Here is a 72,089-nt window from a genome sequence, read left to right on the forward strand (position 1 = left end):
ATTCATTGCATTCATTTAGCAATTCTTTATGACCCCTCTGCAATATACTGTAAGGTTTCTCACATTATGGCAGACATTTCCTGTAGTAGTTTAACTGTTGATAACAGGACAGTTTATCGCATCTTTGGTTACCATCTTCAATCACACTAAAGGTACCTAGAGTGGCATCAGTAATGTAAGATTTATTCCAGATCATTGTTATCTTTGTTGATCCTGTGCAATTTTAGCTCATGACTTAGATATCTTTTCTCTGCAGTGATGCTCTTTCTAAAAGGCCTTTGGTTATGGTGCTTCGAGTTAAACTGGTTACATTCCATCTTTTCGAAGCAGAAACAGAATAGGTGTAAACACTTATTCCACATAACGTTGTTGCTGCATCAGTAATGTGATGAAAATATGATTTGGGACCAAAAAATGTATCATTATTCTTTATGATTGGCTCTCTACATGACCATATACAATTTTAATACCAATTGTTTCATTAAATACAGGTTAATTTCACTTTCATTTCCTTTGTAGGTATACCTCTGTTTTAACACCAACACAGTTTAGGAAACAAAGCGCAATGAGCAAAAATGCCATAAAAAGGGGTCATAACTCAAAAGTGTCACACTTTTGTGTACTGCAAGATTAAGTTATTTTGTTTTACGAGGTCTGTTCAAAAAAATACGCGGACTGACGTCATAAAACAAAATGTACTTTATTTAGAAGTTACAGGTCTGGGACCCCTTCAAAGTACTCTCCTCCCCAACGCACACACTTATCCCAACGGTGTTTCCACTTGTTGAAACAGTCCTGGTACGCTTCTTTTGTAATGTCCTCCAGCTCCTTCGTCGCATTTGCCTTAATATCGGGAATCGTCTCAAATCTTCTTTCTTTTAAGGGTCTTTTGAGATTGGGGAACAAGAAAAAATCGCAAGGAGCAAGGTCAGGTGAGTAGGGGGGTGGAGAAGAACAGTGATCGAGTGTTTGGACAAAAACTCACGAGTTCTGAGGGCTGAATGGGCTGGAGCGTTGTCGTGATGGAAAAACCAGTCGCCACTCCTCCACATTTCTGGCCTTTTGCGACGGATGGCGTCCCTCAGACGTTTCAGAACTTCAATGTAGTAAGTATGGTTCACTGTGGAGCCTTCGGGGAGGTACTCGTGGTAAATAACACCCTTAGCGTCGAAGAAAACTGTCAGCATCACCTTGACCTTGGATCGAACTTGGCAAGCTTTTTTGGGTCTGGGGGATGTTTCACCCATCCACTGGGACGATTGGACCTTCGTTTCAATGTCATAACCATAAACCCATGATTCATCACCTGTTGTAATCCTTGACAAGAAGTTTTCATCTTCTTCTGAACGATCAAGCAGTTCCTGACAAACCTGGACGCGATGGGCTTTTTGTTCGTCCGTCATCAGGAGTGGCACAAATTTCGCAGCAACGCGGTGCATCTTCAATTTTTCGGTCAAAATCTCGTAACAAGATCCAACTGATATCCCACACTCTTCAGCAAGCTCCCTGACAGTCAGACGTCGATCTGCTCGCACCAGGGTGTTGATTTTGTCGAAGTGTGGGTCGTCAGTTGACGTGGAAGGACGTCCAGGACGCTCATAATCTTTAATGGACTGTCGACCATCCTTAAAACGTTCATGCCACTTGAAACATGCCGTACGCTAAAACAACATCACCGTAAGCCGTGTTAAGCATAGCAAAAGTTTCAGTCGCAGATTTTCCAAGTTTAACACAAAATTTCACGGCAAGTCGTTGCTCCTTCAGGTCATTCATTCTGAAATCCGCCAAACGAAAAAATCGCACTTCACTTAAAACCGCGTAGCTAATACATAAATGAAGATATCTGCAATCGGGAAATGGCGTCGTAATCAGCTGATCTGTGCGAACCTAGCGACACCAAGCGGATTCCCCTGGAACCAACTGAAGCCGCGCAATTCAAACAGTCCGCGCATTTTTTTAACAGACCTCGTATTTTACTTTACTGCTCCTTTGAAAAAGGTTAGTCTTAATTTTAAAGAAAATATAAATTAAATGATCTTACCTCTCATACTATTTCCTCGTGTATGGTATCATTAAAATTCTTTATATTTACTCTCATTACGCACCAGTAATTTGCTAGAGAGTTATTTTCCGCTTTTCGGTTTCTTTGTTTTTTTATATGAATTCTTAAACAAATACCAAACTTGTTTGATCCAGATTGCTACAGTAACTTTGCCTCAGAAAACATTCTCTCACCCATAACAGTCCCTCCCAAAGTACTCGAGTCCTGTCGCCATATTGGCGCGTTCAAGCTTCCTCAACAGAAACATACGGACAGCGCATTATCCACCGTACATTATTCGAGATTTAGTTGTCATTGTAGGCGTAACGAGTAGACAAAAAAACAAGAAATTACATTCCATAGGTGAAACTTATATATATTATAGATACTAAAACTTTTATTTTAGTATAAATAGGTAGGTCTTTTTAAATAATTAACATGTAACAGCCTCGAAGAGAGCCGTACTTACCTGACTAACGTTAGATTTGTCTTTGGTAACGAATGCGAGGAAAGATGATTTGTTTACGACTCATTACGACAAAGCGTTTTAACATCTTAAAACTATTAGTATTACATTATTAAATACTGTAAATTTATATGGAATATACTACAGTGCCGTGGAAAATACATATTTGATATTGCACTTGTACTCGTTACAGTAGCTTCGTTTAGTTCTCAGTATATAATATAAAAATAAAATCAAAATTTATATATTCTTTCAGTCTAACAAATTTACCTTGTTGTATGCAAAATAGGGTGATCTTGCAGGTTGAATACAAAATCTACACCACCTATGAAATAACTGTGAAAACAAATATACATTATTACCTTTCGATTTGTGATTAATATTATTAACAGTAGCAAGAAATTTTTGCTCAAGTTTCAACTTTTAGTTTGACTATTATATCAATCAATGAATTCCACGGCAAGTATTTAAGTTTATTTTTTTTAGAGTCAGAGCTACTTTATTACTGTTTTTTCACCGATTTTTTTCATTTTCTCTAAATAAACAAACCATATGAAGCATTGAGAAGAACCGCGTATAGTCTGTAAACACATATCTGGAAGGCAAAGGTTCGAAGAGGCCTGTCTGTCGGGTTATTCGGAAAGGTTAAGATGGTTATGCTGTTTCATACGGTTGAGGTAGATGTCTGCTCTAATTTAGAGAAAACAAAGCTCAAAGACAGGCCACCTTAATTACATGTATTCGCTACAAGTAGAGCAAATGTGTATATTAATATACAAGAGCAACCCAATTGAGGAAAATTTATTTCCTTTTATAATTAAATATATGCATTTTCAAGACGGTTGGTATGGATACTAAAAACGTTAATTAAAATAATGTACAGAACAATTTCAATTTTAATTAAAGTTTTAATACCCATACCAGCCATCTTGAGAATACATTTTTACTTCAAGTGGGTTTCTCGTCATCACGATTCACAAACTAAATACCTGTCACGAATAACACGAAATAAAAAAAAAACCAACTTGAATGAAGTAATTAAATGAGTTTAACTACAAATTAACACTATTTCAGCACGATCGTGTCACCATCAGGTACCAGTAGTATACATAAAAACAAAAGAATTTGATACATTTACAAAAAAGTTTTTTTAATTACCCGGTCGGGCAGTCTCAAAACGTTTAATTACAAAAGTACATGCATATTATGTAAGAAATAGTTCACATGATAAGCGACTGCTTAACATCTGAGTAAATAAAATTACGTAGAATCGCACAACGCCGCATCATTTTTAAAGTAGTATGCAATAATTGTTTAAAATTGTAAGTCACAAAAACAGGTAGAAAACTGGAAACTAAATTCGCCGAACATAATAAAAACACCACAATGTTTACTACCATTTCAACTAAAAAAACGAAGTATATCTATACAAAACACTATAATTTTAAACAAAGAAGCATTTATCTATCTATGTTTGGGAACAATTAAGGTTTTAAATCTAAAAAAAAACGCAAAAGAAAAAAAGCGTCAATTACGGCAAAACAAAGGAAGCCATTTTGATTTAGCGAAACAGCAGTACACTAAAACTCTGATGAGATATCAAAATTCCGTTACTAAAATGTTAAGCAGTCTTTGGACATGTGGCCTATTTGTTCTGATTGTTTCTATTCTCTACCCTACTCTGATTGGTTCTTGTATCAGTTTTTTTGTTGTAAAGCTCATGTTTCTTTACCATTATACTTTTTACTCTTCTAGAAATTTCGAGTAGAGCTTGTAATTTTAGTTCAACAAGTGGCGTTATTACTTCATATATATCTTTTTTATTGGCATTGTATGTGATTTTGCCTGACTGTTATCTTCATATGCTTTTCCGTGAGGAGTGATTATAAAAAAGAACACTATTGTAATCTGAAGAGATCTTACAGGTTAGATTAATCCTGGTAATTTGTTTAGTTAATGGAAAACTTTATGACATTGTATATTTTATCTGTTTCCGCTTAAAATTTGTGGAGTTTATCTTGTCGTGTGAAAATGTCATACACTCGTAGGTTGGATAAAAAATTTAATACACTTGTAAAATTATTATAAAAACAAGTATACACTATTACCCTTTTGTTCTAAAGTACTGTTGATTCTAAAACTTGAATTTCCAGCGGATTCTCTCTCTCATGCAGGCTGCAGCTGCTAAGTTGCAAACAAATAATAAATGACGATTTGTATGAGCTCATCATTGTTCTTCCAAAAGTCAAAATGCTTCCATACCAATAATCTGGTAGTATTGGGATAAAGATTTCTAGCAGCATCATTGGCTGTCATTGTTATTGTATCGATAACCCTTTACGGTGCATATTGATCGGATCTATAAATAATCAGCCGAAAGTATAAAAATCTATATAAACTGAAATTATCAAAACCGTAATCTATCATGTCAAAATATGACTGATTAGTTGACAGAAGCAGACGCTGACCAATCATCAACTAAATTAATTAAACAGAACATCACCAACATTTAGTACATCAGTAGATGCAAATACACTTTTTCACTTTCAACCAAGCACTCAGTAACAAGGAAGTATAATATATGAACAGTTAACAAGTGGTAAGTAAATGAATGGCAAAGGAGATTAAACTAATTTTTTTAAAATTAAAGGCTAATTTTTTAAGCGCGTTCATTATAATTTAATTTTTTATGAAGCTAATGTCATAGCAATTTCAAATCAGGTTGCATATCATGATAAATTCTATTATCAGTAAACATTAAGTAAAGGTAAAAGTGACACTGTCACTTGCCAGAGTAGTTATGCATGAATGAAAAATGCACGTGCACACATTGTTTATACAAACTAATTAATAACAAATCAATCACCAATCTGTGTGCTACAGTAGGCCTGTTTAGGAGCATTGAACAAAAGTGACTGTCAATTCTAAAGGGCAAAATCTTTTTTCGGGTACCTTTTAAACCATATTAATCATAACCTTCTATTCCGACTTGTCAAAGTTGGTCGGTCAATTACATCCAATACTTTGGTAATATCTAAAATAATCAATAATATATGTTACTGCAAATTAGCATCTTTTGTAAGCCTCATTTCCATAAACCCATACGTAATATTACTAAAAACAATGATTTTCAAAATATTTTATAGCCCAACTTTCACACATTCTTCAAATAACTCAACAATTAAGGTGCAAATTATTTCAAGTTATTTCTGTTTACCATCGACATTCTTCGGGATTTACGTATGGCCCCATTTCTGCCGCGATATTTCTTTTGATATTATTTTGGAAAAATTAGATTCACGTGTGTCATTGCTTCAACAACAACCTACCCTTACCAATATTGTTGCATATTAGTCTCAGTCAGAACACCATACGACACCTATTACCATGTCCTATCCTTTCCCTTCCCAATCATTACCTATATCTTCTTTTCGGGGTGTTTTTTCTTGTTATTATTTACGATGCATCTAATGTCACCAACAGTACCAGTGTGATCTCGTCTTGCCTATTTTTTCATCATTGATATTCCAGCATCGAAATCAATGGGTTAGTCAGATTTTATCAGATTGGTTTGTAATCCCCCTTTTTTCCTCACCTCCTTTCCCTCTTTACTTTGGATCTTATGACCAGACAGCATCTATCAAAAGCAGTTCAACAGACAGACCATTGAATCTGTTCTCCATCCTTTAAATAGCTTTATTCGTGAATTTTTGTTATTCGAAGAAAAACAGGAACTGGAAACCAATCATAGATTTATCTCGCTTCGACCACTCCATGCACCTGCCCCAGCTTACCAAGGAGTCTTTTCTCGCAATGAGGTTGGCATCTCCATACACTTATATCAGTTCTGGCGTCATCTTCTATTTGTCCATCTTGAGGTATTTTATTAATTTTGAGCCCTGCCATTCAGGCTTTCTTTGACTCCATATGTTTTTTTATATTGAGTAGTCCGAGTATTTGCTCGAATTTTCAGGTTCTGGGGTTAAGTTTACATTATTATATGATGACTGGCTTCTCCTGCCTCATTCTGAATTAACTATCTATACTCGGCAACCCCTTTCAGTTACTTTTAGCTAAGATTGGTTCCATGAATTTATTTACCTTCCTATTAAATTACTTTATTTAATTATCTCTCTCATCCATACCACTGCTTCTTAGGTTCTTCTGATTGCTTCTTATTGGCCAGCTGAGCCATAATTTCTGTAGGTACACTACCTGTTACTCTCCTTTACCTTTCCATCGTCTCCATCTCTTCTTCGTCAACATCAGTTGTCGGTCCTATATCCCACACTTTGTGTCCTGCATTGTAATGCCTGACTTTTATGTAGTCCTTGACGAAGAAATCCAGTTTCTCTTGTCAAGTTGCTTTCGTTTAAGCTGATTCCATATGTCCTTCTTCCAAGAAGATGAATCAGCACAAGTGGAAGATGTTCTACAGATAGTCTACAGCTTTGGGAAATTCATGTTGACAAACCTACTGTGACTCAGGTGGCAGAATTTCTCACTTGCCTTTTGACTAGGGGTTCTGGGCTCCTCAATAGCTGGTTATCAGGCAGCTTTATCCCATACCTTGCCTTTTTTGATATTTTAGAGTTTTTACTGCACCTGTCCTTCCAATGTTCACGTGTTCTTTCTTAGTGCATTGTCTTTTCAGGTGTTTTACCCTTTTGGATTAGAATATTAATTCTAATAATTAGAATTATTGAGTCACTTTCCTCGTGTTGCATGTTTCATCTTTTCCTTGAAACATTCTCCCTTTTCCTCTTAGCCTGTGAAAGTCGATGGTCGGATTTGTTTACCATTGGTGTTTCATCTACACTTTATCATCTTACCTATCTTCTCCTTTATCCAGACCATTCTTTCCTCCCAAAGGTCTTGGCAGCTCAAAAGGGTAGTTACAACATTCTGGGGTATTCATCCATTTCTTTTATCCTCTACCAGATCCGAATAGGTTTCTATGTCCATTTAAGGCTCTTCGTTGTTATATTTTCTGTATGGCTTCATTCTGTGGTACTCGTTCCCGATTCTTTATCTCCTGGCAGTCTTCCACTCGTTGTGATCTCTCACCTTCAACAATAACAAATTGGATCCAACGTTTGAACCAACTGGCTTATTTCTTCTTACCTTCTTCCTCCCAGAACTTTTCCCAGTTGCCTTTCCGTTAGTTATGATACTTCCCCGTTTTCCTCGCTTCTCGTCTTCATTGGAGGAAATTCTACAATCAGGCATGTGAACCATGCCCAGTATGTTTGTCTCCTATTATCTACATCATATTGCAGTCTCTTTTTTATGTTGGATTTTTTCTTCCACCTGTGGCTGTTCATCAGACTTTCGTGCAATTCTGACTGGTAAGTTTATATTCATACTTTTTTTTTTTCAGGGGCGACTCTTCATTTATTATTATATAGATTCTGCTCTATCACAAATGGTGCCTGACCAGGTATTCTTTAACTTAAAATCTGCACTGCACAGCCATGTTGACTGACGCTTTATATTCCATGGTTTCACAGTACTCACCATTGAGATGGAGTTTCCACAGAATTGTTTGTAGGTGCATAACCTTGCAATATTTAGTTTCATAAACATTTATATCCTGGACTTGTATAACTCATGGACTGTATGGGTAAAGCAGAAGGGAATAGTTGCCCATGCCTGAAATGAATAACTCGATATGATCTGCTTTTCAAAATAGGGTTTATGGTCACCCAATGCATTGTCTCGGATGATGACTTTTCGTTAGATTCTGGCCTGGTATGGCCTAGTGATTAGGGTGCTTCACTCATAATCTGAGGGTAGCGAGTTCGAATCCCTGTCACACCAAACATGATCGCCACTTCAGCCGTGGAGGTGTCATAATGTGATGGTCAAGCCCACTATTCGTTGGTAAAAGAGTAGCTTAAGAGTTGGTGGTGGGTGGTGATAACTAGCTGCTTTTTCTCTAGTCTTACACTGCTAAATTAGGGACAGCTAGCACGGATAGTCCTCATGCAACTTTGGGTAAATTCAAAAACCAAACCTTTGGATTCTCCCCTGCCTTTTCACCCTCCTATTTTTTATTGTTTTGCCCACTTTTATATTTGTTGGATTGAGTAATATTTAATATGTATGGTTTGGAACACGATCCTGGCCATTGTCCTCTCCCACTTAAATGTGCTTCTCTTCATTACTGCTCTTATCTTCTTCACATTTCACAAAGAAGCAAAGAGTATACCAAGTTCAGAAGTGGTGCAGTTCTCCTGGTTTCACATGCTTTTTTTTTTGGGGGGGGGGCACTGTATCATTCCTTCGCATTGATTTTTTCTCCTATACAATGTGAGATTCTCGTTAATTTTGTGAGAGGTGTAAGTACTGCATCGGAAATTATAATCTTCCTATTCCGAAAATGTATTTCCAAAACGTGCCTATCTCCTATTAACTTCCCACCCTTCCTCTCCACTTTAATCCGGTAATTACGTTTTCGAAGTGATAGATCTTTAGAAGAATATAGAGGGAGTCACATGCATCACATGAGCATGTCATGCTTCTATTGATGGATTGTTGTTGTTGTTGTTTTGAATTAAGCACAAACCTACACATTGGTCTATCTGTGCTCTGCCCATCATGGGTATTGAAGCCTGGTTTTTAGCGTTGTAAGTCCACAGACATACCGCTGAGCCACTGGAGGGGGGTCTCTATTAATGGAGAAGTAATAAATGATGATTTCCATAAGAGGCATTCAATTTTAATATTGGGGAGCAGAAAGTTTGTGGCATGCGTATAAAAAATTGAACATAGAGGGCAGTACTGAACAAGAATAGCTATTTTGTGAGCAGGAAATAAGTTTGTTTTGTTTTTTTGGAATTTCGCACAAAGTTACTCGAGGGCTATCTGTGCTAGCCGTCCCTAATTTAGCAGTGTAAGACTGGAGGGAAGGCAGCTAGTCATCACCACCCACCGCCAATTCTTGGGCTACTCTTTTACCAACGAAAAGTGGGATTGACCGTCACATTATAACGCCCCCACGGCTGGGAGGGCGAGCATGTTTAGCGCAACGCCTTACGCGCTTGGCCATGCCGGGCCCCAGGAAATAAGTATCTACCAAATTCTATAATTCAAGCACCAACTGGTGTGAGTACTTAGGAAGATTTTTTTTTAATTCTGATTGTGCCATTTTTTATATCCTTTATGGCTCTAATTCTATTGTCAAAACAAAAAAATGTTTTATTAGACAAAAATTAAGAGTGAAAGAATTTTGATTCGTTGTATAAACTGAAATACACTGAGATGTTGTTGATATGACAAATTAAGGAGTCTAAATGGTATGATAATATTATTATACAAAGAAAATTTCAAAACCAAAGCATTCATCTTTCTGACACCATGATTGCACCTGTCCAACCATCAATGATATAAAAATGAGACTTGATTTGGCTCAAAAACGTATTGATAAACTGCAGCGTCAGTTAGGTAATGCCAAGTGTCGTGAAAGGTACAGCAAAAGAACAAAAGCTTTACTTTTAGACCTTAAAAAAAAAAAGAGCAACCTGATCACACATGAACTGAAATCCAAGTTTCAGATTCTTACACCAACATAAGCTGTTAAAATCTAATTTTCTACCTTTATACTGCAGAAATAATTAAAACAACTATGAAACAGTAGTACAGATCTTATTTTTAAAAAAGTTTCAGTATTATAAACTTTACTATTTAATGTATTTATATATAATACTAATACATATGGTCATTTAAACAATCTAATATTCATTTTTACACTGCAGACCTTCCAATGCACCTGTTTACAAAGACCAACCAAGGGTATGGTCAGGAACAAATTGACTTAGCCTTAACACTGTTTCTGTTTGATACAAAGACATATGGAATACTTTGAAACTACCACTAGCCCACCCATGAACCTTACAGAGGTATTATTTTGTTATACTAATATAAAAGAGTAATCTTTCATATTACATATTGAAAAACTAATGCAACATGCATTAACTTGAACGATAAAGACACTAAACATGATATAATATAAATGCAAATTAAGTAGAGAACTGATATTTTTCTTATTATACTGAGTATCAAAATCTAATTTTATCATAAAATTAACTTTTCTTTCAAAGTTAAATGTTCACCTTGTCTAGTGACTAGGGTTATATGGTCTTGGCCCTCTGGATAGACTGAGTAGTCACATTGGAGAACTCCAGTGTTTAATTAACGTATAGAAAACTTGCATTTGTGTAGTTTCGTATCTGTTATGTATTTAAAATAGTTTTCTTTTCAATGAAATTTAAATCTTAAAACAGGTTATTTCATGACATCTGAAGTTAATTTTTTTTGTTGTAATATTTCATGATATGGAAAGGAAACAAGCCTTAAGATTTCAAGTTAAACAACGTTATCAACAGTTAATACATTAAAGTTCTTTCATTTCTCAAAATAATTAGATCACTGATAATACTTATATGTTTGTTTTGGTTTGCAGTTTAACATTAGTTATAAAGAAGTTTAATACTGATCTTTTGAAAATCTTAAAATTAGGTTTTTCTTCTTCTAGTTCTTTTTCTTTCCCTTATTTCTGATATTGATGTGTTTTGTTTTAAATTTGAATAATGTCATAGCAGTTAATATCTGGCCAAATATTGCAACTAAATAAGAACCGATTTTCTGATATCTTCTCATTTTTCATACCCTATAAGTAACTGTATTATTACAAGATTCCCAAACGTTTGATGCTATTTCATAATGATATTATTCACTTAAGTATAAAAAGATAATTTTATAATTTCGTGTAATTTTTATTTCGATATCCACTTTAACATAAATTTGTATAATGGTCTATGAAGTAACAATGAGTTTTAATGGTGTAGATTTTGTATTGGTGTAATCTTTTGATTAATTGTATATTAGCTTTCCTTCAAAATTAAACGCCCAGCAGTGAACGTAATTTTGTTCCATTTAAGAAAACTTGCATAAACCATTCTTACTTGTAATGTGCTGTCTTGTCCATTCACTAGATTCAGGTTAAACAAATACAGCCAGCTTGCTTATGTCCAACACAAATGTATAAAGCTAAAAGTCTTCTAGGATATATCTTGGGAGTAGGAACCAAAATTTGTCACAATAATTTTTTGAGTATGGTAGGAAAAGAGTTCATGAAATGGTACTTGTACACCCAAATGGAAAAGCTTATATGAATTCTCTACATGACAAAATAAATTTTCAAACAACAAAAATAATTTTAAAACAAGATGTTTTTTTGGAGTTGCATGGAATGTGTGAAGTTGAATTTGATAGACATTAACATAGTATAGCATTTTTTAATTTTAAATTAATTTTGTTCTTGTATTTACACTTTCTAGTAATATTGGAACTTCCAAGTGTTCTAAAGTGTTTTGTAATAAGCTAAGAACTAATTTAAGGTGGTGATTAACTTTTCTTGAAGATAGATTTAGGAAAATACAGATTTTTCTTTTTCAGTTAGCAGTCACAGTCAGGACTAAATTGTTTATATGTATATTATGAAAATGTTAAGAATTTATTTTTGCCTTTAAAATAACTTACAACATACTCAAAGTTTAAAATTATCATTTGGTACTGAAATGTGTTAGACTTCATATTAAGTCTGAACATACAGTTCTATAGAAGTTTAAAAACTGACGGAAAATAAATTACATACATTATACACACAGTAATAAAATTCACACACAACTGAGTTAAGAACATTGCTACAGATTTACTAAGTTGTTACTGATATATATTCCTAGTGCTTCTTTGAACTCTCCAATAGATATAAACCCTAGTTTGTTAATGTTTTTCCACAATGCATGAATTTAAATTTAAACATTTCTGTTACAATTGACCATGTTTTGTTTGTAAATATACTGCAATTAAAATTTATTGTACACAGGTATGTATGGAATATCTGATATAATCATATAAAATATCAATCATGTGCTTCAAAAGTTTATTCTTGTATTTTGAGTTAATGTCCCATAACAGTTCAACATTTTTGTATATTAAATTGAACTTTAGAAAGAAGCTCAGGTTCTCCAACTAATGAACTTACCAGAGTGGATAAAACGACTGGGTCACTTCAATTACTAGAGGATTTACAAAACCTACAAGGTTTAACATACATTTTTTTTGTAGTTTGTATATCATTAAATATTTTTATCACAATTTTACAAGAAAAATTTGTAATTTTGTATTATTTAACATGAATTTAGAAGTGTATGTAAAACTGACTTTTTCATAATGGTTTTTTTTTTTTACTTCAGAATTCCAGAGTTGCATGTAATGTTCCAGACTAAATGGCAGCATATAATTATAGTTTCTACAACGAAAAATTAGCCATTAGGCTACACAAAATGTTTACAAACATAGATACAACTGGGTGTTCCACTTGTAAAATTCCATCTTTATAATCAGTGCAAAAATAAAATGTGAACAGATTAAGAGATAGAAATAAAATTATTATATAGTTACAATTATCAAAATGATGTAAGCCTTCTCAGTAGAAGGAAGTTGGTTTTAAGTAAATACTTTTTTTCTTCTTCTAAAATTTAATCTGAAAAGCACAAAAAGAAGAATCATTTCTAATAAATTATTTGGTTAAGTTTCTTTGTATTTTCTTTATTACAAAAATGCTTTGTTTTGTAAATACTTAAATTTAACTACAACAGAAATTTCTAAGGACAAATAACACTCCACTCATGATTTAAAGGTGGTCAAAAACAAATATAAAATGAATGGTACAAAAGAAAAGGAAAAGTCTTTGCAATTTGGATAAAAGTTTACACCAAAATTGTACATAAAAAAGAAAACTGGTGAAAGAATAAGTCATTATTCCCTTCCTTCCGTGAAGTGTTGGTCCTTCACAGACAATGACACAGTAGCTATGGTGAAGCAATAAATAATTTTGTCAGAAAGTGTCACAGAACCATGCTACTTCATTTGATCAAGAAAAATAAATTATTTTTAAAAATTACAGTAACATCTAGAGCACAAATGCAAAACAAGGCTGGAACAAGACCACCTTGCTGGTTGGTATCTTGTCATGTAATGGAATTGTGTGAAACATGATGAGATAAAAGAAAGACTTCGTGGTGGTGGTCTTCTCTTCCACTGTTTACTTAAAGCACTCATCTGGAAATTCTAGTGCGTCACAGGTCCAAAACAACACTTGACATAATTTGGATACTACCTTATTAGCTGCAAAGTCCTTTTCAAGTAGTCAATTGCAGCCTGGTAGCTATGTCTTTCTTCATCTAGTCGATACTTTAATTGTAAAAGTTCCTGTGATAAAAAAAATAATAATAATAGACTTGTTTCTTGTATAAAATATGCATATATCTCTAATGTAACTGTTTTATATAATGATTAAAGCTATCAGTTACTTTATAATAACTGTGTTAGTTATTTTGTCAAGCTACTCTCACCAACATTGAACAAATTATGTAAAGAGCATTTATCAATACCTGGAAGATATGCTAAATCTGTTCAGTAGAGTATAGAGTGATAATCACTAGACAGTTTCAATTCTGTATATTCTGTGTAGGAGTTAGTATTATTACCAATTAATTAGAAAAAATAAGAAACTTACAGTCATTTGATAATGGAGCTTCTCTGCACCATTGTTAGCATCATAGTTTTTCCTCTGTAAATAATGGCACCTCTCTACCAAAAACTCTTGTTCTTGTTTTTGTTCTGGGAATTCAACAAAACATTTTAAATAGTTTGCATGTGAGCCAATTTATTATTTTACACTACAAACTCTCTTGTAGAAATCTTGATATAAGTGATATAATTACTAACAACTTTATGGACAACCTGTCTGAAATTTTAATGCAGACAAACTAAAGGGTTGATACAATATTTAAACTATATACAAATTTTTATCAATTTGAACTAATTGGCTACAGAATTTCCTTTTCAAGAAGTAATGATAAGAACAAAGATTCGAATTTTTATTTAAACCCATTTAATCTCATTGATATAAAATTCCAATAGTTATTAGTTCAAACAAAAATGATAAGCTTTAAAAGCAATTATCTATGACTAGTATTTTTTATTTCATTCAGTATTAAAATCAAAGTGTTCAAACCAGCACTACATGTTTTGCAGCTAACAACTGTTCTTTAATTGGACATTTTATCACACATTTCACTTTCTCAGAATTTCAAGTACTGCCAATCCTCCAAGTTACATTAGCATTTTAAAAGGCTTGTTGTAACTGGAATTTCTTCAAAAGAAACATTTTATGTTTTAAAATGAGCTTATTATAGATATATATATATATATATATATATATATACACAGTAAAACCTGTCTGAGCCAGAAACTGCATAGGGTGGAAATCTGTACAAGCCACAAATGTCAAAACTTTGCAACATTATCTTAAGATTTCTCTTATAAAAGGCCCTCTATATGGCAGAACCTGCATAACATAGAAGGAAAACAGATTCTGCCTTAGACAGGATTTACTGCATATATATTTAAAACTACTACAGTTCTGTTAAAATTCAGTATTATTTTACAAAATCTATTAAAAGATAAATATTCTTTATAAAGTTACTATTAAGAAGTTAACATTATTATAAAAGTTCTGTCATATAGACTGTCAAAATTTTTTTCTGATAAAGGTGAGAAAATGTTCAATAAAAATATTGTTTAATAAAATATAGCGTATAACATAAATCTTTAATTTCACCTCTTGAGTAGTTTTCATAGGCTTCCATTACTACTTCAATACCAGGCCAATGATATTTCTCAGTCTTTTCTCGATAATTTATTTCAGGAAAGTCCAGAGTTGGAGGTGAATTGGTCCCTGTTCTTTTCTTTGCTGACCACAGGCAATTTTGCCCAGCTGTATGTACAGAGATTTTAGATTTTTTTTTAAAGAAATGGAATAATTTGCTCATACTTAACAAGGGTTTTTAAAATGCCAATTTACTGTGAAACATTTAATTGCTCTGTATATAACTTGTTATTTGACTTAATTATTTCACATTATATAGTACTTTAATATCTGCAGAAAGTGTTAACATGAAACATTCATATTTACAGAGTATATATACATATATATATAAATTATATATATAAAGATGACTAGTTTTCTAGTTCTAAAAGGATTTTAACACTATTTTTGATCTACTTGAAAACTTAAAAAAGTTTATTGACAAGATACTTTAAATTTTAATAATTTACCTAATTGTTGTTGAGTGGTTTCCAACACTGACTTGTGAAACTCCTGTACAAAATTATTGGCTAGCTTTTGTGGTTTCTTGTCTGGTGTTTTAAGTACAGAGACCACTTTCTGGCTTTTAGAATCACTGTCTTGTGAAAGATTGGAGTAAAGAGAGACTGCACTGACAGTTGAGTCGACATCTTGTGCTGTGTCATAGGTAAAAATTAAATATAAATCTCTAGACACAAGACATTTTATGACCTAGAATAGCTGTCATTTGCTTTAATCATTATCATTCCCAAAATGTTGTAACATTGCAATATCTTTAAAAAAAACCAAAAAACATCAATGCCGTGGGGAGTAAAGATAAACTACTTCATATGTATAGAAAGTTTCATAAATTGGATATATAAGCAGTTTGGTAAGAACACTTTCCAGTAAAAATACTATATTATTTACAAACACACTTTAACCTCTGATTAATAAATGCCCCATCTGTGAAAATTCTTCTACATATATTTCATTATAACATTTTCAAGTTCCATATACTACACCAAATGTCACATACTCCAAAAATGTTATATGTGTCAGCATTTAAACTATTAAACACAAAGTTTTACTGCTGGTTCGATGTCTTTAATATATCTAAAATTATAACTAAATAAAAACTTAAGTTTTTATAGTTGCAGAGTTCATATTTTACAATGAAGAAAAGTAAATATCAGTTTATGGGATAAAAAAGTTAGCCTTTACTGAAACAAAACAAACATACGTCCGTGTAATTTGTAAGTTTGCTTCCATTTTTGCTAATTATTCAGAATTAAATTATTTTAACAGTGACTAAAAAGCAAATATACATACCACTGGTTTGACGATTGGAGAGAGATACCTGCAGTTTAGTAGAAGGTGTTATTTTATTAGGAGGATTGTAATCTTTTTGAGCTGAAGCTTCATTTGAGTGGTTAGGACTAGGCTGTAACCTCCTTTTTTTGCTTTTCATTGGTAACCTCTCCAACGAAGTTATTTCTAATTTAATAGTGAAACTTACATAAGAAGTAATTACACCATTGAAATCTCAAAATAAAATGTGCACATAAATGAATAAAATACATTTTTTTATTAAATATGCAACCACAATGGCTAAGTTATCAGTATAAAACCATAAACATTCTAATTGAGACTAGAATAAAATTTTCCTTTACAGAAAAGTGCATTTTCTCTTCATTGACATTATTTTAAAACTTAAATCTAAATTTCAATTTGAGCATTCTGAAGTACAGATAAAAAAATTATGCCCAGTGTTTAATAGTAGGGCAAAAATGCTTTACTGAAAAGGAAAAAAAAGACAAAGAATCTTGAATAAACTTTAATGATATTTTAAAAGCCACTCTAAAGGTCACATACATATACTCTTCAAAAAAAGAAATGCAAAAGGCAAAATTTGAGATATATTGTTAAAAGGTTTATTCCGGGTAGTTCTGTATGACATGTGTGAAACTTTGCACATTCACTGCTGAACATCCAAAGTCTGCAAAGGCAAGTCCACGGTCACTAGTTGAAGTTTAACGTCACTCAACATCAATAACGAGTATGCCCCCCCCGTGAGCATCAATAACTGATTGGCATCTCCTGCCCATGGAAGCGATGAGATGACGAATCACATCCTGTGGAATGGCTGTCCACTCTGCCTGCAAATCTGCTGCAAGCTGAGGTAAAGTCTGCGGTTGAGGTTGTCACCGTCGCAGACGTCGGTCCAACTCGTCCCAAAGATGTTCGATGGGGTTTAAATCTGGTGATCTGGAGGGCCAGAGAAGAACGTTGATGTTGTGGTGTCTCAAGAAGACAGTGGTGAGTCGGGCTGTGTGAGGACGAGCATTGTCATGTTGAAAAACGTCGTTGACGTTCACCATGATGGGTTGCACATGGGGCCTAAGAATCTCGTCAACGGTTGCGTACGTTCTGATCGGAAATCCTTCACAGCCCTGGTATGGTTGAGGCAGTAGACATCGCAGTGGTGGTCCTATCCCGAAGGTGACGTAACCGGATGTAGTGATCTTGTGCGGGCGTGGTCACACGAGGTCTGCCAAATCGTGGACGGTCACGAGTTGTTCCATGTTGTTGGTGACGATTCCATAGCTTTGTGATGGTGCTTGGGTGGACATTCACAGCTCTGGCAACATCTGATCAAGATTCGCCTGCTTCCAAGCGACCAATGGCGTTGTTGCGTTGTGCTTCAGTCAGTTTTGGCGTAACTGTATTGCGTGTCAGTGCTTAACACTGAGCTATGGAAACCGAGAACCCGTCACTTTTATAGGGATTTTGTACATGTTGCACTTGCAGAACATGCAAATCTCTCAAACAAATTTATTGGACATGAATGCGTTTTGGCAAAAAATCCGATGTTTTCCTCCGTTTTCAATGTGCACAACTTTTATTGTCATTTTGGTCTGACAATCAGTGCCTTAACACGTGTAACATAACATACTCTGAGCTGGTAACGTTATTACATATATTCCTCTTTAAAATAACAAAAATATCCCTTTTGCGTTTCTTTTTTTGAAGAGTATATATTACTAGATTATTAATGTGACACTAGGTTGGACAGCATCTCAATAGTTTTGTATTGGCTTCACATGAAGTTAAGTCTTGTAATACTGCTTTCTAAAACACTATGAAGTTTTATCATTCTAAAATACAACAAATACACATGTTAAGATGCAAAAATAATTTCATACAGAAAAAAAATAATAATGAAAAGCCGATAATTAAAACTAAAATATTCCGTTTGTGACATCAGCTTAAACATTTTTCTTAAAAAGTGGCAATGCCCAATTAGTATAATTTTTTAATTCATTGTTAAATATGTATTATGCACAGTATCTAGTGTACTGTAGGTATACTTTTCAAATGTGTTGAATAAAGTTCTCAGAGTCTGCTAATAATATTAGGCTTGCATCTAGACCAATCTTTAATTTCTGTTATACAAGTTATGTAAAGTTAAGCACATTTTCAAAAGGCTTATTGACATAAGAAACAATAAAGGTCATTTTGTAACATGTCTGAAAAATATTGGTAGAACTTCAGCATTATAAAATTTAACACCACATTACTGATCTGGACAATAGCAATGCAGAGTAGTTTGTATTTCCAAAGACTATCATAAGACTGCATTGGTGAACATTTTCCCTTGCAGGCTTTTCATAATCCACTCAAAGTAATGTGTGACGACAATGATTTTTGCAGCACTTTTCAGTAGTATCATTGCACAGGAATTCACAGATGCTGCTTCTGGCAATTTAAGCAATATGTGTTTATATGTAATTGCATGAATTCTTATTTATTTCTTTGTTTGCTTAAATGAGAAGTTTGATTGAAAGCCCATACCCTGTGGGCTTCTTTTTAAGGTAAATCCAATATTTCTGTGTGGTACAAAGGCTACATAGTATTGGATTATACAGAAAGCACTTTCCTGATCTATTAGTTGACTCTGATACCATATCCACTGGATGATCAGAAATCCTTTTAAAACTTTTTGTGACATACTGTGTATCACTTTTGTAAAATCTTTTTCATCCATTAACTTGTACAAAATGACATGAGACTTGTTAAGGTACACACATACACATGCCAGTTCGTCATATTTCAACCAACACTTAATGTCATTTTCACTCAGCTACCATTCATGCAGTTTTCTACAATTGGTCTTCCTTTCCTTATTTTACTGTGGAAGAAACTCATGTTCAAATGACTTGTGCCCTTTCTCAAATTCCTCCTTGATATGTTGGGTACTGTCACCTTGGAGATATGGATGGCTCTTGTCACTGACCTTTGTCTTTCTGAATTCTCACCTGTAACATGATGTGACATGTTGCTTATGGCAATTAAGATACAACTTGTTGCAGTATTTTTGCTGAACAGTTCTGTGCCTTATATGGATCAATATTCCTTTTCTCACCAATTTTATTAAGAAATGGTACATCTCATTACCTATAAATTCTAAATCCCCAGTCTGAACATACACTACATGGCCCAAAGTATGTAAACACCTGACCATCACACCTATATGAGCTTGTTGAACATCTCATTCCAAAATCATGAGCATTAATATGGAGTTGGTCCTTCTTTCCTGCTATAACAGCCTCCACTCTTCTGGGAAGGCTTTTCACTAGACTTTGGAACACAACTGCAGGGATTTGCTCCTATTCAGCCACAAAAGCATCATTGAGGTTGGGAACTGGTGTCAGGTGAGAAGGCCTGGCTCGCAGTCAGCGTTCCAGTTCATCCCAAAGGTATTCAATTGGGTTGAGCTCAGGGCTCTGTGCAGGCCAGTCAAGTTCTTCTACACCAACCTCGGAAAACCAAGTCTTTATGGATCTCGCTTTGTTCATGGGAGCATTGTGATGTTAAAACAAAAAAGGGCTCTCCCCAAACTGTTGCCACAAAGTTGGAAGCACACAATTCTCTAGAATGTCATTGTATGCTGTAGCATTAATATTTCCCTTCACTGGAACTAAAGAGCCTAGCCCAAACCATGAAAAACAGCCCCAGACCATTATTCTTCCTTCATAAAACTTTACAGTTAGCACTATGCATTCAGGCAGGTAGCATTCTCCTGGCATCTGCCAAACCAAGATTTGTGGACAGATAGTGAAGCATGATTCATCTCTCCAGAAAACACATTTCCACTCCTCCAGAGTACAATAGCTGTGTACTTTACACCACTCCAGCCAACGTTTGGCACTGCACATGGTGATCTTAGGCTTGTGTTCGGCTGCTCTGCCAAGGAAACTCATTTCATGAAGCTCCCAACAAACAGTTTTTGTGCTGACGTTGCTTCCAGAGGCAGTTTAAAACTCAGTAGTGAGTTTTGCAACTGTGGACAGACGATTTTTACAAACTTCAGCACTTGGCAGTCCCGTTCTGTGAGCTTGTGTAGCCTAAGATTCGTGGCTGAGCCATTGTTGCTCCTAGACGTTTCCACTTCACAATAACAGCACTTACAGTTGACTGGAACAGTTGTAGTAGGGCAGAAAGTTGACGAACTGACTTGCTGGAAAGGTGGGATCCAATGACACTGCAATGCTGAAAGTCAACGAGTTCTTCAGTACGACGCATTCTCCTGCCAGTGTTTGTCTATGGAGATTGCATGGCTGTATGCTTGTTTTTATACACCTGTCAGTAATGGGTGTGGCTAAAATAGCCAAACCCACTAATTGAAAGAGGTATCCACATACTTTTGGCCATGCAGTGTATCTTTATGATATTAATGTACAACTTTTTTCTTTTTTTCTGTCAGAAAAGATGGTTACATACTTTCCCCAAATACAATCAATTTCTGGTGTCATCACACTACCTATAAATGCTAAATGATATTAAAATGTAGTTCTTGTACAATATGTTCCACCATGGATTTCTATCATCTATGGGTAACACAACTTATTGATCTGCATATTGAAAATTATATATATATATATATATATACACACACACATATAGCTTTATTTTGTCATCCTAAGTTATTTAACATGTATACTGATCCTCAATTTTATGTTATAATGATAATATTTATTACTATTTATGTTTAGTATGTTACATCTGGATATCAAAGCTTACTGATACAGAAAATATTAATAATATTTTTCTAGTATCAATTATTGAATATTTATAATTTGACACCTAAAGATTCAACCATTACTCTGGTATGTATACATTTTTATAAGGTAGGTGAAACAAGTCTGTTAAAAGGTATGTGCTATACAAAGAATATGTAGGTTAACTGACATGTGTCAAATAATCATTGGAGTGCTCATGAAGTCATAGAATTCTGTAATTTTTCACTACTTTCATGATATATACATTGAGAAATTTTTATACTGACATGATGATTTATTTCATTTCTTTTCAAGTCAATATAAAATTAATACTTCATTATATGGATGTTTATATTTAATTTACTACCTCGGTTGAGGTAATCACAAATATATACCTATATTGTATACATGAGTATAAACTCTATATGAACAATTCATATACATATGTATTCATCTGATAAACATCTTTCTAGAATTTTATTTGGGAATTAAGGAATCCATTACAATAATTTTAAAATTATTTTTGTATTTAAGTACATGTAAGCTGATACTATACATGTATAAAGCAGTATTACAGATATATCAAAATAGAGTTGATGATTAAAATTATTAATATATATACACTGACCTACTGCTAAGTAAATCTACTATACTTGCTGTTACAAGTCATATCAAAATTAGGCCTATATTACCTGGTTTTCTATCATGTACTTTGGCCTTCTTTTTATGTTTAGACCTTAATTTTTGTTTTCGACGAATTCTGCCTTCTTCAGTTATTTTCCATTTCCTCTCAATCTCTGAATATAGAAAATGTGATACTTCAGACACTTTCATAAGTACAGATAGATATGTTAGAGTGGCAACTAGCAACTAAACTAGTTCCAAAATTGGGTTTTATTTGTTATAAATTAAGTTCACTAGCCAAATTAACATATGCATAATGTTACTTTCAAATGAGATGATTTCTAAACTAAACAAAACCTTTAATCTATTAAGGTTGTTCACATAGCTTAACTAATCATTATATCAATTATGATAACTCAAGTAAATAAATTAGTCCTTGTATTCATGTGAATCCAAATGCAAAGCTAGTTTTTGTACTAAGACAGTCCCAAATTCTACAACAGTTCTTCAACAAGGATATGTGAAAATACTAAACTGATACTTTAATTATTAAAAAAACTGTAAAATTTTATCTGTAGTTAAACACTAAACTACAAATAAAAACTAACATTGAAAGAAATAACCAAAAAAAGTATTTTTTAAGAAAGCTGATTTGTGAATCAAAAATTAAACCTTTTTAATGATCTTGTTCTCTTTTTGTCCCTTAGTCATATCTCAGAAAGGCAATCCTCTATGACTTTAACTTAATTTTCATGTATTGTTTCTGTATTTTTCAACTTAAACTTAAAGTATTGATATTAATAAACAAATAACTTTTTTATTTTACCAAGATTAATAATTTTTTAAAGAAAAACCTTGGTTCATTTCCTGCTTTCTGCCTTATAACATTTAAGGACAACAATAGACCTATTGGTCCATATAAGTTGTCCCATTTACTGAACTATTAAAACAAAGAGTAATCAATTAAAATTACAGTTTCCACAACATATGTAAACAACCCATTTCAAGAGCCAACCGTTTATTAGGAAAAAATCAAACTTCTTTAACTGAAGATAACTGCTACTCTGTCAAAATCTATGTTTGTGCTTCCAGGTCATAGAATTTTCAGCATTGATACTATCAGTTCTTTTAATAATCTTAAACATCTCAATCAGATTCTAGCAAATTCTTCTTTTTACAAGATAAAATAATTTAAGAGACCTTATTTTTCTGGCCTAGTTATGACAAGCTTTCCACACTAGGTATCATCCTACTAGCCCTCCTCTGAACCACTTCTAAAAATTCAATGTCTCTCCTAAAGTAAAGTGTTCAAGACTAAATACAATGCTCCAAGTTTGGCTGAACCAGTAACTTATACAATAAAATTTTAATGTCATTACACATGTATTCAATATTTCTGTACATATAACCATAAATCCTTTTTGTGCTACCATTAACAACAGCACACTGCTTAGATAGCTTAAGAAACTGATCAACAAAAGTGAAAAAAACAAAACAAAATAAAATACAGTAAGAAAATAAATAATATTTCTAAAATAATGATGTAACAAAACATTACAATAACTCATGTTACTAAAGAATAAAGTTACTTATGCCATTTTGTAATTTCTGTATCATATCATACTTTTTTATTGATAGGCTTCATGCTGTTGTGCCTCAGTAGTTTCAAAGCAATACCAACTGGGTCAACTTACATGTTTAAGAAAGGAAATTCAGTTTATTTATTTCAACAAGTTATTACTCTGCTGTCTGTTTCACTTTTCCAGTTTTAGATGTGGCCAATGTGGTTATTTAGTTTTTAGTTACTAATACTTTAGGCAGCTTAAATGGCATTAAATCATCCATACAATTAAAATAAGACAACTTAATACCTCTTTGTACAATTATATTGCACTTATAGTGTTCTGTTTCTTATTATTATTTATTAGGATAAATGATAAGAGTATTTTACTAAAAATACAATTTACATTGTTCTTTGAACTATGTACAAATCAGCATTAAAAAACAACTGAAGGTAATTTACTTCCATAAGATTTTCAACAAAAATAAATAAATGCACACAAACATCATCAAAATTTGATAAACAGATACAACATCTGCTACTATAATTCATGAATTTGATATTATTTGGATAATTTGAGCTGCAAGATAAAAAAGGTTTATTGAAAACAAAGAACTTATTAACCTATTAAATCACATTATTGCTTAACATTAACACAGTCATTTTAAAACATTTTTCATAAACATTACTACTTACCTATCCTCTCTTGAAAAGTTGTTAACTTTAAAGCAAGGAACTGTAAAAATTTAACTTTATGCGGAAAGTCAGCAGCAAAACATAGTTCTTCAGGAGTGATATTTGTTGTTAGAGGCAATGGAGAATACTCCCTACTGGTGTTATTACTGTCTAGAGGGAAAATTGGTCGTTCTTGTAAAACTTTTCTCCCCTGAACATATTTAGCAAATTCTAGTTCTGCAAAGAAATTCCAAAATCTTTTTTGATCTGTATAAATTTTTGTAAATGATTTAGTTTATAAAACTGCAATAATTTACATAAGTTTCTCAAAATACTAACCAATCTTTCACAACTATTATGAAAACTTCTTAGCAACTTTATTTACAAGATGAAATAAGTATGAAATCAGAAACTGTGAGGTTGGAATTTTATTATATATATTATTTTCATTCTTAATTTCTTTTTAAAAAACATTTAAAGAAGAGGAATTTTGATTATGTTTGATGAACTTGTTTAATACACATTATCCATGTATGTCTAAAAAAACGGTTGTGTTAAGAACACTGATTACTTTTAAATACCAGATTAACACAATATGGTTATTATTACACAACTTAAAACAGCAGATAAACTATAGTGAAAAACATTTTCATATAGAATACTGTAATTATGAGGTTATATAAACTTACTACACTCCGATAAAAGAAACTGTTTCATATACTATAAATACCTTGTTTTTTCTGATGAGTTGTCAAACCAACTGTATCAAGAAATTCAAGTTTCTGAAAAATTTATACATTAAATAAATGTATCAATTGAAAAAATTATAAAATTTAGCATTACATTGCTGACACAGTAACAAAACTTAAGGAGTTACTAACCTTGCTTTTAGATTTAGAAGAATAATAACTTCCGATATGTAAAACGTAATTTCATAAATATTTTGAATAGATTATGAATAAATATGTTTGTTAAGTGCCTAAAATAAATTTTAATCTGCCTTAAGAAAATGAACATGAAGAAACAGTTATCTAACAAATCACATCCTTCTCAAATTTTAAGTACCTATAACATGAAACAGTACTGTCCATATTTATTACAAGTTTCAGGATAATTCACGTATGAGAAACAAAAATTAATTAGTACACTATAGGAACTTCAAAGTATGTACTGTATTTAGCACTAAACACTTTGCCAAGATGATCTATCTCCAAGAAACAGTTGTGTTTGTTTTAGTAGCCAAACCACACATACTTGATAATTTACTTGAGAATAAGTTTTTTAAAAATATTATAACACCCATACTGTACATGAGCTTGGTTCATTACACTAGTTTTAGTTTTTGTATTATTTATTATGAATTGTTTTTGAAGAGAGGAACTCCTAAAATGTAGGCTTAAGATTAAACTTCTAAATCAATAGTTAGTACTAAGTGCATTTAAAAATTTATATTCTTAAAAGTTTAAAACAGACATAATCATAAATGTGAAAAGCACAAAATACCCAATATCACAAAGCAATTTTTGGTTCTTTATAGCTTACAACTGAAGGTCTAAGCCAATTAAAAAAAACAAAAAACTCAGGAGATAAAATGTAAGTCTAATTGGGATTTAGATTAAATTCAGCTTAGCATTATTTTGGTTAATGTAGTGGAGAAAATATATATATTTAAAATTGAAAACAGGAAAACTATAGATTCCTTTTATACCAGTCCTCACACTAGATAGTAGATTTTTTGTGGAACTAGTTGTGTGAATACTATACTTTTATCAATAAATTTTAAATTTGTCACCATGTCACTTAAGAAAACACATATAGATCAGTTTGTGAATTATATTTTTCATAAACTCATATGAATTAGAAAACTAAGGTAAGTTAAAACAGTGGCTTGGAACTTGGAAGTTGCATGTACTCCCAAACTCCTTTCAAGGAGAGAGGGATAAAAGGTGTTAGGATGTCTGGATGAACGTCATGCTAGAGAAAATGCAATTAGTAACTATGAAACTCTGTTTTTAAAAATATACCACTCCTGATTTATTCAACCAAAGAATAGTCAAAGATGGACAGGAATCCTCTTTTGCTTTACTCATGATAGTCAATGAGTAATGGTCCATCTAGTACTTATCAGAATTAGACATATTGAGAAACAGATATATACACATACATACATATTTACCTATAGGAAAACCACTAGTTTTTTAGTGGAACACACCATCTCAACAATGTGTGTTATTACCACAAAAGTATTCAGTGTGGGTTTATAGAAAAGCATACCTGACCCCTCAGCTCTTGCTACTGAGTAGAAATTTGAATATGTATTGAAGGAAGAGGAGGCCTCTTATTAAGTTCTTTAAAAAATAAACAAACAGAAATGATACATTGACAGTCCAACCAAACTGTTCACCACAGTTTGAAAGTTGCAAGCATTTTATACAGTGGAAAGGTGAAAATCACTTATTTGTTGTTATCTTGTGTAGATGCAATACCTGATCTACAACAATATTCAAAGCACCTGAAATGTGGCAAGCTGAGGGCTGTATCCTGTGCATGTGGGCCCTGGAGCTCTGGAGTCCAAAAACAAAGGGACATGGATTTGGTACCCTTTTGCCTGATGATGTATGAAGCCAGTATGAAGTTGTTAGAAATGTACCATAACCACCTTCCCCCTCAGAAGACATACAAAAAGTTATAACTTGATGAACAAGAAAAAGCTTGAGGAAATGATACAGCTTGATGAAAACTTCAAAACAGTGGCATGAAACCCAGATGCAGCCAATGACCAGCTCCCAGAAATCTCCTGAGCATCAAGATATGCACTCCAGCCCACAAGAGAAGCTCAGTAAAACACTGCAGATCCAGACAAGGAGGTGGAAAAAGAACACATCAGCTGTTATATTGTCTTTGTACAACCACCAAACAAGGTCACTCTGAAAATAAGAAAAACGGACAACCAGTTGATCTGAGCTGAAATTTCATCAATTATGGAATTTTCTTTGGAAGTAAGCATGACTAGTGGGTGTGAGAGCTTCCAATGAAACCCACATCCCCAAAAGAGATAGAACTTTTAAAACTGGAATATAGAGCCTTGATGATCAACTATTCCACATCCTGAACATTTAGTGGAACAGACTGGGCTTGGCTAAGATGGGAAATGGAGAAACATCCAAGCAAACAAGACACTATGTAGGAAAAAGTATGGATTTCTCCACTTTCACAAAGCAACGCACATGAGATGCTTCCTCCAGAAGTAAATGGGTGTAGTCAGAAGATGCTGAAAAGGAATAACCCAAATGAAGCCAGTAATCCATATTATGATGAGACCAAAGCCCCAGCAAAGACAGATGTTGAATGAATGTCTTCACTACCTAACAAAATACTTAAGAAGCCAAAGTAAGTCCAAATGGAAGAGCCTGGAACAGGAAAAACACCCCTCATGGACAAACTAAAGAAAATGATATGGGGATGGAGAGATAGGAACACAAAGGTATGTATTTACTACAATAAATTGGTCATCCAAAGACCTGGAGTGTAAATCTAAAAAAAGGGGAAGAAACTACTCCTTGGAAAAACAAGGAGGATCAAGAATTGATTTAGATAGGAGAGGTCAGTGATGGATTACACATAAAATGTTCTCCACTTCCCTTCATGTTAATATTAAATGAACTGTGGTATTTTGTAAACTATACTTAATTCATTATTAACCATGAGATTTGTATATTATTTTATAAGGTAGATGGAAATACTTAGAACTTCATTTACTATATTTAAATTTGTACACAACATTATCACCCTGCTAGTACAGCAGTAAGTCTATGGATTTAGAACACTAAAATCAAGGAGTTCAATTCTCTTCAGTGGCCTCAACAGAGTGTCTGATATAACTTTGCTATAAGAATAAGGTCAGTGATGGTTTTCCAAACCCTGATGTTCTTTGTGGCAGCAAAAAACTGAAAGCAAAAAAACCTGGCTGAATAGAAAACACTGGGTTGATATGTTCCTTCAGAAGAATGTCTCTCCCTGCCTCAGACTGATGACTGCTTAAGACAGGTTACCTTGAAATAGGAAAAGGAACTAGAGACAAAGAAAGAAGATAGCAACCAGTTTTGACAACAGAGATCCTCTCACAAAACCTGTAGAATACACAGATTGGTAGTGAAGGTAGCCAAAATGTCAACAAATCAATAAAGTCTGGACCTTCACAGAGCCTGATGTTGTCACCTATACCATTATTTATATTCTTGATGGGCACAGGAGGAAACAAGGATAAGAATACGAACATCAAGATGTAGAAAAAGGAGGAGATAGGGAAGGAGATTGAAAACTGAACTTCAATTAAGAGATTGTGGAGGAAAAAGATAAACAATTAGCAAAGGAAGTATGCATCCTGGCCATGTCAATACAGAACTTCAAAGAATTTGAGTGGTAAAAAAAAAAAATGATGGTCACACAAAAACAGAACCATCCTTAAGTTCCTGAGGGAATACAAAGCAGAAGAACATCTGTAAGTAGCTCATTTCTCTCCAGAAACAAAGCAACCAAATAAATAAAAAAAGAGTCAATAAAGAGAGCCTTATCAAAGTTGACCACAAAAAGAGATCTCCAAAAAATAGCTGGGAGAATGACAAAAGACCTCAGAAAAGGGAGTAAGGAGTGGAGGTAATGCAAAACATTAGTAAGTACAAGCTGAATCCTTAAAAACTACACCTGTGAGAAAGATATAGATGTCATACGATTAGAACCCCAGACAGTGAATCTGATGGTTGGGTGGTCAAATAAGGGTTTGTAATTAACCAGAGGAAAGGAGTAGAAAATTGAACTTCTCCCAAAGATGCAAGATGTAGCTGTATGGCAAAGAAAAACGCTGTCTGAGTCATCCTTGTCTTAAACATTTTCAATAAGTCTGAAAAAATGCTGGCCATTATGGAGAAGAAGGCCCAACAAATCAAGGCATGCACCTCCCTGGCAGACAATTTTGATCCCAAGCCCTGGGTTACAGGAGTTGTATCACCAGTAACTTCAGGAACCACGGTGGTAATCATTGTAAATTCATAATTTGCAAATAATTGTGTGAAAATGGTAATTAAAGTCAGTAACATGCCAGAACACAAGAAAGTACCAGCAAACTAATTTTAAAAAATAACAAATATGAATAACATCTAAAATATCAAGGAAAAAAATAACTGAAAACTGAAAGGAAGTGAAAAACACATCCAACTTGTACTGTGTCTGTTGAGAAAGAGAGGTTTATATGAGGTAGCAGACAGAGAGCCAGCTATTCTAGGAGTGTGTGTAGTGCTCCTGTTGGTGGAGGGTTATTATATGTTCTGTGCATGTTAGACTGTAAAGGCTAGTGCAAGGAGTGAGAAACTTTTTTCAATGTATTACAGGGCAGTGGAAGATCAAAAGAAGCTATTGCATGAGTGGAGTTATGTATAACATTGGAATTATGAGCTACATGTACCACTATTGGCTTAACTGTTTAAAAAAGCAACAGAGAAAACTATAAAGCAAAATGGACAAACCTTTGGGCTGAGATCAAGTGATAAGGGGGGTCCTTTGGTAATAATAAGAATTTCTTTTAAACAGTTTTCCCCATTTTCTGATTCCACCTCATCATCACTGTTTCCACATTTACCTGCCAACCTGGCCTTCTGAAGTTTCTCCCACTCTAAATCAAGCTTACTGACAAGTCCACACTGCTGACTGGTGCAACCTGTGACTTTTACTTGAGTATTACAACCAACTTTTCGAACGTGCACATTAGGAGTAACTTGTTGTGTTACATCTCTGCTGGTAGCCTCAGTTTTCAATACAGATGTACCTAAGTGGTTTTCAAATGTAGCCTGAGCCTTGTTTACTGTTAGTTTTGTAATGGCCTCACCTAATGTTTTTTGTTCATTTATGGTGCAACTGAAATTGGACTTATAAGGAGTCAGATCTTTTGGGGAAACAGCTTCTGTCTTACACAATTCAGCTTGTGAATGGGGGCTGCTGTCAGCAGATATAACGCTTTTCCTCTCTTGGTTGAGGAGGGTCAGCCTATTTTGTGGTTCTGGTTTTGAGGAATAAGTTGGTGGTTTTAGCCCCAACCTTTCTAAATGTGTTGGATAGTTAGGGCTTGATAAAGGTGGGCTTTGTGAATAACTTACATCCATATTTGGTGGATTAGGAACTTGTCTTCTCTGAGAAATGGAATGTTTTTTAGTATAATTTTTATCTCTGGAGACAGACTGAAGTTCACTTATTACTGGCCTTCTTCCTGTCATTGCCAAAGGCTGCTGTAACTCCTAACAGAAAACAAAACAAAACATATCAAATAATAACACTAAACTTGTTCTTAAATACATTTCTTTGTTTATCATTTGGTATCTCATAGAAAATTTCCTATCTTCAAACTAATTAACAGATGACATACATTGTAACTGCATTTGACAAACAAACTGTCATAAAAAGTTTAGCAGCTTTAAGATTCCTTTAATACTTACAAATTGTCTACAACTATAACACTTTTTATTAAACCCGTGCCTTCACCAAAATGTAACTCAAAAATACTAATAAGATAGCTGACTTACAATCAAAAGTAGGCAATTTCAATAAAAATAAATTGTTTTCATAAACAAACTGACCTGTTATTGCAAGATGTTTCTACATAATATTAAAGTCTTTAGCTATTTATCTTCTGCTTCTTTACTAAGTATCTGTGTTTGAAAATATTCTCTCTTCCACTGTTGAAATTTGATATCATTTGTGACAACTGTTGAGAATATATTGTTTGACCTTTAAATTGTACCAACTATTATTTGTATTAAAACTATTTTTGTAAATGGCAAAGGGTTAATCTCTTAAAAAAAAGGTAAATTTTTTCACAAGTAACTAGTTATTTGTTTTCAATTAAATATGTTTACAATAGACTACTGTAAGTTATACAATTATTTTCCAACTGTACTCTGTCAATCAGCTAATACCTGCTGTAAATATGTGGAGTGGTTAAATCCTAATTCTTCCTGTGAACTTTTGGCCTGTGAACATTGCAGTACTATTTGATGATGAGAATCCCACTTATTAGTGCTTTGGTGGTTGCATCTGACAAGACTGAGGGGTGTAGAGGAGACTGTGACACGTGAAGAGGAATGTTTGTTTGAGTGTTCACGTGGAGTTCCATGGGTGATGGATCCAGGATGGCCTAAAAAATCACAATGTTCAGTGTTCCAAAAAAGTATTTGTGTCAAAAGAAAGTTAATTCCAAATATATAAAGATAAAATTATTGCAATGAGTAGTATTTCGAGAGCCTACTGAAGGCTCTTGAACTTATAAGTTCAAACTTATAAAATTATATATGAAATTTCAACATCAGTGTTTCTAAAAATAAAAAAGTGTAACCTGATAAAACTGATTTGTGAACACAAGCATTTATAAACTATTAAATCTTTCACACACACAAACCAATTTGGGATCACAAACAATTCATTATCAAAATCTTTAAATAGCACACTTTTTTTATAGATTTTGGATTACTAATTGTCTATATTGGAAAATAATGACAATACTTTCATTTCATTACAAGTTTCATTATATTTCTAGTTGCCAATGGACAACCAAAGCACTGGAAAGTTTATCCAAATATAATTAATTATAACAAAGAACTTTTAGTACATTAATGCAAAGATCATAAACAAATTTATACACTTTGTTCTTAAATTTAAAACATTACAGTTGAGTTTGATAAAAATATTTGGCATAACACACAAAAGATGCTTTAATACAAATACAAAAATGCTACCTGGTGATTCAGAATTTCTAGAAAATGTGACAGGTAATGGACTTTGAATAACGTGACCAATACGCTCTCTGGAAGAATGCCTAAAAGGTTCCTGTCCTTGGTTCTGTGCATATTTAGCCCTAGTTTAAGATGAAGAATAATCATGTCCTTAAAGAAACATTCTGTAACAGGTAAAAGCATGAGATGTTGTGTATGATTTTGTTAAAAATATTTCAAATAAACATGAACTCAAACTGCTTTCTAAGAATTTAGTCCCATAAATAAATTCTGTTTTCTACACAGCTTTGTGATAGGCAGATATTAGCTGAGTAGTTTTATACCATTGTCACTTCTTGTGTTATTTCAAAAGGAACAACTTCATGTAGCAGAATTTTGTTATTAAACAGATCAGAAAGAATTTCTAAACTATTATTATTTAAGTTAAAATCTTTCTTGCAAATGGCCAAGCACGTTAAGGCACGCAGGTTCGCATCTCTGTCGTGCCAAACATGCTCGCCCTTTCAGCAGTGGGGGCATTATAATGTAACAGTCAATCCCACTATTCGTTGATAAAGGAGTAGCCCAAGAGCTGACAGTGGATGTTGACTGCTAGCTGCCTTCCCTCTAGTCTTACATTACTAAATTAGGAACGGCTAGCACAGATAACCCTCGAGTAGCTTTGTGCAAAATTCAAAAACAAACAAACAAACTTTCTTGCAAAATAATATCTGCACAATATAACAATAAAGTCATAAAATTCAAATTATTTTGAAACCACTTCTAGAGGGTAAAGAATCATGTATAAACTAATAATATTTGGCAAAAAGTCCTGGCTCTCATTAGTCAGCCAATAAGACTGAAAACAACTTTTTTAAATTTGCCACAATTTTAATTTCTAAAAATTTCTAAAAAGGCCAAATGAATACCATGAAGACATATTGATAGTCAAATCAAAAATGTCTGATGCTTGAAAAGAAAACTTGAAATTAAAACCCAGAAATACCATTATTAAGTCTGTAGTGTACAGGCTTATGATCAGTCACAAGTACAGAGATAAGTATGTTTTATTTTAAAATGATTTTGAATATGTAAATCAGCAAATAACTTGACAACCACAACTGGCATAAAATCACAGTGGAACAATACGAATATATTGTTTACCAATGCCATTAATTAAACTGGATATTAACAATTTATAACTTCATGCCTTGAAAGTATGAATACTTTGTTTGAGAAAGAGCTATTAAATAATTTCCTGAAAATGAGGCACCAAAACCATTCAGAAAGAGACCTGTAAGAAGTAATTTCCCAACTATGGTAACAAATATGAAAATCTATATACAGCAAAGTCAGTGAAAAAAGTATCCAGCATAATCAGGAAGAGTCTCCTTCTTGAAACAAGACCGACAGGGTATGAGTTCATCAAGACAACTCTTCTAGTCATATCTTATTCAACTGTCACACATCTCATAGTAACTGGAGAAATACTGGATAAGTTGGAGAATGTAGCACCAAAACATATTTGTGTAATTAAACTGTTGAAATGGGCACAGGGAAACCATTATTCTTGAAAAATAGATGGATTATTGAAAGTATAAAGAAAGGTGTTGGGAACTTAAGACATGACAGCCCTATGACAGAGCCTTTCACGATGAAAACTATGCTGCAGGGCTATTGTGAAGATGCAGAGTTGTCAGACAGAGCAAGAGTGGATATGGTGAAGTTCCAAAATCTTTTGATATAATGTACTTAACCTCTGTACATAAGATGGCAACTACAAGTAAAACATTCAAATTGAGAAACTGACCTTAAGCAAAATATTACAATGTTTTAGCAAAAACAAAAAAGGATTTGTTACTCTACATGTTATTTATACTACTAAACTTTTGTGTCATGATCTATATTTTTAGTGTCACCCTACAAAGAAACACTGTAAGATCTCTTAAAGAAGAACCAGTTAGAATCACTGCCAAAATGCTTCAGTATTTTAATATAATGTCAGATAACAGAAAATATATAGTTACGACAGAAAGTGTTCGTACCTCTGCACTGTGAGTAGGTTTTTCCTCATAACTTAAAAGGTATCACAGTTAGAATAATGAAAGTAAAGTATATTATAAATATTATACTAACACACATCTACATAAATTTTTATGTAAATTAAACGACAAATTAACTGTTTATAAACAAATAACCAAACATAGGAGGGGCAGAAAGTGTTCGTGCATTTACTTTAATGGTCAGTTGTATAGCCTTTCAGGTGAATTACTGGGTGCAATCTCTCCTCATAGCCTTCCATGATTGTTTGACAGTACTTGACTGGTATTTTCTTCCATTCTTCTTTACAGAAGGCCTTCAACTCTTGCAAGTTTTTCAGATGATGCTGATGAACCCTGGTCTTCAACTCATGCCAAACGTTTTCAAGTGGGTTGAGATCTGGTGACTGTGATGCCCACTCCAGAATGCTTATATGGTTCCTCTGCAACCTGTAAGCTTAAACTTGGCAATTATGCTTTAAACAGTAGATTTTAGCAAATTAAGTTGTGTAGCAATACCGGAAAGAGACACACGAAATTTTTATTTTACAATAATTTGGTTTTTTAAATCACTGGACAGTTGTTTACTGTTCGCCATGATAATCAACCAGATAATGACGAAGACGACGCTAAATTGCTAGAAGTAAATTTTTTACTGGCTAAATTCCAATAATTATGAACCCAGTGTCTAGTTCTGGAATGGTATAATGTAGTTTATTCACCAAACTAAACAAAAGTTTTACGGGATTATCAGTTTTTACACACGTTCTGAACTGTATGAACACTTTATGCTCTTCCTATTTTTGGTTATTTGTTTATAAACAGTTTATTTGTCGTTTAATTTACATAAAAATACATGTAGATGTGTGTTACTATAATATTTATAATACACTATACTTCTATTAGCCTAATCATAATACTTTTTAAGTTATGAGCAAAAAACCACTCGGGACGCAGGGGTACAAACACTTTCTGTCGTAACTGTACAATGAATAATATTGAAGGTTTCAACCTCATAAGGTTTTAAAGAAAATTTCAAACAATTATATATACTTTTAAGTAAGATAATAACTTTATTTTTTAATAAAGAATTACAGTATTTTGATGTTCACATAAAATTTAAAAGAAAAAGAAAAGAAGCTTTCTATATGTTTGTAACTGGCAACATGATTAATTAACAGGAGGCAGCAAAACTTGAATTACTTCTCTTAAAAGTATTGAAATAGATTACTAGAATCAATTTCTAACAGGAGAAACTATGTACAGGTGGATAGCACTCAAGCTTTTCTATCAAGAAGATCAAATCTGGACCGCTACCACCACAGGACTTCCTTGAAGACAGCAGTAGATTTGCAGCCAAAATCTAGCTAGTGAGTAATTATTGTCTAGTACTAATAATAAAAAAAGTAACTAATCAGTAATGAAACATAAGTAATAATATAGGCTTTTTACCACATAAACAATTGATATCTGATCATCACATTTTTAATATGTGTACTTAAATGTTTAAAAGTCATATACTTTTCTCTAAAGGATCTTTTTTGAACTACTTTGTATTCCAGAAGCAATAAAGAAAAGTGATATTCAGTAATCATTTACAAATAATAGGTTTTAACTTAATGATTTCATATTGTCACCAATTAATGACAAATATGCTACTAGTTGTTACAACTATCTTTCAATGTTTTGATAATTCAGGTACAAAAATTAGTATCATAGTTTAATTCTTTATACATAAAAACACTAAATATTTAAACAGTTCTCATAATTATACAATATCTGTTACCAAGAAAGTACACACCTTTCATGGATAGTAAAAAGATCATTAGGAGATGCAACTCTGATGGACTGTCCCAAAATTTCTGGTGAATAAGAACTTCTAGCAAGAAATGGGAGATGTACATTTGCTGATGAAGAAGGTATGTAAGTTGTGGTGTTTCTGAGTATTCCATAATGATCTACAAATGTTGCATCTTCTAACCTATTATTCACAATGTAGATCATATCGACATTAGAAGAACAATTTCTATTTATTATAAATGAAGAACAAAAATAATATTACACTCTAGTAAATGTAATATTACACAGGAGTTAAAAATTCAGTAATTACTGAAAGAATAAGCAATATTTATTATAGAAGTTTAGCTTAGTGTTCTAATCAAACATTTTAAGCCTCTTTTGTGGTTAATAAACATAGAATAATTTATGATATTCTTTAATCCTCACATATAAATAGCAAATGAAAAGAAATTAACACAAAATACTCAGTACTGGTGTTAGTAACAAAATGGAATAAAACTAGTAAACCTGTTAGGGGGATACAGATGCACAAAGTACCTGTAAGTTTGATGTGAAAATGATGGAGGAGGAGGTAAAAGGTTTGGTTGATAAGGATATGACATTGCATGTTCATATGATGAAATGGAGTTTTGAGCCCTGTCAAAATTTCTGTATAGTTGAAATCCACTGGAAGATGATTGGCTTTCTTCACTATCTCTTCCCACTTCAGGTCTAGTGGAAAAAGAATCACATAAAGTGTAAATTAATCCAATAACATTGAAAAGAAGTAGATATTCAGCAAAAAAAATTTAATTTTACAAAAATAAGAAACTTGAAACATAATTTGATTTGGGCTAAAACAACTTAAACAAAACTTTTATCTTTCAGCTTTAAAAAAAATTAATTAAACACAATGATCTCTCAATTTTCTTCTTACATGTAATTTTTTTTCTGAAATAGCTTGAATCATTTATCAAAACTGACAAATGTTATGCATTTACATTACATGTAAATTACTCTTTATGTTATGATTTTAAAAGGTGTCACATTTCTTCTTATAGTAATATTTATAGTTATTTTTTATTTTTATGAGTCAAATATCTGTCCAACTGTTGTTTTCATAAAGGATCACCATTTACTACAGTTTTTCTGATCTGACTATTTTACTCGATAAGTACTAATGATGAAAGCATGTTATATTGAAAATATCAACTTGATAAGTACTAATGTTGAAAGTATGTTATAATGAAAATATCATGAAAGCTTTAGGAACAAAGATAACCTATAAAAATCTTTCTTGTAAAAATGATTATTTTTGAAAATGATAAATAGAAAAAAAATCTGAGAGTGACAGCCATTTAACTAATTAAATAAGTTATATAATTTAGAAACGTGACTAATTTATGGTTCATTTTGGTAAAGTACCTTTTTGAATTTTATTTCTCAATTAAAATCTTATCTGAGCAATTTTTTGAGTCTTTCTACTAATATTGCAATGAGCTCATTAAAAGATAACACATAAATGCAAATAAATTTTTTCTGGCATTATTCAAAAAAATACATTGAAAAAGACAAATTTTAGATTGCTGTATATATGCTATTTTGACAAGCTTGATTCAAACTACAAAACTTTGAAGCTTATAAAATTTGTAATCAGTTAAACCAAATCTGAGATCTAACCACATATAAGGAACAATTCATCTTCAAAATGCTGAACCAAACCTTTGATGGGATGAAGGAAGACATCTGCCAGTATCATTGTTTTCATAATATATTTCTTCTCTTTTAATGTTATAAAGACCACTTTTTATTGTTTTGGGGAAGACTGATCCTTTTTGAGACTTATTGGCTCCATCGAATTCATACTAGTTCTGCCACTCTGTGAGTATCTTGAGAACTCTGCCTCCTAACAATGAAGAGTATACAATATTACTATATTTTTAATAAACATGTGGAAGGAAATGTGTCCATGAGATTACTTTAATTCATATCATAATGTGGAATTAACTAATAATACAAAAATCTATGTTTGTGCTTAACCACAGCTGTCTATTAAAAAGACTCAGTTTATAACAGTTGAAATCACTTATAGGTATTTTTGAGATATAGCAAGTTTAAAAACAAACATTTTTTTCAATATAAATAAAAAATATTGCAAAAAATTGCCTTAAAACCACTTGTTTGATGTATATTTAATATGAACAAATGTATATAAAGAACTGATCTAACAGCTACTTATGTACCAGTATAGTCTCACAACCATTTATACCTCAATATCACAACATATTTTACCTTGTTCCTACTCTCAGTGGAATGATTGACATAATTTAATACAGAAGTGATGCTGGCTGGCACTGGAGGGATGGAAGATGTAGATAACTGGCCACTGGTCAAACTATGATGCTCTGGTGTAAGTGACTGATGAGTAGGCAATGGAGTGGACACAGAGTTGACAGATGAAACAGCTGTTTCCAAGAAACGCATACATAAAATCAATTCAGAAACATCATTTCAATTCTGAAATTATTCTTAAACACAAAGTTCACAACATGGATAAATTCTACTCAAATTCTAAATTCAGTTTCTTCCTGCCAAACATCCAAATCCAGATTATGATCCCTTACTGAAACACAGGGTTTGAATATTAATTTAAATAATATGGAAAGACTTAAAAATATTCTCTTACTTTCTTTTTAGAATAACAGGCAGGAAAAGATGTAAGATTTAATTATAAGCTTGAGCTTAGAGCTCTCACTGACTTCTAATATTTCACAATATCAAAATATTAAGTAAAATGTTGTTGAAAAAATAATATTGGTAATGTCATTTATCAAGTATCATTTGTTTTTTACTCTTTGCCTTTCGCTCAAAGCTACATGAGGGATCTCTCCACTAGCCATCTCTAATTTAGCAGTGTAAGACTTAAGGAAAGGCAGCTAGTCATCACCACCCACTGCCAACTCTTGGGCTACTCTTTTACCAATGAATAGTGGGATTGACCATCACTTTATAATGTCCCCATGGCTGAAAGGGTACACATATTTGGTGTGATGGGGATTCGAATCCACAACCTTCTGATTACGAGTCAAATGCCTTAACCCACCTGGCCATGCCGGGCCTTTATCAAGTATCAGCTGTATTATTTGACATTCTAGAAGAGTAGCTAAACAGTCATTTTTGTAGCTAGTGATCAATCTCTCAAATTATTTAAGTTTTTAAATTAAAGATTTTACAAATTAGCAAGAAAAACTTATGAAAAACAATTCAAGTTTTCTACTCATAAAATATCATCAAAATATATAGAATATAGTAAGATTAAACAGATGTAATACTTCATTTTGCCACATTTGTTAAGCACTTCAAAAATTCTGGTGAAACTACTTTAAAAAATTAAGTAAATACTAAAAAGTCATTATATTTGTCATTCTTTAAATTATTTTATTAGGTAAATGACAGTTAAAAACTATTGAATCTTATTTTTTACTTTGCTAACTCTCAAAAACAAATACATACACACAAATATACTGAAAACAATCAACTCTTTGCTACGTAAAAGTAACAAATACAAACTCACTATTCATTATTTATATGGATAACTATTTAATTTCTATAAAAGAAATAATAATAATTAATCTTTTAAAAAACACATAAGAATATATGACATCTTTATCAAGAATTTCTGGAGTCTTTTATATATGAATCTAAGCATGTTTACATTACCTGAAAACAATTGGCTAAGAATTTTTGTTTGTTTGCTAACCCTAATTTGATAAATACTAAAATTAAAATTAACCTTTTTTACATAATCAATACAATAAAACAAAAGTTACATGAAAATTAATATGTATCTGACTTTAGGTGCATAAACTATACATAAAAATAACAGAAAGGCATTGAAATGTTTTTATTTACTGGTTAAATGTTTGTACCTTCTTTAAACAGTTGACACTTAAAAGCATATTTCCTTCTGCTAGTACTGTTTCCATTACCTAAATATTAACTTATAACTTTTTTAAATATTTCCACAGGAAAAAAATGGCAAGTTTAGATTACTACAAAACAAATGTGTAAGAGTAATTGTGACATAGAATTTTGAATTCATAATGATTTTTTTACATTATTTTTCATCAAAATACTGATTAAAAAAACAACCAAGTCTGCTGCATTATGATTAAAATGTACTAAACCCTTTTACAATTAAGTTATGGTTTGTTAAAATGGCAGGTCCTAAGTTATAGCATTGTTCTTTCATTGAGCAGGTTCTTTTAAATTATCTATGAAAATAATGCAAAGTGCAGTCCAGATAAATTAGTTTACTGCTTCTTTAATGTTTACTACAGGCTATTAATACTATCACTTATATCTGTAAGCCTAAGTTCACCAATGATGTCTTCACTTAACTCTGAAAGTTACTCAGTAATGGTACCATGAGTCACACAAATAAACGTACTTGTACAATTTCATGTGTGATTGAATACATAAGTGAGCATACATGATAAATAACATTGATATGAATACTTGACTGGCTTTCTACTATTTGAAAACTAACTAGTTCACTTAGAGTTATATCTAATTCTTGTTCTAGATATTTTGTAAACTCTCTCAATTATTAACATTCATGAACATTAATTCTAGGACTTTTCAAAAACTTATTTCATCTTAACATCATGCACCCTCAATGAAACAAACAAAGGCAATTACAGTGAATGTGATTTGGCTTGGATCACTTGTTCCTCTGGCTTCTTTACAGTATAATATACAGCCATTTCCAACACCTGCTTTAACTTTGGAGTTCATCCTTTTTTGTAATAGGGATTGTATAGCCATATCATGTCACCTCAACGAAATTAAGTCTTACCAGCATTAAACATCATAGCAACTTTTCACTATATTGCTAAATGATTTATTACTTTCCTGGGTGAAGTCATGTATGATCTCATTGCTATTTCTTAGTCATTCTGCATATTCTGTATGATGCTGCTGGCTGCATAACTGTTCTCCAGATGAGAGTAGAGGAAGTCCAATGGCACTTTAGGTTCTCTCCCAAATATCAGTGGTGATGGTGTATTGCCTTTAACTTCAATAATATTATACACTAATTTACTGGTAACAGTGGAAGAATGTAAGATCTTCATCCCATATCTTCTGATGCTCATCCACATAAATAGATAACAGTTTTAAGAACATACACTTGCATCTCTTTATCAAACCATCAGAAGATGAATGAAGGGCTGTCCATATTTTTTTAATCCCAAGGTTCTGATGCATTTCCACAAACAAGGCTAATAAAAAAATTCTATCTCTGATCTAATTGAAGTTCTTTAGGCATGCCAAATCATGAAGAGTTATGATTGACCATTTTGTGAAACTTATAAATCATAACCATAATGTATTTATTACCACAATTACTTTGTGGCAGAGGACCAAGAACATTGACAGCATCTATCTCCAGTGGTGCTCCAACACAATAGTTCAGTGGTTACCCATGGGCATTTCTGCTCACAGCACTGTTTATATTTTATACCAATTTTCAACAAATCCCCATCACCCATGCCAATAGAAATGTTGTTTAACTTATTTAATTGTCTTCTTAATACCTAAGTGTCCAACCATTGTGGAAATCAAATGCTTCAGTATGTAGAGACTGTGAAAGCAACAACTGAATTTGTTCTTTCTGATTTCTGACATAATAAGCTTTCTTCTAAGCATCAGAAATCACTTTGTGTCCAATATTTCATTACCTTTGAGCTTTAAGAAACAATTGTTTGCCATAAGAGGTCTTTCTGCTCTATTCTTAATCAACTTATGGATAATACTCTAAGTTGCTTGTCTTTACTACCTTGTGCTTCCTTCTTTTCACAGTATTCACACTCTTCATTAACACATTATCTTTGGGATAATGCATCAACATTTACATGGTTCTGTCCAGGGTAAAAAGTTGGGTACACTTATATAAGATTAGTGGTCAATACTTTCTTCTGTTTGATGAATGCTTGTTTACAATCAATTGTCCAACAGAACTTACTGTTTTTTTCTTAATATTTGGATAGGGGATGAACTGGGTCCAAAAATCTATATATACATGTGTGTAAAGCAAAACATTTCTGTGTCTGTCTGTCTGTCTGTCTGTCTAACTACTCCTAGATAACTTGGACAACCTCAACCAAATTTTATGGAATGATAGTTTGAAACAAGGGGCATTTTAATAGGAGTTCACAACCTCCTCCATATCCCTTTATAACTTTTATTGAGCATTTATTACTTATAATGTAAGTTAACACCAAATAAAATTATTAAATTATCTATAACACAGTATATACAAAGTGTGGGGAGAGGGCAAACAAATGCATTATATGCCTCAGAGAGTGTGCTTCCACTCTCTAGAGAGGGGTACAAGGAAAATAAATTGTTGCCACTAATGAAATACTACGTAAACTTATCTGAAGTTTCTACTACAACAGCTACCATGCAGCTGATATGAAGAGTGATTTCTTGAGTTATGCTATTTCCTACTTTGACCCGTGACCTTTCCAACTTTGATCATCAATTAGTTAATCACTTGAAAGATTGTGGAAGGACATTATGAGGTAGGTACTGAAAGAGGGTAAAAGAAAGCACTCTTACTGCCATTACTTTTGTTGCTACCTCTTCCTACAAAGCCATCCTGACCATCCCACAGTGTATACCACATTTTAAGTATATACATATTGAGATAATAATGAATACTGTTATAAAATGTTATAAATAAATCTAACCAAAACAATCTCAGATGCACACCAATAACCCACAGCAATTAGGAATATGATACTTGATAGTAACTCATATTAGCTTTAGAATCACAACCCTATTCTTCAAAACAGATCTTCACTTCACAGAATCAATCAATTCTTTAAAATATATGGTGTAGCTTTCTTCTCTGTAATAATGTTAATAGCTTTTTTATACCAATGCCATGGAATTTAGGTTAACAGTTTCTTGTCATCACCCCAATTTATGCTAATTTCTTAAGTTAATATCATGTGATGCTAAACACTCTCTAATTAGGATAATTTCATAAAATTTTGTAAACTTGTGCTGAAAAGTTAGCAATAAATAATCAATAATAACAGTTCACCTGTTTGGTTCTGTTGAAAACTGAGCTAGACAAAAAGATAAAAATGATCCACTTTTATATACAGGTGAAACTGTCGTAAAAGTTTTACACCAATAGTTTATGTGACTCTTTGTGCAGACATACGTAAAAACAATTTGTTAAATTTGACCAGTTTTTGTTGCATAACTTTGCACAGGTGGCTTATATTTATACTACATGAGACTGCTATTGTAGGTTTAAAAGATCTATCAGTGTACAAAATTTGAAAAAAAAAACCTAAAAGTATATTTTTCATCCAATAAAGTTTCCGTATATTTGATACTAATAAAAAAAATGGGGGAAAAAAAAACTCAATCAAAATTGGAGATGTTATATCTGAGGAGTTTCTTAATGAATTACCTTGAAATTTGGTATATAAAGTAAGAAACTAGTAGAGAATATCCATACTAAAAAGTATATGACACTTTGGTTTACCATAATCTGCAATACAGAAGATGGAAGACTGCTAAACAGTCACTACTGTTAATAACACAAAGTCCATCCTACAGCAGGTTTTGGCCACACAACACACTAGCATGTGTCTTGTTAATGTGAAAGTTAGAAATTTTGTATTATATATCATAACATCCACCCTCAATTTTTTTCAGTTTATAACTTGAACAAAGGGCTGATGCTTCAACATACAATTTTCTTTATGATGGTAAGCTAATCCAAGAAACCAATCCTGGACAGAGTCAGTCTTTGATGGTTCTTTTGATATTCCCTCTTTATTGACTATATGCTCCAGAAAATTCATCTGTTTACAAAATAATTCATTCCTCTTTGTTTTTAACTTAAAGTTCTCTTTTCTTCACTGATCCAAAACTTTCCTTAATCTATTATATGCTTATCAAAGGTCCTTCCAGTAGATGAGTATGATGATCTAGGATAGTCCAAACAGTGCACATTCCATTAAACATTGAGCTGTAACAGATGCATTATATAACCCAAAAGATAACATAACAAATGGCCACAATCCATTTCTTGCAGTAAGCACTGTCTTATCTTTACTTGTTTCATCAACTTGCACTTGCCAGTATCCACTCTTAAGATCCAATGTTCAAAACCATTTTAATCCAGACAGAGCATCCAAAGTAGAATCAATTCTTGGTAGTAAACAGGTATCCTTCTTTGTAATTTCAGTCACCTTCTGGTAGTTCACATGAAAACTTGTGGATCCATCCTTCTTTCTTCACATGTACAATAGACAATAATAATGAACTAGTACTTGGTCCTACTACCCCTTGCTCCTCCATGGCTACTACTTCACTGAAACCTTCAATCTGTTTTGCAAATGAAAGTCAACTGGTTTAGTGATGAATTGGGGGATGAATCTTTAACATAAATGTTTTAAGACATTTTACTTGCTCAGCCTAAGTCATAAAATACACTAGAGAAGGTGTTATGATATTCCTGAACAGGTCTTGCAATCTCTGACAATAATCAGCTGTAAGACCTCTACAGCTCTAGTTATACACCTCTTGCAAGTAGCATAGTCAACTATCTTTAATCATATCATATTTACCTCAAAGGTGTTCCTTATAAGGTTCTGTGATGTGAAATTATTATCTGTACAGCTTCACATCTTGAAATGTCCTTTCCAAATGTCATTTGAATTTCATGGTTTGTTGCATTCATGATTTTAATGATGACATCTTTATTCATTACATATACAACCCAGTAATGCTATGGGATATGCTGAAGTGTTTGGTTACACTACACCCCATGATCTAGATATAAATTTATTCTTGGTATGAGTATTTCATTTCTTGTTGGTACAATAATTGCCATCCTTATCACTAGAAGTTCAACCTCTGGTACAGTAACTGGCATGTAATGCACAAGGATTTCCTAGTCATTGACTGTGAAGCTATTTGAAGTTAGCCCAACATTATGTCCATGTCTCTGGATGAATCCAGATTTTAACATGAACTTTTCCTTGATGCCAATTATCCATACATCATGAAATGTAGAGAATCTTCCTATTGTGAGGGTAAGTTCCAACTTCCCTCTAAAGAGAACTTTATTTCCACCTACTGATTACATCAAATAACCTTCTTTCTTCAGAGGTAACTTTCCACCTTTCATTACCAAATTGGTTTGAGTTATTGTAGCTGTCAAACTTGTGTCAATCAAAATACTGCAATGCTCCCTTTAACAAACCTGTAGTTTGTGCTTGGTTTCTTTAAAAAATAAACTTATCTCATTTTGGGGAGTTAGGATATTCTCTGCTGAACATTGTCCCATAAGTCTAATCACTTCCTATTTATCTTTATTCTTCCTTTGATTTAGATGGGCTCAAAGATGTATTCTTCAGGTATTACTTCACTGGTTGGTGTGTTAAAAGTTAATTACTCACAGATCAGGCTTTAATAGCCAGGTTTTCATGTATGTATATAACAGTTCCCTTTTCCTGATATTCTTTTGAGAAGTTCCTATTATTTACAGCTTTTATCTGTAGTTCCTGGCAATTTGTCTTTCATGTTACATTTAAAATTCCCATTGTCTTGTAGTTCATTTCCTCTCTTCTGTTTAACTGCTTATTTCACTAATCCTTTCAGACTGTCATCAAAGGATTAACTTCCTTCTAATCTTCATATCCTTGTCTTTTATGATAAACTAGTTACATGCTAACCTATTCATCATTTTACATATAACATTTGGATAAGATAATTTAGCAAGCCTTTCTGAATCTTCTGTTAACTGAATTTAAGGTTTCTTCTTTTTTCTGTATCCTTTTCTAGAATTTTTTCTGGATGCTTCCTCCCGATTTGTCACTTCAAACCTGTTAGATAACCTAGCCACAAATGCTTCAGAGTTCTTATGGTTCCCAGCTGAAAGATTAACTAATGTTATTAAAGTTCAACCTTTTAAATGAGCAACAAAATGAATTATCATTATCTAATATTCCATCTGTTTATTGTGGAAATTATTTAAACCAGATCCTGATATGCCTCCTACAGAATCTTTTTATCATATTCAGTTAGTAACTAAATTAGACAATGCTATTTAATTGGCTAAATAAATCTGCAATTGAATTTTATAGTGACATGGCTGTAGTAGTTCAGGAATGCTCTGTGGTAACAGAAAACATAGCAGTAAAAGTAAAAGGTGTGAACCAAACAAGTTTTACTATTTCTTATTTTGTAGTAACTGGCGTTTTTGTTGGATTTCTTCAACCAATGCAAAAAGAAGTGTGAGTGATTTCATTTTATTTTTCTATAACATTTATTACAACCTACCAACACTATCACTTGTCCACAGTTATCCTATCTTCACCAATAACATTTTCACATTTAACTAACATGTACTTGCTAACACCACCATGAATAAAATACAAATAAATGTTCTTCTACAACTGCACAGCTAATCAGTCGAGTTGCTGAATATACGCAATAACTAACACTGCTTTGATTACCTCAGTTGGGTTGTCACTCTACTAACTGAGTGTCTGTCACTCAGTTATACTTGCATCCTCATTCTAAATATTTCACAGGCTCTTTCCAACAGTCATGAACATTCATTCTCGGTATTCTATGTTTATTTTGATATCAACATCATGCACTCTCTAGTAAACAAACAAATTACAGCACTGAAAATACAGCTTACAATAATACATACTTGTGACTGGATCTACAGCTTGTTTTGCAAGTTTCTTCAGTGCTGCTGCAAAGCTTGATGTGCAAGGTGTTTTTACAGCAGAGTGATTACTAGATGTTGCACATGAGACAATGACACTGGAAGAATGTGATGAAGCTAAATCTACTGGAGATGTAGACTGGTGGTTTTGACTCCCAGGTTGTTGAGTATCACCCAAAGGTTTTACTGCTCCAGAAAGGGACTTGGACCCATGGGGGAGTCCTGTGAAGGTAATGAGATGATAATTAACACTAACAGTTCACTTGATGGAGGGGAAAAAAAAAAAAACTTATGAAATACATTCATTATGTTTTCCTAAGAAAATGAAGAGTGGTGTGTATTTATGTAACATGTACTAATTTTATTTGTATATTATTATAAATATACAGACATAAATACTAACTTATCTGGAAAAATGGTATTTTGCAAAAACAATTAATAAAAATGTAAATATAGAGAGAATTTCAGCTAAAATGATTAATCTTGGAAAAAACAGGGATGACTTCATTCAATGTTCTTTGACTGTGGAAATAATGCTATCATGCAGAGATGGATGCAATAATTATTAGTGTTATACATAGTAGCTAAATTCAACTGGGAAATTCTAACAGTAGAATTAAACCTTGAAATACTCCTTTAAATAAGCTGAAGAAACATATATTGTCAAAGTTAATATAGTTGGAAAATTAACACCCATGTAATAAACTTTTACTAACCTAGTTGCCCGACATGGCTAGGTGGGTCAGGGTGTTCGACTCGTAATCTGAGGGTCAAGGGCATCAAACATGCTTACCCTTTCAGCCGTGGGGGCATTATAATGTCACGGTCAATCCCACTATTTGTTGTTAAAAGAGTAGCTGGTGGTGGGTGGTGATGACTAGCTGCCTTCCCTCTCGTCTTACACTACTAAATTAGGGACGGTTAGTGCAAAGTAGCTTTGTGCAAAATTCAAAATAACAAATAACTAATTCCTGAGAAAAGTTTTATTGTATCACCTTTAATATCACGTTTGCTTTAGACTACATTTTGCATTTTTGATATACACAATTTTATATATAATTAATACAATATGATAAGCAGCCTAGACAATTTTTAGCAATCCTTTAGACTTTTTATTAAATTGTATTTCATGTAAAATATATTGATTTTATAAGAGAATTCAAGATGTGTTGCTTATTCACACTTTAAGGAGTATTTGCGAATAAAACTATTGTTATTTGATTGCGAAGTCCTACACAGTATTTATCAAATAAATTTAGGTTTATAAACAATACATGAGCTTTAACTTTGTTACCAACAGATGGCGTAGTGGGTACTTTTAATTGCTGTGTAAGATGCTTTATACGTTAATTTGATTTCTTTGCCACAGAATAATTTGTTTTTTCACTACCTTCGTTAATAAAACCATGACTAAGTGTTTTTATTAAATGTTTTGAAAAATAATATTTGATACACAGGAAAGTCGCAGAATAACATTTAAAAGAAAAAATTTAATTCAACATTAGTTATTATATACCAACCTACACTTAATTTCCACTTCGAGTTAAGAAGCGAGCTGCTCAAGGAAAACATTCAAGTTATAATAAATAAATGTGTAGTTTTTATTAACTAGCTATAAAGCAAACAGCTCACAGCAGTATATAATTTCAAATAAGGTATAATTTGGATCACTCACTGAACATTATTAGTTACTACATACTGTTGTGTCACGTATTATTTTGTATTTTGTTTTCAGTATTTTCAAAAACACGTGAGAACGCAAGTCATAAACACTTGCTTCTTTTGAATGACCTGGCTTTGTATACACTATCAACTCACATGGCTTGTGGTATTTAAAAATCTGTAGAATGAGATTAGATCCCATAAAATATTTTTTCAACTATGCTATGACACACATACACAAAAACGAAAGCCGATTTGAAGCTATACACATAAATAACTGGGGTAAAGTTTATAACGATTTCCGTGGGGCAATCAAAGGATTTGTCATCACCTGCCGCTCTGTTGGAAAATCTTATAAAAACTAGCTTACCAGTTAACTCGCCCTCGCGGCCGCCCAGATAGCACGTGTTTGGCGGACGCCAGGACCAGCTGCCACATCATTTTTAAAGCACGTGCTTTAACAAGAACCACAAAGCTTAGAAGCAAGATGGGTACTGCCTTTTCATTACACATTGAGAATGAGTGGTATAAAAAACTGTAATCACATTCCTTCCCTTTATGTAGACAACATAAAAACCATATGAACATTAGGAATTCATTTCTACAGCTGCTAGTTAGTTAACAACGTGTTCGTAACACTAAAAGAATACGAAATTGAACATACTAAAATGAAAACTTCTTTCGTCATTGTCTAACGTATATTTAAAGTCGTAAAACTTCGAGGTTTTACCAATATTACAGGTTTCTAGAGGGACTGAAAAAAACATCACAAAGATCTGTGCCAAATCTTAGCTTTAACGTTTATTTCTTTTCTTTTTTTTATCAGAAGTTGCACAAACGAAACGTAACAGTGGCGTGCATATATATGTATGAACCCTTTGTTAACTGACTGTTACAGAATTAAAAATAAGCCTCTCTTATTTCTACTGTTAAAAAGATGCAAATGAAGATAATTGTCGTCGTAACTGATTTGATTATGGTATTATGTTGTTGTTTATTGACTCTATAAAAGCTTAATGGTTACCTACACTATCCGTTCCTAATTTTGAAGCGACATGTTAGAAGGAAAGCAGATAGTGGGCATCACCCCCAGCTATCTTGTTTGTTTTTTAATTTCGCGCAAAGCTACTCGATAGGTATGTGCGCTAGCCGTCCCTAATTTAGCAGTGTAAGATTGGAGGGAAGGCAGCTAGTCATTACCACCTACCACCAACTCTTGAGCTACTCTTTTACCAACGAATAGTGGGATTGACCGTCACATTATAACGCCCCTACGGTTGAAAGTGTGAGCATGTTTAGTGCGACAGGGATTTGAACCCATGACTCTCAGATTACGAGTCGAACGTCTTAACCCACCTGGCCATCTTATGAGCTGCTCTAAAATCTTTGTTTGTTTATTGAATTTCGCGCAAAGTTATCCAATGACTATCTTCTCTATACTTCCATAACTTTGAAGTAACATATTAGAGGGAAAGCAGTTATTCAACACCACCCAGCGTTTACTCTCGGGCTACTCTTTTCCAACGACCAGTGTGATTAATAGTCACATTATAAGGCTCACATGACTGAGAAGACAAGTATGTTAGGTGATAGGATTCGAATCTACGACCCTTAATTTGCGAGTGCCCTAACCATTGGGTCATGCCAGATCTGTTACTCTAATCTAATAGTCTGATTTAATAATCTGACGATCATTCTTATAACGCACTCGCAATCCCAAAGTATGGAGAGCGATCTCTTGTTGTTGTGTATTTGTTTGTTTTGATTGGCGTCAATGTGGCACTAACCATAAAACTTCTAGCACACTATGAATAAACTGTAGGAATTCTAATTCTGTGCTTACCCATTATAACTTTGGTAGAACGTATATTTAAATATTTACATAAACTTTCAGTTGCATTTCCTTCAGCAGGTTCCAACCTGACAGCAGAAAGACAGCCCAACCACTCTAGGCAAGTTTATGAAGCATTCCACAGATTGTTAAACAGATAACAATATATTGGATTGTGGTTCTTCAAGATGTCATGGTGTTGCGCATTGTTTTACTTGCCAGGTTACCCTTGCGTTTAAAAACCAGACCAGCGCGACGTTAGAGATGACGAAACCAATCCACCATGTAATTGGCAAGCATGTTCCCTAATTTCGCCAGTTTCAAGACCGTGCAAGAAATTATCTCACCGCACCAAAACGTAATCAACTAGCCTTAGCGTATTATTAATTCTGAAACTACAGTAGTTTTCATTTGTTACTGACCTCATCATATTTTTCATTCCCAAACTACAGTTTTATTACTTACTTATTAACTCCAAAGTTACAGGAAGTTTTTGTTTGTTTTAGAGCAAAGCCATATTGGGTTATCTGCTGTGTTCTCCGCGGGGAATCAAATCTCTGCATTTAGCGATGTAAGACCGTGGACGCACGGCTGTTCAATAAGGGGAAGGGGGAGGGACACTACAGAAGGTTTCTTATTACTTACCTTGTCGTATTAGTCAATCCTAAACTAAAGTTTTTATTTGTGGTCGTATTTTACGTTATCAATTAGAAACGTAGATAAAAATTCATAAGAATTAAAAATATACAGCATTAGTGTCGGGACCACAAAATACGTTACTCCCAACATAAAAAGTAACTGAGCCCCCTGCATTTATTCCCCTTGTCAGCAATTCGTAAGTTTATCAGCCTCACCACAATTGCACTAACTTGAACGGATACTCCAGTGAAAAGTCAAGACTATTCTGTTATATATATATATATATGGAAAAGCTTAGTTGACCTACGACCTCTATATTCACTTAAAATGTTTATAACAAGGTTAGAGAAAGATTTCATGAGGTGAATCTTTAGTTCTTGGAGCAGTATAGGTAATCTGACAGTTTTGAATAGTTGTCGTAAGATATAACTAGTTTTTGTGTTTTGTTACCATATATATATATATATATATATCACCCAATTTTTAAGTCTACAATTGTCATTTTTACCATGGCAGATTCACCTTCAACATGGTAGTCTGCATTCCACAAAATTACATACTTTTTATATTGATTATGAAAGGAAAATAACCCTCTTCATGGTAGTCTCCATTTAATAGGGTCACGTACTTTTTTTTTAACTCTATTAAAATATTTGTACGTAACGTACGAACAGTCCAGACTGCTTCGTAGGCACACTTGTCATCTCTGGCCTCATGAGTCACACCGCAGTAAGTTAATAAACAATTTCGATTGAGCAGAAAGATAGCAAGTATAGCCCTATCCAAATTCATAGCTTGCATACTTGTAATGAGTTCACTAAGTTATTTTTCAAGATGTGTGGTTTACTCAAAATATGTTCTAAAAATTTCGGGAAAAAATAATATTCTGTATAAACTGAAATTTTATGCTAAGACTTCAAATTTAAAATCCAGCACACACTGTATATTTATACCCACACGCACACACAGAAACATATTACTATATGTACTTGCGCAGGATTCCAGAAAGTTTTCTGTTTCAAGAGTAAGTGAAACCAAAATTAAAAGTAAAAACATTTTTATTTCTTGCCTTCTCATTTCATATGTTATGCTGTGATGTAGCCTACAGAGTGCATAATGTTTCTCGTGATTCACAGAATGTATACGTTTTAGTGACGTCACTACAGTTTTATGTGACGCCCTTTTAGCATATACTTACTGACTGACGGACAGATAACACACTAGTGTATAATGGTGTGAGTAGTTAAAACAAGCGACCTCCCGGCGATCTTCAGTTCCATTTCTGAGAAATAATCTCTTAAGTTAGTACAAGAGATGGTAAATAGATAATAAAAACACGCGCCTCTTATTTATATCACATACGCAACGTTCTTCTTTTTTTTGATTATAAATATACATATTTATATATAATATATAAATATATATTTATTTATATATTATTCCGTCAGTATTTACTCTTTAAAATTATAACCTTCAGTTTCCGAAAATTTGGTAAAGATCTCTGTTATTTTGGTTTATTATAGGGTATTTATCGTTGAGTATATTTATATATGCATCAGTTTTACAGTATTCAAATGACCGTCAACTTATAATATACTTGATGCTGTTTCATACATTTGTTAATTTATACAATATGTTAGGTTGGGTGCAAATTATACAATGATTTTTTTATTTTCAAACTGAACAACGACAGATTTTCCCTACTTCCAATAACTGTAGAAGGATCGTAGAAGGGTATATGTATTCCTATTCTTGACCTCTGTTGATTAGGTATGACCCACGTCGAGCTCTGGGTAGAGATGACGCACAAGTCAAAGCTTTGGTTCTTAGCTGATCAAGATGGTGTCGTAAGGGTGAGATAAAGTTAAATACGTTGTATTAAAACAATATTCGAGTTATGTCATCAGAGTCCACATATCTCTATCTGATATCTGTACATTTGTTCAATATTTTTGCAGCATCGCTTCTACTGCAGAAGACTCTGTCGTGCGGCTAGAATGTTCAAACTACATCACTCCTCATTACGGCCTTTCCATAATCCATCTAGTGTACGAGAATAATGATTTTCCAGCACTCGTTTCAACGATCTGATCACACTAACATTCGTAAGAGCTGCGTCCGACAACTTGACATACGGGCATTCGTGTGAGACAACATACGTACCAGTTTCACTCTCCAGCTGCTTAAGATATGCGACAGTTGAACAAATATTTTATGACAGCAATCGATGTCGCTTTTCAATATAAAAATCCTTCTTGATAGTGTTGCTTGGCTTTGTCCGAGTCATGTGGAGAGCTTTTGTCACTGACCTTTCTGTTTATATATTCTCACTTGTTAAAAAATAATACAAATGCAGCACTTTGCTTACTACTGTTAAGAGTACGACTTCGTGGTAAAGAGAAACCCACTTGAAGTAAAAATGTATCTCAAGACAGCTGGTATGGGTATTAACATTTTTACTAAAATAAAGCAGAGAACAACGTTTCGACATTCTTAGGTCATCTTCAGGTTAACAAAGAGAGAGTTGGCAACTGACAGGTAACCTGAAGATGACTTAAGAATGTCGAAACGTTGTTCTTTGCTTTATCAGGTCTTGGTTTTCCAAGTTGATCCATTCCTCGTTTACCAATGCCATTAAACGCAATTACTTCTACATCTTAGAAATTGTAATTCTCCAATATCACCATATCTTTATAACCTGAGTATATGAATATTTTGCATTGGAAAAGACTATTATAAAACCCTCTCAAAAGTGGTCAACTTTCCGTGGCATCACACTATTTATGCATGCCACTCGACTACGACTTTACATCGGCTGTTCATGACCTAACTTGTTCACTTACATATTTAAAATCGTTTTAATAAAATATACTCGACTGTGTAGACTTTAAAAAGTTAGGTTTGCTAATACATAGTTAACATATAACAAAACATAATAAATTTCACCCACCACAGTACGTTTGTTTGTTTTAAAGCAAAACCACGTTTATCTGCTGTGTCCATCGTGAGAAATCAAACCCCAGATTTGAACGTTATGGATTCCTAAACTTATCGCTGTACCGCTCGAGAATACCATAGCTAGTACATCTCAAAATCTGTCGAGTGTTTTTCTCAAATCAAATCGTCAAAAGTACTAGGGAGTAAAAAAGAAGCACATTTTTTTTCAACTACCAAAATTGTAACTTTGCGTTTAGCACAGTGTATAATCGGGTTCGAATCCCCATCACCTCCAAACATTCTTGCCCTTTCAACCGCGGGGAAGTTGTAATGTTACAGTCAATCCCACTATTCGTTGGTAAAAGAGTAGCCCAAGAGTTGGCGGTAAGTGTTGATGACTAGCTGCCTTCCCTCTAGTCTTACACTGCTAAATTAGGGACGACTAGTGCATATAGCTTTCGTGTAGCTTTGCACGAAATTGAAAAAAAACAAAAAAAACTATATAATTATGTAAATAGATTTAATTGCTGATGTAAGGACGATTTTGACTTTTTGACCTCTCTTTTGGGGTGTATATATATATATATATTTATATATAATACTTAAACTTATTATATAAATATTTGCAAACAATCACATTTAGTTGCTTTCAATCATTTATGATCTTGGACAGACCAGTTTCTAAATCCATGACCAGATGGACATAGCAAGCTGCTAAGTGCTTTCAAAAGTCTTTTTTTTTTCTCACTTTTGAAAATCTACTGTGATATGCACAACAGATTAATGCTGATAAATTGTCAGTATTACGTACAGAAAGACCTGTCATATCTCCAACAGACCAACACCACTAAGTTAATACCACATACTACATAACAATTGATCTAGTATTCCGTGCAATGGATTAATCCAGCTAAACTGCTATGTAAATCATAATTAACATTATATGGAATGAATTGCATAAATACCAGTATAATATTACGCGTAATCGATTAATGCCAATAAATTACTACATAAAGGCTAACCTTGCATGTACACAGTGGGTTAATACCAGTATACTAAGCTAGAATACGTAAACAACATAGAGATTAACCTGAAGACGGCCTCACTCTAGAAGCCGAAACGTCGTCCCATTCTACAAGAAACGGAACAACTCTAGTATACCTAAACCGGATCATTGTAGATGAAGACTATATTATATTATATGGTTAACAGGTCAAAGTTTAGTAACTGTTCCATAAAAAAAATATTCCGTATATTATCTACACTGGGTCAATGCCAACAGTTATGTAACGATTAATAAGTGTTAGAAAACCACAAGACAAATTCTAGCGAAGAAACCTGACAGCTGGAAAATACATTTTAAAACTCTGTGCACTTCTCAGTCAGTAATTTCAAACCTTGTTATACTAGATATTAAAACTTTGTTTCATTATGTTCTCTTTAGCTAATTATAACATGGTTTGTTTTCTTATTCATACATGGTGTTCGGAAAGTCACTGTGCAGTTTTGTAATCACATTTTATTCAGTCTATTTCAAGCTAGCAACTGATATCGGTGTTTAGAAACAAAATAAGAAGGATCCAAGCCTGTATTGATGCCAACGGGGGTCACTGTCAACATTGTTTATAATTGTCATTCATATTTACCTCATGTATTCTATATTGAAACATGTCTGTTAATAAACACATAAGTGCACAGTGACTTTCCGAACACCCTGTATTAACTATATATATCCTTTTATTAGAGCTTACGTAAGTTTGAACACATTTCCTTACCGACTTTATATGTCTGTTTGCAAGCTAGTAAAGTAACTGTAATAGCGTAATGCATTACTAATACATGAATGCTCTGAACACTATAATGAGTAAATAACGTCATTTAATATTAATGATACAAATAAAACGTGATCGTTCTAGAAATTATCAATACGCAAGTTCCAACGCAGGAAAAATCTGACACAATTTTTCGTACAGATTTGCTGATGAAACAAAGAAGCATAAATTGTTTCATTTGAAATATTTATGTTTTCTTTCGAATAGACACGAAGCTCCAATCAGTCCACCTGGATGTATAAAAGGCACGAATATTTTTAGTAATATGTATAGCTGTGTAATCTGTTATGCAAGTAGAGTTTTCTCTATCATGCTTTTCTTAAAGAACCATACAAGAAAAATACAAAACCTAAACGTACCTTTCCACAAGGCAAGCATGTCAAGCAGAGTTCGAATCACGTGACTACATTCACGATCTTATTCTGAGACAGCCAGCTAGTAGAGGAACGGCCTACTAGCTTACGATAAATTTTCTACAGTACTTCAAGCAGTTTACAGGAAAACACTCAGTTATCGATAATACGAGGCGTCGTGACTTCCAAGTATTTAAACCTAACCGACACCTTATACGAAATGAGCACCCAACAATATTGTTTCTTATCTGGATTCTGGCTCGTTTTCTGACTGAAGACTGCCTTCCTTCGTAACGCAGCTAATACTACAAACCAGTAAAATTCATCCTGTGAAACTTGCTGGCCCGAGATTACAGTGGTAAGCGCATGCCAGCCACAAGACAAAGCCGTCACTGAGGGCACACAAACACCGCAAGTTCAACTAACATTACTCAAACTCTTCCTCCTCCCCCCCTCTCTCCTGTCAGACGGGACTACCCGTTATGAATGGTTCCCCGAGTGTTGCGTTAAAAAGACCTGTCTGTGCGTTTGTTCAATGTGAGAAAACAGCTTCAACACTTGTCCAATTCGAAAATTTCTAAATCAACATTTTAGGGATCCTGTAATAATTTTATACAACAGTTTCTACCTAAATATAGTAGGAACCTCGTTTGTAAATTAAATAAATAGACATATTTATAAATTCTGTACTTTATCATAATAATTACCTATGAGTGATTAGTTATTTATATTTAATATGTTAACGATCCTATATTTGTTTTGCATTATCAAATATTTCTAATAATTTCCTCTAGTACTGAAGCCAAACCCTCTTTACGTACATAACTGAACTTCACTGTCAACTTACTAAACAATGTTTAGCCTAACAGACGCCAGTGCAGTCATATGAAAACATGGTAGTTTGACAGAAAAACTGATACGATATGGGCCCCCACAAGTAATTAGTGCTTCGTAAATACGGTTACCAGACGTCCTAGTTTTATCCTTGTTTTGTGTGCGAGTCCCGATCGTAAATAGTAAAGCTATTAAATTGTCTCGTTTTTTTCTGTACTTCAATCTGTATTTGATATTAACAGTTTGTTATTTATTATACACGGGTCCTTTAAATTTTATATGGAGAATTATCTGATAGAAATAGATCACGCGATACAGTGTTCCTCACCTCGCTGTTACGTTTTATTTTTCTTTTTGACATAAATTGCCATGGGGTACTTTTAACAGAAAGTGTTCGATGTGACTTAAAAACGCTAACCCGAAACGTTATTCTTCTTTAAATGTGCCCCTCTGATACAGCGATAAGTCTACGGATTTACAACGCTAAAATAAGGGGTTCGATTTCCCTCATTGGACTCCCGATGTGGCTTTGCTATAAGAAAACAAGCACACACACACTTCTTTGAATAAAAATAAATATAAAAGTTGTCGATTGTTCAACTTATTATTTACTTGTGATACTTTCATCGGTTTTAACTATATTCGTCTCATTATAAACCCCCTTGAGTGAAAGGGGAGCTTTGGGGGGGAATAAGAAGTCGAATCTGCGATCCTCTCATTGCGATTCAAGCGCTCGAACAACTTGGCAGAAATAAAATACAGTAAAAGTACATAATGTTTATGCTATGTAACCATGGTAATAATCGATATTAAAGATGGCAACAATCATAATTATTATTATTAACATATTATAATACAGTAAAACCCGTAATCAACACAGCTACTGTAAGTCGAATAAAGATGTAGGATTAAAGGTCACGTTGAGAGTCATCACAAATTATGATCACGAAACACAATACACAGACATACCAAGAGGTCAGTGACAGGTTTGGGACAAAAAATCGGCCATGGTATTTTAATACACACCGGCCTACGTTGATACTGTGGCGCCTACACTCATTACGACGTAAGAATGTCGAATTTGTGGAAATAAAGAACCTCGAATTCATTGTGTAAGCACCAGTGCAACTTCTGCAATGTTTACGGTATTACCTTCTTGTGTTTGATTCTTACATACACTTTAATTTCATATAAACACACTTTGAGTGACCTTTGGCAAAGAACACTTGGAAAGAGTGAATTAAAACCAAATTAGTTTTTGTACAGAAAAGTTTTATCTTGTGTTTGCAGTAAATACAGGCCACACCAGGCGTACTCAGACATTCTTGAAATAAGATGTACAATGATTTCGTTTATTTAAATCTGTTTTATTAGTAGATGGCGTGGTAAACTACGACTTACTTAAAAACAGCAAATGTGTGCATAAAACATTGCATTTAATAAATTTACTGTGTAGTGCAGTTGGTGGTAATCAATTTTAACTTTTATTTGTAATCACAAGAAAACGCTGATTCTTGTATTTTTTTATCAGTGGAAACTGGGATCTTTGTTCATTAACGAAACAAGGTCTGATTCATTATTTAGTTAAGTAACTTCAACAATTCCACTTTCTCACGTGCTCGCTTTTAAACTAACCGACTGCGCGACCACATACATTTCTATAAGCAACAGGCCACATAAATAATGATGATAAAAATATTGGTGAATTACTTTTCAAGAACAGCAGACTTCGTAGGAGTCCACTCCTTACCACAACTTTGTAGATTCTTTTTTTCATTTGTCCTTCGCTTATGCCCATCAGTGTCGTGGTCGAGTCGAACAACCTTTCAAGGCAAAGTGTGACTTTTCGGTACTAGTTAGTTTCAGGTTTTTAGCTCTTTCCTTGACATCATCGATCTAACGCTTCCTTTGTATTCTTCTACCTCTGTTTGTTGTTGGTTCTAAACCGCATGTTCCTGATGATGGCCACTCTGGATCCATTTGCATTAAGTGGTTCAGCCATTTATAAATCTGCTTTTCAATGTTTCAATAACAGTCTCAATTCAAGCTGTTGTGTGATTGTTGCATTTCTAGCTTTATCCAGTCTGGTCTTACTTGCAGCTTCACGCTGGTATCTTATTTCACATAATTTTATTCTTTATTCTGTTCCTTTACTGGCTGTTCATGTCTGGCATTAATATGTTAGTGGTAAAAATACGATGTTGATAAGTGTTATTTTCGTTTCTAAAGAAATGCCTTTATTGGAGATCTCGCTAGATGGGGGAAAGCGGTCTAATACGTTGCATCGTTTGCTTTCTAGCAGCTGGCTTCTATCTTTCTGTCTAATCTACTATTTTCGCTGAAGACGCTCCCTAGATACTTGAACTCCTTAATTTGCTCCAAATGGACCTCCTGAGTAACCAGTCTTGTAGATGACTTGGTGTTTTCTCAATGCTCTTTGTTTTTGGCGTTACCTTGCTGATTTTCATATCAGACTTTTGTATTGTGTGTTTGATTTATTACCATGTTTTTTGTTATTTTTGTCAAACAGGACCTGATCATTTCCAAACATCAGTTCGTTGATTTTTCTGGCATTACATTAACTAATTCTGATCCATGCATACTGTGAAGAGAAGAGACGACGGGGAACATCTCTGAAGTACGTCAGGTGTCATATGTATTCAATTTTCCAATCCACTTTTTGTTCCAACAGTACATTTGTTACTCTTTTACAAAGCTCTTATGTGGCCCAGTAAGTTGCCCTTTACGCCATAATTTTCCAGTATTGTCTTTAGTGCAACTCTGTCGATCCGATCAAACGTGTTTCCCTAAGTCAATAGAAATTAAACTTATTTTTTTCACTCAGTTGTAGCAGCGCGATTATGGTATCAGTGCATCTTTTGCCAATGTGAAACTCCATCTGCGCATTGCTCAATTGTTTTTCAACTGTCGCTTTCACTCGCCTTTCTAAGATTTTTGCAAATATCTTTCCCATGTAACTTAGTAACACTGTTCTTCTCACAGTCCATTCACTTCTCTTCTATTTCCAGATGGGTATAATGATTGCTGTTTGCCAGTCATGCGTCACTTTTCTTTCGTAATGTGCAATATTAAAAATCCCCATAAATCATAACACACTATACCTCTTCATATGCTTTTATGGCTTCTGTACTTAATCCGCCAATAATACCTGCTACTTTGTTAAAAACACTTGATTTTATTACTTACTTAACTTCACTTAGAATAATAGGACATTCATGCTTTAAATGACTTGGAATATGATGTTTTATTTCTTGAAAACTTTATTTGCTCTAAGGGTTCAAAAAGTATTTTTACCCATCTTCTTTGGTCTGGCATGGACAGGTGGTCAAGGCACGAGACTCGTAATCCGAGGGTCGCGGGTTCGAATCTCCGTCACACCAAATATGCTCGCTCTTTCAGCCGTGGAAGCGTTATAACATGACGGTCAATTCCACTATTCGTTGGTAAAAGAGTAGCCCAAGAGTTGGCACTGGTGGTGATGACTAGCTGCCTTCCCTCTAGCCTTACACTGCTAAGTTAAGATCGGCTAGCGCAAATAGCCCTCGTGTAGCTTTGCGCGAAATTCAAAACAAACCAAACCCATCTTCTTCTAATCTACTCATTATATTTTAATGGATTTCCTTTTTTCATTATTAATTATTTTATTGTTGCGTGGAGGGGGTAGATTTATTTTATCGTCTTACAAACTTAAAACATTTATAAAACTTTTTTGGTTCTTTCACACACTTTTAAACCAGGTCTACTTCAAACCTCTTCTATGATGTTTCTTTTACTTTTGTTATTATTCCCTTCTTCTTGCTATACTTCTTTATGGACTTTATTTACCTCTTTCCTCAGTCATATTGCACCTCTCTTTTTCATTCCTTCTATTTGGTACTTTCAGCACTGTTGTAAAATCTTTACATATTCCCCATTCTTCATCAGTACTACATGTTTCTTCCTATTCATTCACCTTATTCCTTATTTCCTTTTCGTTAAGTTCCCTGTACTTGTGATGCAACTCTCTTTTTTCTACGTCTTTCTGTCTTCGTGTCCAGCATTACTGATGTACGACTGCTATCTGTGTGCATGTTTTAAAAATTTTTGCATCAATGAAACATTTTGCCCTGATAAGTTTTGTTGGGATGTATTGATTTGTTTTGAATTTCGTGTAATGCTACTCGAGGGCTATTTGCGCTAGTCGTCCCTAATTTAACAGTGTAAGACTAGAGGGAATGCAGTTAGTCATCACCACCTAACGTCAACTCTTGACCTACTATTTTACCAACGAAAAGTGAAATCGGTCGTCACATTATAATGCCCCCACGGCTGAAAGAGGGAGCATGTTTGGTGTGACGGGGATTCGAACCCACGACCTTCAGATTACAAGTCGAGTGCTTTAACCGCCAGGCCAGTAGGCTTGTAGCTGAGTTGTGATGCTGTTTTTAAATCATTCCAGTTGTACCAAATAACTATTTGATTCCACCAATGCTGGAAAAATGTGTTGCTAATTATAACCATTTGTTATGTGCACAGTTCCAGAAGCAGCGTTCCATTACAATTCCATTCTGATTTCATGTGGTCCTAAGTGTTCCTCCCATGGTAATCTTGTTGCTCAAACTTTCTCATTGAAACTTCCAATGATAATTAATTTATCTTATTGATGACGAGAAACACATTTCAAATAAAAATTAAGTAGCTATACGTAGGACCACATCTTCTTTTCATTCTGAACCCTTACTTTGATGGGTGTTTCTAATAAGTATGCTAGCTCAAGAACATACTTTTCTATGTTTCGATACAGTATGAATTTTACTTCATGTTTTACTTTGTTCTCCTATAAGAGTGTAATAGCTTCATACTGCTAAATATCTTTTATAAGTCTGCTATTTGTAGCAGCTTTATTTCGTACGTCTGTGTTATTTCTACAATCTCTTTCTCTTTAATGCGCAATCCACAGATGTTCTACGTTGCCATTATAATATGTGTCTGAATTAATTGTCCTTTAACATTTCTATTCCATATTCTCTTCAAGTCAATCCGTTTACATTACTTGAGCATTCAGAGATTTGCTGTCGGGTTTAGTCAAGTCGCTTCACGGTAACTCGGGCCACCCTTCATGGAATATCCCTCAACACACTTCTGTACTCAGCAATCCCATATTTTATCCTGCTTCTGCCTTCCACAACGATGTACGAGAGGTTGGATTTGGGAGGTATTCTGTAATTATTTCATCTAAATAAAGTCTCATAAGAATGTATTTTCTGTTGCAGTTACTATGAATAACTAAAAGTGCTTTTGGAATACACTGCTGTTCAGTAGGTTTTTAATGAGCTTTAAGGTATAGAAGCTTCTCTCACAGGCAGCTTGTGTGAAAGACAGAGTCAATAGAAACTTGTAGACCAGGTCAGTCACATTATAGGCATCGTACAAAACATTGCACCACCACAAAAACTGGTAGTAACAAATAGCACACTTATTGCACGCCCATCATTTTTTATTTACTTGTCCCATTTTTATGTCCTCATCACACTCGTTAATCTTGTTTTCCTTAGATGTTTCTTTTGTCACTCTGACAAAGTATTCTTTTAGTGCTAATATCTTCAACTTGTCCCAATGCATAACAAGACTGATTAATTCACATTCGATGTTTCCACTTTGACTCTCTCATCAAACGTAAGAAAGCGTTTGCTTAATTCATTCTAGTGGTGGTGTCTGAAACCCAGGGCCTCGTCAGCCGGAAACACAATGTTCCTCTGAAAAGAAAACAGAAACGCTCTTATAAATTGTGGCGAAGATTACATTGCGGGCATGAATCCTACCGGGCATAGGCTGTAATTGTATCAGATATTTGTTAATTATGAGAGAATTCAGCCTACCGTGGTTTTATTCTTCCTTACCCTCTCTCCAGGCAGACTGGCTTGTTCTCCAAGTTCACAGTTATCCAGTTGTTGCAGCTTATGATTTGACCATTCTACAAAATTATTTGCAGCTTTGTTGACAACATTAATACATCTGTCAAGTGTTTTCTGTTTCTACTGTGTTCCTGCTACCATTTGATGAGCCTTTAAAAACTCATTCTTACAGTTTGTAGGTATTTTCGTAATGATAAAGTCAATTTCATTATCCGCACGAAAAGTTGATGTGTGGAAACTGTCTTATGTTTAATTAAGTAGCGATTATTTATGAACTTTCACAATTACGCGCACGGCGAGTTTAGGTCTCTGGCTGTTTGAATCCTTGTTGATAAGACATGAAGTTTATGTGTAAAGCAGAACCTGGTTTTGAAAAATGATTTACATATCTTTTTCAGAATGTTATCTTTGAAACACCAGCAAGTTTTGCAGGTCACAAACTTTTAAGTTAGTGGCCTAAGTTACATTTTTCCAAACACTTCTCTGTTGTCTTGGCTCCCTTGATAAACATTGTTTGTTGTTTACCTGTTTGTTTGTTTGTTTGTTTGTTTGTTTGTTTTTAATTTCGCCCAAAGCTACATGAGGGCTATCCGCGCTTGCTCTCCCTAATTTAGCAGAGTAAGACTAGAGGGAAGGCAGCTAGTCATCACCACCCACCATCAACTCTTTTAACAACGAATAGTGGGATTGACCGTCACATTATAACGCCCCCACCACTGGATAAGCATATTTTGTTTGACGGGGTTTCGAAACCTCACGACCATCGGACTACGAGTCGATCGCCTTAACTATCTGGCCATTCACCTAACTGAAGAGAGAGGACTTTGCAATCACACAGCCCTTGTAGTAACTGCCAGTATAATAAACTCAGAACGTGTGCATAGCACGAGACATTAATTTGGTCCAGAGAATTTATTGATGGTCGCGCATTGGTACCTTTATATTTGCTGGTGCATCAGGTGAGTTGCCAGTGCATTTCCTTACGTCAGTTATGCAGAACTGAAGAACCAGAATTATCAATTGAAATAAGTCGTCTCCAATTGAAAATTCATAATGAACTAGTGCAAAGAGCTTCTCATAAATATGTTCTTTTAAATATCGTATGAATACTAATCTTTGATATCCTGAATTGTGCTAATTTACACTGAGAACATTCTCCCCGCTTCACTCGCCTCATTTCCAACAGTCCTCTGAACATGTTTTTAAATTGTTTTGAAAACTATATTAACTGTTCATTCATTTGATGGAGAACGCAATATAACGTCTAAAGACTACTGTAAACATCTTTAACAATAAAACGTTTCGAAAATACACATTCTATTAACCTTAAATCTATGAGACTAGTAATTAGGAAAATTCTTCAATAAACGGAACTAACATTAAATTAGAATGAAATTATATTAGGAAATTAAAATATTCATCTAAATAAGCGACTTAAATAAAGCAAAGGGAATCGTTTGTATATCTCTTGAGGCTTAGGATTTAATTCATAATGTGTAAGCATTCTTTTAATCATGAGTTAGTAATCATTACAATAATAAGTTAAGATTTCACAGTTTCTTTAAAAAATGGAGTATGTAACGTTTCTATATAAAAACAAATGGGAGAGTTAGGCGAAGTTTAAGTTTAAGGCTAGTTCTATCAAAAAACCATTTGCTTTGTTCAAACAGCATTTTTAAATGAGTGTTTTAATTTTTTAGCGCAGTTTCATTTTATTTAAATGTTATTTCATTTTATTGAATATTCTTGATGACGAGAAACCCACTTGAAATAAAAATATATCTCAGAACGGCTAGTATGGGTATTAACACTTTTATTAATAAGCAGGGAACAACGTTTCGATCTTCCTAGGTCATCGTCAGCTTATTCTCTGCTTATCAATAAAAGTGTTAATACCCATGCTAGTCATTTTCAGCTACGTTTTTATTGAATATTGTTTCTATTTATTACACTCACAGATTTGCTAATGATAAAATATATATAATTCCGAAACGTTCTGCTATTAAACATGTTTACAGTTATTGCTTTGGTTCTTACTCTTTAAGATTAACTGTTGTCTCAGAGAGCAGAATTCTGTGTGTTGCTCTGCCTTTTCCTTCCCAGGAAATTTGCTTGTTTTTTGCCCTTTTTATACGCAATTCCTTACATTTTTTGTTTAGAAAAACATCTTATTTTCTATGAAATGATAGAAAAAACTCAAAATAATTGTCGTGATCTACAAAATAGCCTTTAAATTGTGCGCAGCATTTAATTACTTTTCTTTATAGCTGGACCTGTAGTGACTTATCACTTTTATAAAGTCTTTCATCCACCACACCAAACATGCTCGCCCTTTCATTCATGGGGCATTATGGTGTTACGGCCAATCCCACTATTCATTAGTAAAAGAGTAGCCCAGGAGTTGGCGGAGGATAGTGATGATAAGCTGCCTTCCTTCTAGTCTTATGCTGCTAAATTCAAAACAAATTCTCATCCGCTTCAGTACTTTTTGCCTCTTTTGTACTTGTTCTAGGAGTAGAGATGTTTCATTATAAAATGATGAATTACCGATATTTGCACTGTTGGCTTTCAAAAAGTAAGGTTCTGCGCAATCTCTGTGCGTAATATTTTGTTTGTGTACTTCGCTCCTCTGAAGAATTCATATCTGATTTTTATTGCTTCGATAAACGGATTTTGTAACATTTTTTTTAAATGCCCCCTACAGTAGTCTTGGCATAGCTGTATTTCTGCAGACTTAGAATACGAGAAACCAGGTTTTGATACCCATAGTAGGCAGATCACAGATAGCCTATTATCTAGCTTTGTGTTTAACTTCAAACAAACAAACTTAGCAAAATGTCGAAAAATCGAATAAAATACACATTTTATTTGTTTTATTTCTTAAATTTCGCGCAAAGCTACGCGATGGCTATCTGCGGTAGCCGTCCCTTAATTTTGAAGAGACGGACTGCTCATTTCACTTTGTATTTAATTTATTTTACATGGAATTTTAATGTAGTGAATTACTTGTGGTCTTGGCAATTTGATGAATCTACATAGGCTTAATACCATCTCGTATTTGATTACGTGTTTCTTGTATGAGGACCGGTCCACTAAGTGTTAAGGGCATTGGCCCTTCTGGCATTTTCCAGAGCTGTCAGATGAGCAGTCCGGACCTCCAACTGATTGAAGGTCAATAACCAACGAACTCAATATGGCACTGAAGTTAGAGAAATAAAAGCTGTCTGACTACAACCTTGAAATAGCACTGGTCCTGTTAGCTAGAGGCCCTTGGTTTAAGTCCCGATCCAAAAATATCTTTTTCCTTATAGTGTTTTTTACTCACAATTAGTATCTTAACAAATATTAAAAGAATAATGACACATAAGACAGTCTCCCCCCCCAAAAAAAAAGTGAAACATAATTTGAATATTTAATTTGCATATCTAATTTGCAGCTCTAAGGTGAGAGCGTGTGTCACATGTTGATATGATTGGGAGGCACGTAAAAATAAGTCGCAAAATTTAACAAATGCATAAAAATAACAAGTATATAAGTTTGAATCCCAGGCTAAGTGGCTCTCCTAGCTCCCCCTGTACTTGACCTTACTACATATATAGTGTTTTCTTTTATAACAATGTCTATGAAATGACTAAGTCACAAATTCTAGGAATGTCTGTAAATATCATTACAAAAAGTTTGAATTTCTTGTTCTTGAATCTTCCACTTGTTTTCATTTTTTTTTCATTACGTGATAACTCAAAAATAAAAACAACAGTATCAGCAACTTTCACTGATATGATGTAACTTAAAAAGAGTATCAGCTTTTATAAGTATTATTAATAACTAGTAATAATTAAAAAAAACATAATTCTAGTGTGAATGATAGTGTTATTACCCCTTAAAGTTCGTTTTCTTATAGGCATTTACTGTTTCTTTAGAAAGCTTAAGTACAGGGTGAAACAAGAATTACCAGCCAATAATAGATAGCCAATAAATACTAGAGCTGGAACCTTATTGTATTTAGAACTTGGTTGTAGTTATAACCTTCCTATGTCTATTGAAACGTTCCATTAAAAAACAAGCAAACAATTAAAGAAAAATATTTTTGAAAAAAGGAAGTGAATCTGGGAAAGACTAATATCAATCCTTCAAATAACAATGCAAACAATATATTATGGATGGCATTTAGATCATCCCCACTTAATAGCATAGACGCACAGTGTAATAAAATGTTAACGGATAAAAAATAATAATTTAAATATATATACTGCAATATGTTACTTCTTGCATATGTTGTTATTTTAGGATGATGCAAGTAAAGCTTTTACTATCTTGTTTGAATTGTTTTTGAAGCTTTGACATTAGCCACCCTTACGTTTGTTTTCCTTTCTGAAAATATTTGATGTTTATATTGCAAAACCTGCACACATTACAACACATTTAGTGTTATCATACATTTTGAACCTTCAGGAAAGAGAAATTACTCCAGATTTAAACAAGAGGAAATCCTCGATAATCGCGGCACTTGAAATTTATTTAGGCAGAATTAGAGTAAATTAATCTTTTTACTAACTGTATATTTGTGCACCATCAGTACCAAGCGTGGAGCGTTTGCATGCTCGATTTCATTTTATTATTCATCAGAATCTCTACCACCCTACCTTCAAACTGAAATTAATTTAGCTTGATTACAGTAAATTAATATACGAGACCATGTGCTTGGTTAAATACATAAATCAAAGGGGTTTGACCTCCTGGGTCTAAAACTATAATTAGATCTTAAATCTCTTGAGAGATGACGGAGCTAGAGGTTAAAAGTTTATACTTGAAAAAAAATAAATCGGAGCTATTTTATGAGGCATTGTGCCACGGCTACAAGCAATACCAAAACTAAAGCACTAAAAACTGAGAGCCGTTGTCCTTGAAAGACCTTTTATCTAGGAGAGTGACTAAAAACTGTCTGTTGGTGCATTTCTACAACCAGTTATTTATACTTCCAAATCTGAAGGGAAATTATCGGCTTTATTACGTACAGACTTTATCCGTTTTAAGCCTATCTCAATTATTACATCAAATGATGATGCTCTGTGAAGCGTTATTCCTGAATGGGTTTTTTGGAAATTCTACTTTTTTACATATTTAATACTTTTTTCTTAGTATTTGTTAACATGTTTTCCCTGAAAGTATGAAAAGTCATCCTAAATAATAATATACTTCAGGATCTGTAGTTGTTACAACATCCTCCTGTATCTGCACGTGATACAACATATTCTAGAATTTGTAGTTCTTACAACATTCTCCAGTATCTGCACGTGATATAACATATTCTAGAATTTGTAGTTGTTACAACATCCTTCAGTATCTGTATATGTTATAATATATTCCAGAACCTGTAGTTGTTTCAAACATAGTCCAGTATCTCTGTATATGCTACAACATATTCCTGAGATGTGTTTTTTTTTAATTGACACGAAGAATTAAAAGGTTAAAGCTATTACAGTCAATACTTGAATTTGCTAACAGCATACGTGAGCTGTTATCTACATATATATGTCTGCCAACAATGCGCAAACATGTATTATAGAAACACAAAGGTTAGACCAAGGGTTCTTAACCAGGGGTGCCCGCACCCCTAGGGGGTGCGAAGATGATTCCCAAGGGGTGCGAGGATGCCCATGAATAATTAAAGCAAATCTATATTTTTACATAAGAGTATGCTTTATATTTTTATATTTAAGTTTCCAGGGGGTGCGAGAAATGATTACTGATTTGAAAGGGGTGCAAACACTGAAAAAGGTTAAGAACCACTGGGTTAGACGAATGCGAAGAATGAAAGGTAGAAAATGAAAACCTCACAAACATGTTAAAAGGATAGGGATATTTTCCTTTCTAAGTTGCCAATTCTTCAATAGATCTACAATTTCTCTCTGACATCGAGTCATTTTTAAAAGAAATAAATATATATATATATATAATTTTAGTCCTGCTTTTTAAATCAGCATAAGAAAACAAAAGATAATTTGAATATTGGGAAAAACTGGGTCACTTTCAACATATATATATATATGTGTGTGTAAGGACGTAAATAAAGCTGAAAAAATGAGGGAAATAAAAAATTTAGATTATCATCATGTATGAGATAAAATGTATACACAGAAACAACACTGTTATTTACATCAGCCAATCTTCAGTCACGCACAGGATGTCAGGGTACAAAAAATCTACTACTTGAGGCCTTTCGAAGCACATTGTCTTTGACCCAAACACAAACTACAAAGAACTTCCGTCCTCAAAAAGCCATGAGGAAGAAGGTACTACTGAATATCGGTCAGCTGCCATCTGATAGTTGAATGACGTAATACACCAGAATCAATAGCTGATATGATTATGTAATTCCAATAACAGTTAAAAATTACAAAAACTACGGAGTGTTTGCTATAGAAAAGTTCGAAACAAGTAACATGTAATTAATGTTCTTTAGAAAGAGATTTTCAGTGGCACGTTCTTCTTACAGCAATGCTAATACATGAATTTGCTAATCGTGCTTTATCCCAGTTTCGTAGCAGTTTAACATCGTAATTTTCTTTCTGTGTTACTAGAACTTAGAATTCATGATTCTTCCATGAACTTTGTTAAGACTTCTTTTCCACAACAAAAGTGTCATTAATTCTTTAGCAAAATTTGCATATGTCGACCAGGCATGGCCAGGTGGTTAAGGTGCTTAACTCATAATCCGAGTATCGCGGTTTCGAATCCCTGTAACACCAAACATGCTCGCCCTTTCAGCCGTGAGGGCGTTATAAAGTGACGGTCAAACCCACTATTTGTTGATAAAATAGTAGCCCAAGAGTTGGCGGTGGGTAAAGACAACTAACTGCTTTCCCTCTAATCTTAGCCTGCTAAATTAAGGACAGCTTTGCGCGAAATTCCGAAACAAACAGACTGTGCAATGCCTTCCCTAATTTTGAACTAATGGAGTATACGTGTGTGTGTTTTGCTTTTGCTAAGCCACATCGAGTTATCTGTTGTGTCTACCGAGAGGAATCGAACCCCTAATTTCAGCGTTATAAATCCGTAGGCTTACTGTTGTCTCAGCGGGGTAATGAACTAATGGAGGAAATAAGGCAGCTATACTGAACTATTCAACAGTACCCACCGCCAAATGCAGGACTATTCTTGTCCAGTTGAATAATTGATTTGGACCATCAGCTCTAGTACATTGACCACTAGGACAAACACTATTTTTTTAAAACAAATTACGCAAACATTTCTAAGCTGAAATAAGCAACGAATAATATCAGAGGCGTCGATAGGCGCTGACACTCGGAGCCTGCGCCCCGAATCCCCAGTTGATGTTTTGAAAAATCAGAATAGAAAATCATTACCTCGGGTGCTGTATAAGGTGGGGTTATCTTTTAAGCATCCAGTGACAACTTTGACTAGTATTATTGATCTTAAAGTCATAGTGCTACATGATAGATGTTAAAACAATGCTCTTTAACTCTTATGGGTTACATGTGTTGATATCATAGAAACCAAAACGCTGCTAAAAGACAGTTTATTAATAGAACGTAAGTGAGAATTGTTGCGTCAAGGATCGCACTCACTATACACATATAAATTGATGCGTTAATGGTAGATTAACAGTTTAATAGAAGGAAAATACTTGTAAAAATGCGCACAAAATATTATTAAAATGCAATAATATTCTCCATTTGTTTTGTAAATGCACTGAATAGCGTACTTCGATAGTTTTAAAAGTATGTTTTAGTGCAAAGTAATAGCTGTAAACGACCTGTGAAAAATAAAAGTAATATTTTTTGTACTATGTAGACTGTAAAAATATATGTTATTGAAGCCATAATATAGTTTTCATATATGATTAGGAGAAATCGAAAAAGTCCGTTTGCAACCTACAAACTGGTTCCAGTATCCAACTAAAGGATTTTTTTAGGCCACTTATAGCAGGCTACTTTCTAATATTGGGAAAAATTATGTTAGAGAAAGTTTGTTATAGTGCAAGTTATATATCCTTGTATGAATATTTAGTTGATAATTGTTTTCTGGAGATAAGCATGAATTGTTAAATGCATACAATTATCAAGTTCATAGAAATTGGTATAATAAATTACTATATGTGAATTAGAGCAGACAAAACCCACATTTTAATAGAATTTTTGTGGATTAACTAAACAAAGAACGATGACTTAGCTAAAAGCAAATTCCTGCACCATTAACAGAAACTTTAAACTTGTTCGTGCATTGTATGTTCTGCTGTGGTTATTTCTGCTCATAAAAATCATAGTTAAATACGAACTGTTGCACAATGATTGCTAAACCAAATGGTCCACCTTACATCACAAAGAGCATATGCAGCAATCTCTTGACTGATGCTATTCAAGTCCTCCCTTTTGCATCCAACTTGAACACACGAACCCCAGTCCTAATTATCTGGCAGCGTGCCAAGACCACAAGGATGACCTAGCTTCTGTGTATGGTGTCTATTACTGATATGATATATGCCCTCACAGCTGGCACGTGTCACGGGAGGTCGCAGCGAAACCAAGCTGCACGTGCCACGTGACTGCATCATTGAACAAAAGCGGTAACTGCTAAGCGTGACCAAAAGCAGTTACTGACGACTCGTCTCTTCGATAGTCAAATGGTTTTAACCATCTTTTAAACTTCTCAGTACATTGCTAGATAATTTTTTGCAATGTACATAACAATGCAGTATACTGTATCATACATTCCACTCCACTCATCATAAAAACATAAAATAAGTCTGGAGTTTCAAAGACCAAAACAATCTGCAAGTATCCATACAAAAAGCAGTCTAACAAGGTAAGTATAAATGAAGCTATAAGAATGAAGATTACAAATATTTTAAAAAAATTATTAAAAAGAACAAATCAAGTATTTTAAGATATTCTGCTGACTCATTCAGAACTACGTTATAATTTATAAGGATTCCTCTTCGTATTTTAGTAACACATTCTTTTGATTGTTTGTTTTAAATCAAAGCTACATGGGGCTATCTGCTGTGTCTACTGCAGAGAATCGAACCTCAAATTTTAGAGTAATCTCATCACAGATCCATTGGGGAACACAATCTTTTATAATCACCGATATATGTGTAGAGTTGTGCTTGAACGGGTAAAAACATTGTTTTTAATATAAATAAGCCTAAAGAACAAAAATACCTTTCCTGAATCTTAGTCAGAGACAATAGGTTCGGATCATGATTTTTCCTAACATTTTCTCAAAATCGAAATCGAATTTAAAATAATTCGAGTGTTAATTAAGTTTGTCAATATATATGTATAACAATATCATTGCCTCCCAGAAAGCTACATTTGTTATTACTCAGAAATAAAACAAACGCAGACATATATTACAGGTAATAGCCTTTCACCAGCGTGTGGGAAACGGTTTAGCCTACTACTAGTGTAGCGGCACCCATATTTGTCTAGTAAAACTGGCTTCCGGTAGATACCAAGAGGAGAAGAAGAGGGCAATTACCCTTGGACAGGGGACAAAATCGACAGCTGTCAGGGCGCTCGCAACAAAACCTGTTTTCTAAAGGGGAGGAATGGGCATAAGAAAAAAAAAAAAAAGAGATAAAATAAAAA

At 33.6% G+C, this 72,089-nt stretch overlaps 1 protein-coding gene across 1 annotated transcript; it reads right to left on the bottom strand.

Moving 5' to 3' along the window:
- Positions 1–12,037: 12,037 nt before the first annotated feature.
- LOC143257830 (uncharacterized) lies at positions 12,038–49,981 on the bottom strand. The gene is made up of 17 exons (XM_076516859.1): positions 49,978–49,981; positions 46,455–46,694; positions 37,994–38,166; positions 37,424–37,566; positions 36,260–36,433; positions 35,724–35,903; positions 31,908–32,026; positions 31,092–31,309; positions 29,649–30,413; positions 24,857–24,908; positions 24,148–24,363; positions 21,959–22,063; positions 16,537–16,701; positions 15,696–15,881; positions 15,199–15,354; positions 14,092–14,195; positions 12,038–13,784 (listed from the first exon to the last, which is right to left on the bottom strand). Exons 1-17 carry the CDS (start codon positions 49,979–49,981, stop codon positions 13,689–13,691), a joined length of 3,096 nt encoding a protein of 1,031 aa, XP_076372974.1. The 3' UTR covers positions 12,038–13,688.
- Positions 49,982–72,089: the final 22,108 nt, after the last annotated feature.

This window comes from Tachypleus tridentatus, chromosome 7 (assembly GCF_004210375.1).
Source record: "Tachypleus tridentatus isolate NWPU-2018 chromosome 7, ASM421037v1, whole genome shotgun sequence".
Taxonomy (NCBI): domain Eukaryota; kingdom Metazoa; phylum Arthropoda; class Merostomata; order Xiphosura; family Limulidae; genus Tachypleus; species Tachypleus tridentatus.

Excerpts from the sequence above, each read along its gene's own strand:
- LOC143257830 (XM_076516859.1), bottom strand. Across the intron at positions 24,364-24,856 it reads AACTCATCAGAAAAAACAAG|AACTAGAATTTGCTAAATAT; the intron begins GTATTTATAGTA and ends ATTTCTTTGCAG. Across the intron at positions 22,064-24,147 it reads AACTTTTCAAGAGAGGATAG|AGATTGAGAGGAAATGGAAA; the intron begins GTAAGTAGTAAT and ends TTCTATATTCAG.